Below are 72089 nucleotides of genomic sequence, written 5' to 3'. Positions count from 1 at the left end.
AAGCTAAAAGGAACTAGACACTTATCTAGAAAAAACACACATTCAACTAGCCAATATGATAATTAGCCTCCATCATCGTTCATCTTGTCTTCAGCAATCTCCCACTCTGCCAACAGCTTCCTCACATTAGCACACTGTTTGAACTTCACGCCCATTAGTTTATATCGAATAGTCTTGAGAATTGTATCTCGAATAACATCCGGGGGTCTCGTTTGATTTCTGAATAATCTCTGATTACGCTCTTGCCAAATAACATAAGCCGTCACCCCAACCAAAAGCCTGCTAACATAATCAGCCGCCCTCTTCGACTTTCCTCGGTCCTTAAGCCACCTGACAATTGAGGACCATTTTTGATCAACATTAGCCATACCCGCCTTATCTCGAACCATACACCAAATTTGAGTTGAGAATCGACACTCAAAGAAAAGGTGTTCGTGAGAATCCACATTCTCGAAGCACAAGAGGCAACACATCATGTTCATATTTTTACGTCTTGAGATATCCCACTTTAAGATGATATCTTGCGTGAGGAGCTTTCGACGCATAATGAGCCACATTAAGAACGTGTGTCTAGGAATGCATTGATTAAACCACACAATGTTAACCCAATCGATCTCTTTCTCCCTAGAACGAAGAGACTGCCATACTCTAGACGAAGAAAAATCATGAAGATCGTCACCTTCTTTCCAGCATAATCTGTCAACTTTATTCGGTTGCAAGTGGATGTTATCCAGCTGATTCAAATCATTAAACCGAGATCTCCAAGCCTGCGGCCAAGCCCACGAATTATCAGAATAAACATCCGCAACCTTGGCATGTAACAAAAACCCTGCATTGGTTATCATTCTAGGCGATAAGAAATTTATGAGAGGCCCCAGATTACTCCATGTGTCAAACCAGGCTGAAGTTGTTTTACCATTCCCCAACTTCGACCAAATATAGCTACTTAAAAGCGGCCTGATTTGCAAAATTTTTCTCCATGACCAGCTACAATTCGCACCTTCATTACACCTCCAAAAGTTACCTTGCTTTAACCTATACGAGTAAATCCATGCGACCCATAACGAATTCCTCTTGATCAAAACACTCCAAGCATGAGACGCCATAAGAGCCTTATTAACATCTCCAAGCCTCCTAATACCCAGCCCGCCTTCATACTTTGGAACACAGATTGCATTCCAAGAAACTTTTGCTTTACCTCTATGAAAAGACGCTTCTTGAGACCAAAGAAAATTCCGCATTTTCGCCTCCAGATCTTTAATAATACTAGCGGGTAAGATGAAAACTGGAGACCAGTAAACATGCATCGAAGCCAAAACCGAGTTAATAAGTTGAAGTCTACCTGCAAAAGAAAGAAGGTTGTTCCTCCAATTAGCGATTCTCTTCTCCATTCTCTCCACCAAAACACTACAATCTTTAGCAAGAAGTCTCGATGAAATAAGAGGAACACCCAAGTACCTAACCGGCAAAACTCCCTCTTCAAACGGTAAAACATTCAAAATAGCATCCTTGACAATATTAGAAACATTACAGAAAAACGCTGTGCTTTTTTGAATACTAGGGACCAATCCCGACATATTTGTGAATCGAGTAAGAGCTTGCATAATAAACCGAGCTGAATAAACATCTCCACGAGCAAACAGAAACAAATCATCTGCAAAACAGAGGTTGATAATATGCTGCTTCTCACATTTGTTGTGAAACTTGAACGACCTATCCAACCTAGAAGCATGCTGAAGAATACACGTTAGAATTTCCATGACAAGCGTGAAAAGATAAGGAGATAGCGGATCTCCTTGACGTAACCCCCGACGACCTTTGAAATACCCATGAATTTCCCCATTGACACAAAGAGAATAGGTTGGAGATGACACACAAATCATAATCCAATACACCATCCTCGAGTTGAAACCAAACCCGATGAGCACATCCTTTAGAAAACTCCAATGAACCGTATCGTAAGCTTTTTGAATATCCACTTTAAACGCACACCGTGGAGGCCCAAAACTCCTATGATAATTGTGCATCAGTTCCTGAGTAAGTAGTATGTTATCAGATATCTTCCTTCCCGGAACAAAGGCCGATTGATTAATACCAACAATTTGACTCAAACAACCTTTAATACGATCCGCCACAATCTTGCTAATACATTTATAAATAACATTACAACACGCTATTGGACGATAATCCACGACCGTAGCCGGCGTGGGCTTCTTAGGGATAAGAACAATGAGAGTATTATTCAACTCCTGAAGAAGTTTACCTGTATTAAAGAAATCTATAATAGCATTCGAAACATCATGCCCAATCACATCCCACGCACCTTTAAAGAACGCCGCTGTATACCCATCTGGTCCAGGAGCTTTTTCATTACCAATAGAAAACATAGCCCGTTTAACCTCTTCATAAGTCACCGGACGAATCATAAGAATAGAATCATCCGCATTCAACTTATTCGAAAAAAGCTCAAATGAGGGACGAAGCTCTAAAGCATCTTCACTACCAAGGAACTTCTCATAATGAGTAACAAGCACCTTAGAGACACTTTCCCCTTCAAACATTTCCCCTTCTGAATTCATAATAACCTCAATGCGAGTCACATGATTTCTGCTTTTCAACGAAGCATGGAAGAAAGCCGTATTTGAATCACCAGCCCGAAGCCAATCCACTTTAGATTTTTGTTTTAAAAAACGCTCTTCATCTAGGCAAGCCTCTTGAAAAGCAGCCGTAATCCTTGATTCTTGATCACGAAGATTAAGATTGGAGGGATATCTATCTATCTCCCGTTGAATCGCATCCAACTCCCCACGCAAACTCTCTACTTTCTTATGCAAATTACCTTGTTGGAATAATAAAGCACGAAGAAGTCTTTTCAAAAGACGAAGTTTCTTAACCAACTGGAATTGCTGAACGCCTTCAACATTATTTCATGGGCTTGTGAAATTAGGACAAGTGTTATGCAACTATACTTATAGCATTCACATAAAATCACGTAGCACATAATATAACAACGTCGTAACACACATTGAAATCAAGCACATCAATCAATCAAGTAACGTTCATACAAGTTGCGTCAAAACACAAAGAAAGGTTCTGGAATACGGGTTGTCACAAAGTTTCACCAAAACTTATATTTTCTAAGTGTCAAAATTTTATAAAAATTTTGACATAGTTTCCCCTAAAAATGGAGGTTTCCCATGTTTTCAAAACACACTTTATTACTTCAAGATTACAAGTTTATGTGTAAAAATTCCTATTTCAAGTTCACATTATGCTTCATGTGTTCACCTTCAAGTTTAACCATGGATCCTTCAAGATCCATGCTTAAACTTGGTAGATCCTAGCTTTAACATACTTGATTTAATCATAAACACAAGATATAACATAAACAACTTCATTACATACACTAAAAATTAATGTAATCACTTATTTTCTTCATGAATATGTTAGATCTTCTTATTTTTAATATTAGAAGTTAAGTTGTTTAGATGGTGAAACTTGTACATAACATAAACATGACATAAATTAGTGATCAAGAAGCTTACTACTAGCTCTAATGGCTAGGGAAGTGGCACAAAAATGGAGATGATGATCAAGGAAGAAAGTGAGTGGTTAAAAGCTCCACAAGGTGGTCCTTCAAGTTCTAGCACCATACACATTCCTAAATTGCCTCCATACACCTTCTAGCAAGCTTTGATTGTGAGGGAATGAAGTGAAAATGGTTGTGTATGTGGGTGGGTGTTGAGCCGTGAGCAAAGAAGCAAGGGAGGAGGAAGATGAAGTTGAATCTGAGTGTGAGATTTGTTTAGGATTTATAAAGATTTCCATATCTCCTTTATGGTATAATTCTTGGAATATTCCCTTGCATAATATCTAATGAAATCTAACAAAATCAAGTGAAATCTAATAAAATCAAATGAATCTTCATGTGGGACCCATTGGGGCCGGATTTGGTGAAAGGGGGAGGGGGTAAAATGTAAAATTTTGGAAGTTGAGGGTTTATGATGCAAACTAGAAGGTTTAAGTTTTTTTTTTTTTTTGGGTAAAGGGTTACCCCGGTGATTCTATATATTCACAACCAAAAACACACAAGTAGTGTAGAGAGCCTACACTAGTTCAATCACAGGACATGCCCCATGACTGTAGAACAAAGAAAAAACAAACAAACCCACCAAAAGGAACAAACAACTAGACTACTCTCTAGAAAAAATCAAAAGACAAAGCTTTATCAGCCGCCATCATCATGCAGTTCAGTCCGTTAATCTCCCACTCCCTTAGAAGTCGACGTACGTTTTCACAATTCTTCAACCTCGCTCCCATCAATTTATACCGCACTTGTTGGATAATAAGTTCACTTATCATTTCCGGAGGTCTCAACTGGTTCTTGAATAATCTTGCATTACGCTCCTGCCAAATAAAATATGCACTAGCCGCCACCCCCAATCTCGCAATATAGTCTGCCGCAGATTTCGATTTGGACCGCAACAGAAGCCAATTAACAATATCATCCCATTTGGGCTGAACCGAAACCATACCCACTTTGCACCTAACCATATGCCAAACTTGAGCAGAAAACTTACATTCGAAGAACAGATGACTGTGAGAATCATGGTTAGCATAACAGAGTAAACAACACATCATATCCATATTCTTCCTACGCGAGAAATCCCAAGACAATATTTTATCCTGAGTGAGTAATTTTCTTCTCATGACCAGCCACATTAAGAACGCATGACGCGGAATGCATTGACCGAACCAAACAATACGACTCCACTCAACCTCCAATTCTCGGTGCCTAATCGAATCCCAAGCACGAGATGTAGAAAAATCATGAATCTGATCTCCTTGTCGCCACACGAATTTATCAGGTCTGTGTATATCAAAGGACATTTGATCCAGCTGTATTAGAATCGGATATAAATCCCTCCAAGCGGCTGGCCATCTCCACGAATTATCTGAAAACACATCCGAGACTTTAGACTCCATATTAAATCCCGCATTAGCAATAGTTCTAGGCGAAATGAATTGCTCGAGCGGACCCAATAGACTCCAGTTATCGAACCAAGCTGACGTACTTAATCCATTACCAACATCGGACCAAATGAAACTTCTCATATTCGGACGAATCTGAAGAAGCTTCCTCCAAGACCAGCAACAACTAGCAGGAACTCTACAAGCCCAGAAACTTTTACCTTTCAACCTGTATGAGTGAACCCACTGAACCCACAAGGAATCACGTCTCGAAATAATACTCCAAATATGCGCTGTCATAAGAGCTTTATTAACATCTCTGATTCGACGGATGCCTAACCCACCCTCATATTTAGGCACACAGATCGCTTTCCAAGACACCTTGGCTCGACCTTTTTGAAACGCACTGTCATGAGACCATAAAAAATTCCGCATCAACGCCTCCAACTCGAGAATCACCCGAGCAGGCAAAATAAAAACTGAAGACCAGAAGATATGCATCGAAGACAAGACCGAAACAATGAGTTGAACCCTGCCCGCAAAAGAAAGAAGCTTATTCCTCCAATGCATGATACGTTTTTCAAGCTTCTCCACCATCACTTGACAATCTTTATACAGCAAACAAGAAGATATAAGAGGCACACCCAAATATCTCACTGGCAAAATACCCTCCTTAAACGGCATAATATTCAAAATCGCAGTTTTAATATAAGACGGCACATTAGAGAAAAAAACTGTACTTTTCTGAATATTAGGTAATAATCACGACATCTTTGTAAACGAATCGAGGGACTTCATGATACACCTGGCCGACGCAATCTCCCCTCTTGAAAATATAAACAAGTCGTCCGCAAAACAGAGGTTGATAATCTGTTGGCGTTCGCATTTGTTATGAAATTTAAAAGAAGAGTCAATCCTGACCGCATGGTGTAAGATAGCCGTAAGAATCTCCATAACAAGCGTGAACAAGTATGGAGAAATCGGATCACCCTGTCTTAGCCCCCGGTTACCCTTGAAGAAACCATGAACATCACCATTAATACACACAGAAAAAGTGGTAGTAGAGACACATACCAAAATCCAGTGAACCATGTTGGAATGAAACCCGGAACCAAGCAATATATTCTTGAGAAAACTCCAATCCACAGTATGATACGCCTTTTGAATGTCAACTTTGAAAGAACACTTAGGGGGGCCGGTATTCCGGTGATAATTGTGCATCAACTCTTGTGTTAGCAAAATGTTATCAGAGATTTTTCTACCCGGCACAAAAGCTGATTGGTTGATACTGACAATATCATTCAACGCCACTTTAATTCTCTCGGCAATAATTTTACTAATGCATTTGTACAGGACATTGCAACAAGCAATCGGGCGGTAATCCGTGACCACAGACGGTGACGTAATTATAGGGATCAGAACAATGAGCGTATGGTTTAATTCCCTAAGGATAAGTGTTAGGTGTTTTTATGATTTTTAAGTTAGTATAAGTGTGTTTAGGTGTTTTTATGATTTTTAAGGTGTTCTAGCATGAATATTATTTTAATATCATAAAAACATTACTTCTAGTCAAATTTTTATGTCCCAGTTATTGTCCGATTGTTCGGTTCGTTAAAGTGCTGAATTGCGCAGTTTCACTAGGTATAAAGCACTTTTTGTGGCAGTTTTTATTCCCAACACTTTGTAAGTTATTTTGGACAATAAAACACAAATTTTACATGATATTGATGTGTTAAAAAGCTGATTATAGCTGATTTATAGCTGAATTATGCAGATTTCTACTTTTAAAGTGCATTTCGGGTGCTTTTTAGTGCATAGTTTAGCTTCCGGAAAGTTTATATGTTAACCCTTGTATCCACGCTTGGGTTTTATTGTATTTAGATGTTGGACCTACTCCTAGGCCCCAATTCTATTGTCTGATTGTTTTCTGCAAAACTGCTGACACAGTGTGTCTTACCGGTGAGTTTACTAGTCTTTCTGACGCAACGCTAAAGTAATGCATAAAGCAATATTTGAAGTATAAAACGTGCATGAATTCACATGTATAGCATGCAATTAGACACTGTTGACATTTAAGCACATAATTTCAGATATTAATAATAATTCGACTGTACGGAAATTACCGGTTTTGTGCCAGTTGTCACAGTCTCCCCCCGTTAAAAGAATTTCGTCCCGAAATTCAGGCTGATCTATCTCTCGCAGGATTTTCTTGAACAGGTGGGGGTACTTTTCTTTAAACCGGTCTTCACGTTCCCACGTATACTCGGGTCCGTGCTTAGAGTTCCAACGTACTTTGACAAGTTTGACACTACTCCTTCTGGTCTTATTGACTTTCCAGTCTGTCAACGAGTTTTTTTGTAAATCGGAGTGTGTCGTCGATATGCACTTCATCCGTAGGAATGATTACTGTTTCTTGGGTTGGACTCTTCTTGAGGTTGGACACATGAAACGTATCATGTACTCCGTTAAGTTCTTCCGGTGATTCCAACTTGTAAGCCACGATACCAATTCTTTCCAAAATCTTGAACGGTCTGATGTATCGTGGATTCAGCTTTCCACGTTTTCCGAATCTTACTACGCCCTTCCAAGGTGAGACCTTTAGCAAAACTTTGTCTCCCACCTCAAATTCTAAGGGTTTTCGTCTTCGATCAGTGTAGCTCTTTTATCGATCTGGAGCCGCCTTAATGCGCTCTCGGATCTGCATGATTTTGTCAGTTGTCTCTTGAACAAGTTCAGGACCAACCATACGTTTGTCTCCAGCGTCTGCCCAACATAATGGCGAGCGGCACTTGTGGCCATATAGGGCTTCGAATGGTGCGGCTTTTATGCTCGTATGGTAACTGTTATTGTAAGAAAACTCAACCAAAGATTGGTGAGTATCCCAGCTGCCGCCTAGGTCCATAACACATGCGCGAAGCATATCTTCCAGCGTTTGTATGGTTCGTTCGCTTTGGCCGTCTGTTTGCGGATGGAAGGTCGTGCTTAGATCTAGTTGAGATCCAAAGGCTTCCTGGAAGGATTGCCAGATCCTTGAGACAAAACGTCCATCTCTGTCTGAAATAATTGAGATAGGCACTCCATGACGTGCCACGATTTCCTTCAAGTACAGCTCAGCAAGTTTTCCAGTGCTATCCTTCTCTCGGATTGGTAGGAAATGCGCAGATTTTGTTAATCGATCGACTATCACCCATATCATATCGTGCCCCCTAGGGGTCCTCGGTAATTTTATTATGAAGTCCATTGAGATTTGCTCCCACTTCCACATGGGTATCTCTGGCTGTTGCAGCAGCCCAGACAGTTTCTGATATTCAGCCTTAACCTTAGCACAGGTTAGGCACTTTCCAACATAGATAGCAACATCGCTCTTGAGTCTCGGCCACCAATAATACTCTTTCAAGTCTTGATACATTTTGTCCGATTCTGGGTGGATCTAGTATCTCGACTTTTTTTTTGGGTAAAGGGTTACCCCGGTGAATCTATTAAAATGCAACCGCAATGAAGTACAAGTAGTGAGGATGTGTTCCACACTAGTTCATATACAGGACATGCCCCATATATGTAAAACAAAACAAAACCAAAAACCTATAAAACCCCAAAAACCTAGTCTACTATACATCATGACTCGACATCCAGTAGACAAACAATGCAAAACACAAACACATAATGTCAACCACCATCATCAAAAATAAAGTGGCCACAAAACCGCAGCCCCTTCAGACGAAAAGCAGACAATCTATCCATTCGAGAACTTGGAAGAAGAGGTGCTTGCCCCTGCTTTTGAAGAAAAAGGATGAGTACCCGATGTCATAAATGCACTCGTTTCGTTGTAGACTTCTTCGACCTCCTCCTCATCCGATTCCTGCTCGTCCCTCGAAGGTTTCTTCTCAACCCGACCCACGGTGGAACCTCCCTTCGTACCAGCCACTCGACCCACCATGGTACCATTACCCTCGTCATCTCTAAGACTATCAAAGGGGTTCGACGTTGAAACCTGATTCGAAATTTTCACAACCGAATTCGGTTTAGGTTTGACAACCGGACGATAGACTACCTTAGGTTTTTGATTTTTTATGTGAAGCCCTTGAGTAGGAGCTTTCTTCTTTTTAGCACCCATAACCTGAAAATCATCACCCTTTTTTCCATAATCCCCATTCGGAACAGCCTGAGGGTTCTTTAGGCACGAACTATCATCATGACCAAAAACGCAGCAAAACGAACACCTTAAAGGCTCCCAATCATATTCAATTTTGACTTCCACCTTAGAATAACCATTACCATCTAAAGATGGAATGGCAACAGTGACACTTCTTTTTAATTCAGCCCCCGCCTGCACTTCAATAAGAGCTCTAGCGTAACTACTTCTTCCCCAAGATTCAGCACACATCGTAGCAGTATACGTATCCAACATCTTAGGCACCCCTATTTTTGATGCAATCAAACTAAGACCATCCTCGGTATAAGCTGTTAGCGGCACATCGTGCATCTTTACCCATACCGGAATAGCTTTAAGATCCTCTTTTTCTAGTTTGATAGAAGCCGACCACATCTTCAAGATAATCGGAACATTTCTTATCATCCATGGCCCATCCTCTAACATTTTATCCATCCCTTCCTTAGTTTTAAACTTAAAGAAGAAGAAGCCATTCGCATTCATCATCAATCTATCCAGACCATACTTAACCCAATTGTTCTTAGCAAAGTAATCCACCACCGGAAACGCTAGTCGTTTACCCAAGAAATACCCATAGAGAGTGTTTGCATACCTGTCCGTGACTTGCTTAACCGAAGCCAGCGGAATAACAACATCAGCTCCATCGACAACCTCAGAAGACTCCATCTCCCTAAAGTTTACCGGCACCTTCTCCTTCGAGTTCATTACTACATTTGCAAAGGATACCGGTTCCGTCGTCACTGAAGGTTGCAAATTCCCATGACCTACCAAATCAGCCGCATTGAATTCCAATCTTTGCGCATATCTCTTGGTAGCTTGCTTAATCCCTTCCCAATCAGAAACCCTAGTTGCTGACCGCAGGTTTTCAGCATCAATTGGAACTGAATTCTTAACCAATTCATCAATTATGTTAACATTACGAGGTTCAGTTTGAGCCGAGAGATCGTCTATGATTTTAAACCTTGCTGCAATTTCTTCAAATGTTGCCCTCGGTGTCGCATGAACCTGTTGTTTTCCACCAGTTCCACTAACATCATCCATCCCAAAGTTGGCAAACCCTAGCAGCCGTCACTAGAGATACAGCCAAGGAATCGGCTGAAGATAACCCTAGCCGAACACAACTAGGATATCGATCAAACCCTAGTAGCCGTCACCCACAAATCGATCAAAATCAAATACCGAAACAATCAGAATACCGATGATGGATGAATGATTAGCCGCCAACCTTAATTCGCAAACCCTGATTTAGTGCCTTCAATAAACCTTAATCCGCCAAAGATGAATCAGCGAACAATAGTCTTACGTAGCCCCAACACAATCAGAATCTGAATTAACACCCTATTTTAGCCGCTCAAAACTATGACAATCAGAGAACAATTGAATTCGAAACCCTAACAAGATCTAGTATCTCGACTTGTGCGCTTCATCAAGGATAACTTCTCGAATACCGCCATAGAGCGGAACCTAAATACGCCCCTTAGAGTATAAGGTTCCCTCTTTGTTTGGCACCATATTCTTCAGCATACCTCAGAGATATTCAGCTCTACGATTTTCTCCCTCAAGGGCTTCTTGTTGTGCATCATGAATGCGTGCAGTGAGGTTTGTCCGAATAGTCATTTCCAATGCTCGAACTCTTAGGGTCTTAACCCTTTCTTTCCGACTTAACGCGTCCGCTACAACGTTTGCCTTTCCAGGATGGTACTTAATCTCGCAATCATAGTCACGCATGTTCAATTCCTTCTGATCAAATATGTGTTGTAGGCTTTTGTGATCTGTGAAGATTGTACATCGAGTACCATATAAATAGTGTCTCCAGATCTTCAAGGCAAATACCACCGCGCCTAGCTCCAAGTCGTGCGTGGTATAATTCCTTTCATGCACCTTCAACTGTCTTGAAGCGTAAGCGATGACTTTTTGGCGTTACATGAGCACGCAACCCAAACCTTGACGCGAAGTGTCGCAGTATACCACGAAGTCTTTAGTGCCTTCGGGTAAGGATAGTATCGGTGCATCGCATAGCTTATTTTTGAGCAGTTGGAAGGCTTCTTCCTGCTTGTCACCCTAGTCGTACTTCTAATCCTTCTGCATAAGGGTAGTCAGCGGTTGAGCTATCTTTGAGAAATTCTCAATAAACCGTCGGTAATAGCCCACTAAGCCCAAAAATTGTCGAACTTAAGTTGGGGTTTTGGGGGCTACCCAATTCTTTATTGCTTCTATCTTGGATGGGTCTACATGAATGCCCTTCTCGTTCACAACGTGACCAAGAAACTGTACTTCGCGAATCCAAAATTCGCACTTGGAGAATTTCGCATAAAGTTTCTCTTTATTCAGTAGTTCCAAAATGGTTGCTCGTGCTCTTCTTTCGTTCGCGAGTAAATCAGGATATCATCGATAAATACAATCACGAATTTATCGAGATATGGTTTGCATACGCGGTTCATCAGATCCATAAATACCGCTGGCGCGTTCGTCAGTCCAAATGGCATCACGAGGAACTCGTAATGCCCATAACGTGTTCTGAATGCAGTCTTTGGTACGCTTTCCTCTTGAATCCTTAACTGATGGTATCTAGATCGAAGATCGATCTCGGAATAGTAGCTTGATCCTTGCAACTGATCAAATAAGTCATCAATCCTCGGTAGTGGGTACCGATTCTTGACAGTGAGCTTGTTCAGCTCTCTATAGTCGATACACATCCGTAGTATTCCATCCTTCTTTTTCACGAACAATACTGGAGCTCCCCAAGGAGAGAAGCTTGGCCTCATGAATCCTTTATCCAACAACTCCTGGAGTTACGTAGATAATTCTTGCATCTCGGATGGTGCAAGTCGATAGGGTGCCTTGGCTACAGGAGCGGCTCCTGGAACCAAGTCTATATGGAATTCGACTTGTCGTTGCGGAGGTAGTCCTGGTAGATCTTCGGGAAAAACATCAGGGAATTCCTTCACCACAGGATTGTCTTCGAGTTTCGGCTCCTCAGCCTTCTTATCTACAACGTGCGCCAGGAAAACAACACATCCTTTCCTTAAACACTTCTGTGCCTTCATGCAACTGATAATTCGTAGAGGCGCGTCTCGTTTTTCTCCATGCACGATGAGAGTTTCATCATTCGCAAGAGGGATGCGAATGATTTTCTCGTGACAAACAACTTCAGCTTTATTCTTGGACAACCAGTCCATTCCGACCACTACTTCGAAGCTACCCAATTGAATAGGTAAGAGTGCGATGCTAAATCTTCGCTCACCAAGTTCTAATGTGCAACCTCTAACAACTTCGCCCGATTCAACAAGTTTACCATTGGCTAGTTCTATGGAATAAGGAATATCTAATCTACTAGATTCTATTCCAAGCATACGTTTAAATTCCGCAGACATGAAGCTATAATCGGCACCAGTGTCAAATAGTATGGATGCAAAGTGATTGTTAACGAGAAACGTACCGGTGACCAAATTAGGGTCCTCGCGTGCGTTCCTTGCTCCAATCACGAATGCTCGAGCCTGAGCATTGTTCTCCCTTGGGCAGCCTTTCTTGAAATGATCCTTGCTTCCACAACCAAAGCATCCTTGGTTCTGCCCAGCTCCATTGCCATTACGGTTACCATTGCCATTGCCATTTCCACCATCCTTTCCATTACCAGCACCGTTACGGTTTCCATTCCCGTTCCTATTATCCCTTCCATTCCTATTAGCGCCTCTGTTTCCTCTTCCCCAACAATCTTCTGTTTGATGACCCAACCTACCACACTTGTCGCATCTTGGAATGTGACAAGCTACTTCATGGTGATACCTACATTTTTGGCATTTGGGCAGGGTGCCTTGGTACCTCCTAGCCACAGTATCATTTGCCGCTGCAAAGGTTTTCGCCTCCTTAGGTGGGTTAGCATCACGCTTCTTATTGTTTGAACCCTTGTTGTTGTTGCGGGTTGCCTGATTCAGATTCGCATGCTTCCTTTTCTTGTCACCAGATGACTCAACATGCGTTTCTGTCTTTTCAGTTGGGTTTAGTGATAACTTCTTCATGCGAACAGCATCTTCAGTAAGGCTGAAAACCATAGTTACAGCCTGAGTGATCGTTTCAGGTTTTGCTGCAGTCACCAAGCTGCGGAATTCCGGTGCCAATCCCCAGATGTAGCATTCAACACGCTTAAATTCGGGAGTCACCATATAGGGGATCACTCGTGACAAATCATGAAACCTTCGGGTATAACCAGTAATGTCTGCACCTTCCATGGTCAAGTGCCAGAACTCAGTCTCCAACCTTTGGAGTTCAGCACGAGAGCAATACTTCTCTCTCATTCGTTCCTTTAGTTCATCCCACGTCATGCTGTACGCAACATCATCACCCAGAGTCTGGACTTGCAAATTCCACCAAGTCAAAGCTTCATCAACAAACAACCCAGTAACAAAAGTGACTTGCTGGTCCGCGGTACACTTGCTCATACGGATAGTGGAATCCGTCTTTTCCGTCCAGCGTACAAAAGCCACTGCACCTCCAGTGCCATCGTAGTTCAGTGGCTTGCAGTTGAGAAACTGCTTGAAGGTGCATCCTTGAGCCGTGTTTCCTCTAGATGAATCTCCATGTCCATTACGTCTAGTACCGCTTGGTCCTCCACTGTGCTCAGTGCGGTTCGCCTTGTACTGGGCGATAGCTGCGGAGATCCTTTCTTCCAGCAGGGAGTTCAGCTCTTCAGCAGTCCTTGGTAGCGGGGGAGGAGGAGGTTGATCAGAATCTCGGTTGTTCACAGCTCTCCTGGGTGCCATGTTCTGTCAGAACATTACACAACAGGGTTAGACATTTGTTTGATATCGTCTTACGAGACAGTAGTAGTATATATATACACAGGCATATACCACATAAGTGACATCAAACAATCCGCCAAATGTATAAATCAATTCATACAGCAACAAGCATGCATATTTAGATAAATACTGATGCATCATAAGATATTCACTGATGTCTTTACACATATCAGGGCAACTTGTTACATCATTGTTTGCAAGGTAAGCAAAATGCATAAGGGTTACATCTCCCCATAGTACATGTTTAATATATGTAAAGGACAAATATCTTACTTCACATTGGCGGTTCATGTCTTTATACCCTAAATTATTACTCCAGCAGAGCATTTAATAGGCTGGGGGAGGGGTGTCCATGTTTGACCTTCTTTCGTATTGAAGAAATCTCATTTGACACGTGACAAAACTTGTTGTGGTTTCTGTGCACTGAATTCCATAATTATGTATGCAACCATAATTACGTAACTCCTTGCACAGTCCGCACAGTTCGTTTCATCCTCGTATCACTTTCTTCAGACAGGCCATTGTTTACAGATGAAGTCACGTACACCTGTGATATTTATTTCCAGTATATGTATATATTAATTATCACACATAATTGCAAGTAATTTCTTAGTCAAAGACAAGTGCTACTCCAGTGCACCCTAAGTCTTTTCTTGACTCTTTGAAAATAGTTTCAGGTAGTGGATGTCGCGAAAAGTTTTATGCAATGAAAACTTTTTGAAAAATTGTTTTCGTGAAAGGATCCTAAAGATTGTAGTATAGACTCGAGAAGGAATCCTGGTTCACTACAATCGCAGCTCTGATACCAATCTGTCACACCCCTTTCTAAGGCGGAAGCACGAGGTGTGATCTTGAAAGGTTCTCATTGCATACGAAAGGTAAACATACTACATGCTCGTAAAAATAACTCCAATTGCCATTACATAACTAAAACATAACATAGTTTAAGTGTTTACATCACAAGACAGCATATTGTCTGAAAAGTTTACAGCTTTATTTAAAAGACGACCATAAAGGTTTTGGTCCTTATATCACCACACAAAGTCGGACATAACAACCAAACCCAACAAAACGGCATAGGAGTCTTTGTGACAACTCGTATTTCAAACTTCTCTTGGTACTTAGTATAACTCGTTGAACCTTATGTGATTGTTTGAACCTTATATGATTGTGTGAACTTAAACGGTTACTTGAATGCTATATGGTTATGATTTAGTGGCAATGCGTATCGAATATAAACAAACCGAACCTTAATCCGATTACAAAAGCCCTTTCGGCCCACACATCTTGACTCGAGACGACCGTGAGGGCAACCCAGTGTTGGGTTCGGCCCATTTCCCTTGTTCACCTACACTTAGTTAGTAATGAGGTTAATTCCTGATATTTTTACAAAAACACCAACACACACACCAAACCCTAAGCTTTCTCTCTCTCTCTTTGTTCGACGGCATCACCTCTCACCCGAAGCTCTCCTTCTCAATCAAGCTTGTCCCATCACACGATTCGGTTAGTGTTACATCTTTGTTAGTTGACATGATCTCGATTTTTATATGACAATTAGGGTTTCATGCTAGTGATGTTTATTAAGGAGATTATATTGTGAAATCGGACATGCTAGTGATGTTTATTAATGAGCTTATATTGTGAAATCGGAGCATGTGTTTAGATGAATAGATGATATACAAGCAGCTTTGGTTCGGGTATTGCATGATGTTCGTGTGGCTAGGTTTAATGCCATAATCGATGATTGTATGTTGTGTGATGGTTGGTTTTGTGACCAACTGATGATTGTTTGATCTAGCTCAATGATTTCAGGATTAATTGATTGGCCATGATGTAGTGTTACGTGCTAGTCCTTGAATTCGTTAATCAGATGATTCAATTGAATGTGTAACGGTTGTTCATGATTAGAGAATTATTAGGGTGCATGATTGTTGAATAATTGTGATTTGATCTGATTTGTGAAACTGCCAAAACTGTTACTGATGTTACGGAATTATGGAGCCGAAAATAAGGAAATTTGTTACACATGCATAGTCTCGACACGGGTTGCGAGTCGAGAACTCATAGTCTCGACTCGAGACCACTCATCATCAGCACAAACAGCATAACTCGAGACCATGGTTGCGGGTCCTGTTGCGACTCGAGACCGTCTAGTGTCGACTAGTACATGCATGACTCGAGACCTTCTTAGTTGCGACTCAAGAACACCAAGACTTCTACTCGAGACCGCCTAGTATCGACTCGAGATCTCTAGTCTCGACTCGAGACCATACACACGTGCACACTATTGGACTTGCACACTGTTACGGGCCTAAGTAATTGGGCCACACTATTGGGCTTTGATTGTTTACGTGATGCTACTGTTGAATTCGTATGAACTGATGATAATTGCCATAGTTACATGTGTATGTCATGATCAATACTTGTACACAACTTGTTAGAATACGTGAAGAACATATACGTGCACTACCTAAATACGAACCTGACTTGTATGGTAACCATGGTAGGACGTGGTTGACCACCAAATAGCTTGATTGACTTTTCTGTGTATCTGTCGAGCAAACCAAGGTGAGTTCACACTCTTACCAAGGCATGGGATTACCGGGGTTGGGAATGGGATTGAAGGAATAGGATTGTACTTACTCTGTTACTAGACTATCTACCATCGTCCTCGGATGCGAAGGATACATACGTAAAACCTACGTATACTTGTACACATCACTGTCCTAAGGATGCGAAGGACACTTACGTAAAACCTGCGTAAACTTGTATTCAATACTGCCTCGGGTTGTGACAGGCACTTACGTAAAACCTACGTAAACCCCCGCGTACCACTGTCCTCGGGCTGAGAAGGACACTTACGTAAAACCTACGTAAATCCTGTACGTACTACTGTTCTCGGGTTAAGAAGAACACTTATGGTTACCAATAGTCTAGTGTATATGCAACTATGGGAAGCCCCCACTAATAGAACATACTATCGGCCTAGTAGAGCCACATGTTATGAAACGAACTTACTATTACGAACTTACTTACTGTGAACTCGCTCAACTAGTTGTTGACTCTCTGTTACATGCCTTGCAGGACCATAGGTACTCCAGGAGCTTGCACGGGAGGCGCGATCGTTGTGGGCACATGGACTGTTGAGTTCCATGTTAAACACTTATATTTTGAGAACTTGATACTTATGTTGTATTATACCTTAATGCTTCCGCTACACATTTGATTTATGTTTGGTTTTGAAAACACCTTTCGTATTGATGAATGATATTTACTATTTACTCTTATGTTCAATATGATTGGTGGCTTGATCCTGGTCATGTCACGCCTCCAAGCGGTGGTACTCCGCGGGTGGATTTTGGGGGTGTGACAGATTGGTATCAGAGCCATTGGTTATAGAGAACTCGGTTTTAATAATGGGAAAAACATTTTTATTAAAACCAGACTATAACCAGAACAGTGCTCAACGATCCACAACGACGCCTCGCTCCACGTGCAAGACTCAACATTCTAAGTAATATGGTATATGTATTATTGCCTACTTGCTAGATTACATAGGACTTTGCTCATGGTATGCTTAGATACACATAACCACTAATGCTTGAGAATACTTGTGTGCTCACTCTCTTCTGTCATCGCACTATTTGCGAACCTCTCTTACTTATGTTACCTTTGCTATGAAGATCATGGCTGGACGCATTAACTTGACACAAGCCCAGTTGACGGCTCTCATTAACGAACAAGTGGCTGCGGCACTTGCAACTGCACAGGTAGGAGGTATACCCTGCAGTCGTAACTCACACTAGGGTCTTTAGATCCTACACCCCTAAACCAACTCTTGTGTTTAACCTTGTCCTATTCTTATACACAATAGGTCAACACGCACAGCCACCTGTTTGCACTTTCAAGAATTTCATGGACTGTCGTCCAAGCACGTTCAGTGGCACCGAAGGAGCAGTTGGACTCCTCCATTGGTTTGAAAAGCTCGAGTCAGTGTTTGAAATGTGTGAATGCCCTGAGGCTCGCAGGGTGAAATATGCCACTGGTACTCTAGAAGGAATTGAGCTGACTTGGTGGAACGCGCAAGTTCAGATTTTAGGGTTGGCAGTTGCTAACGCCACCCCTTGGAATGATTTTAAGGAACTCATCAAACGAGAATACTGCACACGTGATGACATCCACAAGTTGGAAGTGGAGCTCTACCATCTGAAAATGACAGGGTCGGAAATTGAAGCCTATACGAAACGGTCAAACGAGCTGGCCATCTTGTGTCCAACTATGGTGGACCCTCCAGTCAAGCGCATCGAGTTGTACCTCAAGGGGCTAGCACCAGAAATTCAGAGCCATGTGACATCGGCTAACCTCAACAATATCCAGGACATTCAGCGTCTTGCTCATCGCCTCACGGACCAGGCAGTGGAACAGAACAGGCTGCCTAAGCGCATCAGCGCTACTACTATCGCTACCACTTCTGCCACTCCTGCTACTCCCGGTGACAACAAGAGAAACTGGGAGGGGGATTCCAGCAAGGGTTCAGCATCAGTTCAGTCTCAGGCTCAGCAGCGAAAGACTGACAATTATCAGAGTCCTGGTCAGCAATCTTCGGGCAATCAGGGAAGGGGTGCGTATCGAGGAAATCACCCAAGGTGCAATTGTAACAGACACCACAGTGGCCAGTGCAACAAGGGTCGTTGCCAGAGATGTCTCAAGACGGGTCATGAGGCCAAGGATTGTAGGAGCCCACGGCCTATAACTCAGAACCAGCAGCAGCAGCAAACACCGCAGAATCAGCAACAGGGCAACAAGGGATGTTTTCATTGTGGCGCGGAAGGTCACTTCAAAAGACACTGCCCCCAGTTAAACCGAAACCAGAACAACAACAACAACAACAACAACAACAATAACCAAGGCAACGGGAACAACAACGGGGGAAATAACAATGATGGGAACAACAGCGCTAGGGGACGTGCTTTCGTGCTGGGGCAGGGTGATGCCAGGAATGATCCCAACGTAGTTATGGGTAAGTTTCTTCTCGACGACTTTTATGTTACTGTATTGTTTGATTCGGGTGCGGATACAAGTTATATGTCTCTAAAAGTTAGCCAAATGTTAAAACGTGCACCAACTTCCTTAAACACCAAACATGTCGTAGAGTTAGCCAACGGTAAAAGTCTAGAGGCCACACACATAGTTCAGGGTTGTAATCTTATCCTCGCTGGTCAAACTTTCTCTATCGATCTTATCCCTATAGTTCTGGGTAGTTTTGACATCGTTATTGGTATGGATTGGTTATCCCAACAGCAAGCAGAGATCTTATGCAAGGAAAAGATAGTTCGTATTCCCCGTTCTGGCAAAGAACCTCTTGAAGTTCAAGGCGACAAGAGTGGTGCCGTGGTTGGCATCATCTCCTTCCTGAAGGCCTAAAAGTGTTTAAGAAAGGGGCACACTGCCATTTTGGCACTTGTTACTGATGCATCAACGAAAGAGAAGAGATTAGAGGATATCCCAGTTGTACGCGACTTTCCTCAGGTGTTTCCTGAAGACTTACCTGGGCTACCGCCTCATCGCCAGGTCGAATTCCAGATTGAAGTAGCTCCTGGAGCAGCACCCATAGCTCGCGCACCGTATCGACTAGCTCCATCAGAATTGGAAGAACTGTCCAAACAACTACAAGAGCTCTTGGATAAGGGCTTTATTCGTCCTAGCTCTTCGCCTTGGGGAGCTCCAGTATTATTCGTGAAAAAGAAGGATGGTACCTTCAGGATGTGCATTGATTATCGCGAGCTCAACAAGGTGACAGTGAAGAATCGCTATCCTCTTCCACGTATTGATGATTTATTCGACCAGTTGCAAGGGTCGGGCTACTACTCAAAGATTGATCTGAGGTCAGGTTACCATCAGCTGAGAGTCCGGGATGAGGACGTCTCCAAAACAACATTCAGAACTCGCTACAGCCACTATGAGTTTCTAGTCATGCCATTCGGGCTAACGAACGCGCTGACAGTCTTCATGGATCTTATGAACAGGGTGTGCAAACCCTACCTAGACAAGTTTGTGATCGTCTTCATCGACGACATCCTGATCTACTCCAAGAGTCAGGAGGAACACGAGCAACATTTGCAACTTATTTTGAAGCTCCTTCGAACAGAACAGTTGTACGCCAAGTTTTCAAAATGCGACTTCTGGCTTCGTGAAGTCCACTTTCTAGGCCATGTAGTAAACAAGGATGGGATTCACGTTGATCCATCCAAGGTAGACTCGATCAGGAACTGGCCTGCACCACGTATACCAACGGAAATACGCCAATTCTTGGGTTTGGCGGGTTATTACAGACGGTTCATCAAGGACTTCTCAAAGATTACACAGCCGCTTACACTCCTGACACAGAAGGGTGTCACCTATCGTTGGGGTAATACCCAGGAAACCGCTTTTCAGCACTTAAAGGATAGACTATGCAGCGCACCTATTCTTTCATTGCTAGAGGGCACGGACGATTTTATGGTTTATTGTGATGCATCCATTTAGGGTCTTGGATGTGTGCTAATGCAGCGCGACAAAGTCATTGCCTACGCTTCGCGCCAACTTAAGGTTCACGAACGGAACTACATGACGCACGATTTAGAGCTGGGAGCTGTTGTTTTCGCGCTTAAGATATGGCAACACTACCTGTACGGTACTAAGTGCACCATCTACACCGATCACATGAGTCTCGAGCATATCTTCAAGCAGAAGGAATTGAACATGCGTCAACGTCGATGGGTCGAGTTACTGAACGATTACGAATGTGCCATCAAGTACCATCCGGGCAAAGCCAATGTGGTGGCTGACGCCCTCAGTCGAAAGGATACTACGCCTAGGCGCGTACGAGCACTACAACTCACCATTCAGTCTGGTCTTCCCGCTCAAATACGAGATGCTCAAGTAGAAGCATTAAAACCAGAAAACGTCAGGGCTGAAGCCTTACGTGGCTCAAGGCAACGATTAGAACAGAAGGAAGACGGCGCCTATTATGTAACGGGGCGTATTTGGGTTCCCCTATATGGCAACTTACGCGAGCTTGTAATGAACGAAGCACATAAGTCCCGCTACTCAGTACATCCTGGTTCGGATAAGATGTACCACGATCTCAGGACTACGTATTGGTGGCCTAGTATGAAGGCCCACATAGCAACTTACGTCAGCAAATGTTTGACTTGTGCAAGAGTCAAGTCAGAATATCATAAACCATCAGGCCTACTTCAGCAACCCAAGATACCACAATGGAAATGGGAGGAAATTTCCATGGATTTTGTTACTGGCCTACCTAGATCTCAGCGTGGGAACGATACTATTTGGGTGATCGTGGATCGAGTCACTAAGTCTGCTCACTTCTTGGCTATCAAAGAAACGGATAAGTTCTCTACTTTAGCAGACGTCTACTTGAAAGAAGTAGTTTCGAGGCACGGAGTGCCAACCTCTATTATTTCGGATCGGGATGCACGATTCACTTCAGAACTATGGCAAGCAATGCACAAAGCTTTCGGCTCACGATTAGACATGAGCACAGCATATAACCCTCAGACGGATGGCCAGTCTGAGCGCACTATCCAGACTCTAGAAGACATGCTTCGGGCATGTGTTATCGATTTCGGCAACAGCTGGGAAAAGCATCTCCCTTTAGTGGAGTTTTCGTACAATAACAGTTACCACACCAGCATTCAAGCCGCTCCATTCGAGGCATTATACGGACGTAAATGCCGGTCACCTCTCTGTTGGGCAGAGGTGGGGGATAGTCAAATCACAGACCCAGAAATGGTAGTTGATGCTACTGAACGGATTGCACAGATACGGCAACGTACGGCGGCGGCCCGTGACCGTCAGAAAAGTTACGCTGATAAGCGCAGGAAACCGCTCGAGTTCCAGGTTGGGGATCGAGTGCTACTTAAAGTCTCACCCTGGAAGGGTGTGGTTCGTTTTGGCAAACGAGGCAAACTGAATCCGCGGTGAACCTTATGTGATTGTTTGAACCTTATATGATTGTGTGAACTTAAACGGTTACTTGAATGCTATATGGTTATGATTTAGTGGCAATGCGTATCGAATATAAACAAATCGAACCTTAATCCGATTACAAAAGCCCTTTCGGCCCACACATCTTGACTCGAGACGACCGTGAGGGCAGCCCAATGTTGGGTTCGGCCCATTTCCCTTGTTCACCTACACTTAGTTAGTAATGAGGTTAATTCCTGATATTTTTACAAAAACACCAACACACACACCAAACCCTAAGCTTTCTCTCTCTCTCTCTCTTTGTTCGACGGCATCACCTCTCACCCGAAGCTCTCCCTCTTAATCAAGCTTGTCACATCACACGATTCGGTTAGTGTTACATCTTTGTTAGTTGACATGATCTTGATTTTTATATGACAATTAGGGTTGCATGCTAGTGATGTTTATTAATGAGATTATATTGTGAAATCGGACATGCTAGTGATGTTTATTAATGAGCTTATGTTGTGAAATCGGAGCATGTGTTTAGATGAATAGATGATATACAAGCAGCTTTGGTTCGGGTATTGCATGATGTTCGTGTGGCTAGGTTTAATGCCATAATCGATGATTGTATGTTGTGTGATGGTTGGTTTTGTGACCAACTGATGATTGTTTGATCTAGCTCAATGATTTCAGGATTAATTGATTGGCCATGATGTAGTGTTACGTGCTAGTCCTTGAATTCGTTAATCAGATGATTCAATTGAATGTGTAACGGTTGTTCATGATTAGAGAATTATTAGGGTGCATGATTGTTGAATAATTGTGATTTGATCTGATTTGTGAAACTGCCAAAACTGTTACTGATGTTACGGAATTATGGAGCCGAAATAAGGAAATTTGTTACACATGCATAGTCTCGACACGGGTTGCGAGTCGAGAACTCATAGTCTCGACTCGAGACCACTCATCATGAGCACAAACAGCATAACTCGAGACCATGGTTGCGGGTCCTGTTACGACTCGAGACCGTCTAGTCTCGACTAGTACATGCATGACTCGAGACCTTCTTAGTTGCGACTCGAGAACACCAAGACTTCTACTCGAGACCGCCTAGTCTCGACTCGAAATCTCTAGTCTCGACTCGAGACCATATACACGTGCACACTGTTGGACTTGCACACTGTTACGGGCCTAAGTAATTGGGCCACACTGTTGGGCTTTGAAATTTACGTGATGCTACTGTTGAATTCGTATGAACTGATGATAATTGCCATAGTTACATGTGTATGTCATGATCAATACTTGTACACAACTTGTTAGAATACGTGAAGAACATATACGTGCACTACCTAAATACGAACCTGACTTGTATGGTAACCATGGTAGGACGTGGTTGAATACTGCCTCGGGTTGTGACAGGCACTTACGTAAAACCTACGTAAACCCCCACGTACCACTGTCCTCGGGCTGAGAAGGACACTTACGTAAAACCTACGTAAATCCTGTACGTACTACTGTTCTCGGGTTAAGAAGAACACTTATGGTTACCAATAGTCTAGTGTATATGCAACTATGGGAAGCCCCCACTAATAGAACATACTATCGGCCTAGTATAGCCACGTGTTACAAAACGAACTTACTATTACGAACTTACTTACTGTGAACTCGCTCAACTAGTTGTTGACTCTCTGTTACATGCCTTGCAGGACCATAGGTACTCCAGGAGCTTGCACGGGAGGCGCAATCGTTGTGGGCACATGGACTGTTGAGTTCCATGTTAAACACTTATATTTTGAGAACTTGATACTTATGTTGGATTATACCTTAATGCTTCCGCTACACATTTGATTTATGTTTGGTTTTGAAAACACCTTTCGTATTGATGAATGGCATTTACTATTTACTCTTATGTTCAATATGATTGGTGGCTTGATCCTGGTCATGTCACGCCTCCAAGCGGTGGTACTCCGCGGGTGGATTTTGGGGGTGTGACAGTCTTGACACACATAGCTAACAACATAAACAACGTCCAAGAGCAAGAGTAAGACCGCACGCACATCCACTTTAGTTACCTGAAATACATGTGAGTTTTTGGAAAATCGTCAACATAATGTTGGTGTTAATTCATGCAGTTTTTGTATTGAACGTTTGTATACTTTGAATGAAAACATGGTATGTAATTTGTATGAAACAAGTATTTCTGTAAATGTAACGAAATCGAGATCGCTAATGGTTTGCAAGGCCATTAACATGTGACACGACATAGGAAGCATCCAAACCATAGGCATTTTTACTTGTCGATTCACGACTTGAGACACAAAAGCACTGCTTGGTACTAGCATCACCAAGAGTGTGGCTGCCCGAAACCCATTAGATCTAACCTTTTGTTCTGCGGTCTAGGTATACTGTTGATTAATGGTGCTTATGACACCCCATTCGTGACATGATCTAAAGTATCATTCCTTAGTTTTCGTATCCAACATACCATAACACATGTATTTTCCCCAAGTTTAAAAAGCATGTAAAAGTTTAAAAGTAGGGACATGAACTCACAACTTTGCGTTTCCTGCGCCGTAAACTTCACCGGGTTTGCTTATTTAGCGTCGTGACCTATACGTGTTTTATTAACGTTAGTCACTAGACTTGTATTGCACAAGTACAAATCACCATCTTTTAAGTAGGTGTTCTTTGTTGTTAAAAATAATTTATATTTTTAACTATGTATCTTACTTATATTATTTTCTCAGAAATAAATATAAGTATCTTGTATTTTTCACCCGGGTTATGTATCTTTTGTCCAAAACTTCATTTTAAGAAATATATTTTCACCAATATATGTTCTTGTATTTGTCTAAGCATGTTGTATGTGTATTTTTACTCCTTAGGAGTATTTAGTGTATTTTCAAGTCCTAATACACTATTACATGTAATACATATTACATACACTTAGCACGAAATTTGGTGACCAATAAATATATATTTTTCTCAAAAATATACATACTTCATATCAATTTTTATCTTGAGAAATCATCATTTCTTAACTTGAAATTTACACAAAAATTAGGGAAACCTTGGTAAATAGTTTTAAGTGAATTTTTAGGGAATAAGTTTCACCAAAACTTATATTTTCTAAGTGTCAAAATTTTATAAAAATTTTGACATAGTTTCCCCTAAAAATGGAGGTTTCCCATGTTTTCAAAACATGTGTTTATTTTCTTTTCAACATTAAAACAATTTTCCAACAACAATCATCAACAATAAACACTAACTTCTTCATATGAAACATCATGGTGAACTTGTCTCTTGTTAAAAATGTGTAGTCTTTTGGATCTACACTTTACATATTATGATCTTTCCAAAAACAAGTGTTCTTTTGTATTTTAAACAAACTTTTTATGAGTTTTAGTTTCAAAAATTAGTTCTACACACACTTTATTACTTCAAGATTACAAGTTTATGTGTAAAAATTCCTATTTCAAGTTCACATTATGCTTCATGTGTTCACCTTTAAGTTTAACCATGGATCCTTCAAGATCCATGCTTAAACTTGGTAGCTTTAACATAGTTGATTTAATCATAAACACAAGATATAACATAAACAACTTCATTACATACACTAAAAATTCATGTAATCACTTATTTTCTTCATGAATATGTTAGATCTTCTTATTTTTAATATCAGAAGTTAAGTTGTTTAGATGGTGAAACTTGTACATAACATAAACATGACATAAATTAGTGATCAAGAAGCTTACTACTAGCTCTAATGGCTAGGGAAGTGGCACAAAAATGGAGATGATGATCAAGGAAGAAAGTGAGTGGTTAAAAGCTCCACAAGGTGGTCCTTCAAGTTCTAGCACCATACACCTTCCTAAATGGCCTCCATACACCTTCTAGCAAGCTTGGATTGTGAGGGAATGAAGTGAAAATGGTTGTGTATGTGGGTGGGTGTTGAGCCGTGAGCAAAGAAGCAAGGGAGGAGGAAGATGAAGCTAAATGTGAGTGTGAGATTTGTTTAGGATTTATAAAGATTTCCATATCTCCTTTATGGTATAATTCTTGGAATATTCCCTTACATAATATCTAATGAAATCTAATAAAATCAAGTGAAATGTAATAAAATCAAATGAAATCTTCATGTGGGACCCATTGGGGCCGGATTTGGTGAAGGGGGGGGGGAATGTAAAATTTTGGAACTTGAGGGTTTATGATGCAAACTAGAAGGTTTAAGTTAGTAGAAGTGTGTTTAGGTGTTTTTATGATTTTTAAGGTGTTCTAGCATCAATATTATTTTAATATCATAAAAATATTAATTCTAGTCAAATTTTTATGTCCCAGTTATTGTCCGATTGTTCGGTTCGTTACGGTTCGTTAAAGTGCTGAATTGCGCAGTTTCACTAGGTATAAAGCACTTTTTGTGGCAGTTTTTATTCCCAACACTTTGTAAGTTATTTTGGACAATAAAACACAAATTTTACATGATATTGATGTGTTAAAAAGCTGATTATAGCTGATTTATAGCTGAATTATGCAGATTTCTACATTTAAAGTGCATTTCGGGTACTTTTTAGTGCATAGTTTAGCTTCCGGAAAGTTTATATGTTAACCCTTGTATCCACACTTGGGTTTTATTGTATTTTAGATGTTGGACCTACTCCTAGGCCCCAATTCTATTGTCTGATTGTTTTCTTCAAAACTGCTGACACAGTTTGTCTTACCGGTGAGTTTACTAGTCTTTCTGACGCAACGCTAAAGTAATGCATAAAGAAATATTTGAAGTATAAAACGTGCATGAATTCACATGTATAGCATGAAATCAGACAATGTTGACATTTAAGCACATAATTGCAGATATTAACTAATAATTCGACTGTACGGAAATTACCGGTTTTGTGCCAGTTGTCACAGTAATGGGCAAGTGTTAGAACGGGTCAGAATGGCCTATACCATTTTGTTAACATCTTCTAAACACCGAATGTGTTGTTGAGAATTTGTGAAGTCGTTGAAATTGTCTCTTAATCTTAACCCATAAACCAACACTAACAATGATACAGAGAGAGATGAACTACATATCAAACAGATACAAAGCTAAAACCACCTAACTCCGGTTGCAGCCCAGACTTCTGAGTGCTGCCCCAAAACTACCAGATTTCAGTGGTTGCGCGAACTTCCAATCGCCGCCCAAACAACCACCATATTCCAGTGGCTACCTGAATATCTGACCGCTATCAACATTATCGTTTGCCACCAAACTTTTGATAGCCACCACCATTGTTACTGCCCTCGAAAAAAAAAGTAAAACTCTTTTTAATATTCTTGTTCAACTTACAAAATAATTAGTATTTATCACTAAAATACTATTTTATACCTATATTAGTTAAAATTATTATTTTTATATAAGTGATTTTCTCATAATTTTTTGTACTAATTATAATATAATTTAAATATATATTTAATATATTAGTTAAAAACTATATAAACCGCAAGCCAGCTCGAGAAGCAAAGTTCAAGCTCGGGCTCGTTTACTATATGTGCTTGTCTTTAGGCTTGAGCTAGGGCTCATTTAAGCTCGGCTTGTTTCGAGCTTTTTTTTCAATCCGAGCTCAAGTAGGTCGCAACTCGCGAGTAGCTCGACTGAAATCAGTATTGTTTCAATGAAAACTAAATCATTTTGTCCAAAAGTTTATATTATTATCATAGTGATATTATTATGGTGATCATAAGTAACACACAAATTACCCGCACCATACGATACCCAATAAATAAACAGAAAGTGTCAGCTTGGCCAGCCCGACCCATTTGAAGTTTCAACCCATACTAAAAACAACTCACTTTGACTTGTTAACCAACTCGTCCAACCCACCCGTCTACAATAACATAAAAAATATAAGGATAAGAAACGTGACAAGAGTTATCTCAAAATGCCTACCAGAGTTTTCCACAAACAAATATGCTCAACTCCGCTTTGATGCCTTAACTATAACAGGGACTGCAAGTAAAAAGGAACTTATATAAGTTAAGTATACCAACAGAATTATAAAACACAGACGAAGAAAACACTTTATCATCACGATATTTCTCTTGCATCCATCATTAAAATCTATTAGAACAATATCTTGATAACATCAAAGAAAGGATCTCATTACTGGAATCAAAATACTATCATTTGTTTATTCAGAATATCTCTTAGTAACAAACAAACAAACATCATAAAGTTAAAATCTAGAAACACAAATATACAAAATCCAGATGCGCATACGGTATATCTTATGGACAATAACAACTGAAAGAAAACTCATGTACTCAACTCAACTGCTTCAATCATGTTTCCTTCCAAAAGGGCAATGACAATAGAAAAAAAGGTTAATACTAACATCTAGTAAATACCTCTACTTGTCTTTGATATTTTGCAACATGAAGCAGATATGTGGTGGCAGCTAGCAACAAAACCGCATAGAAATTTGCACGAAGCACGCTCACTACGTTGCCTTCTCACCCATCTACTCACGTCTTCCACACCTAAAAACTTTTTTTCCCAAATGTTGCGGTCTTTGAATGCATAAATGTAGTACACGTATCAGTTTACCCTATCATTTAATTAAAAAAAAACTAATAAGCAAGTTTCATACCACCGTAAAAACTGGACCATGAACACCCCTACTAATCATGTCTGCTCCAAAAACTGCCATTTGACTGGTATGATTAGTCATCAACTAAGAATAAGCAACACCCGCAGCTTATGCTTGTAGCCTTCTCTAAAATATCACAACAAAGTTAGCACATTAAGTAGTATTCCGATGGTTTCTAAAAAGAATTTTATAACATAGACACAAAACCTGAAGCTTTGACTTCAAATGTCACAAAAGTTGTTTCCAGCTAAAAAATTTTAATACCCTTATAAAATTTCATAAAAAACATGTTTGTGCTAGTGCAAAATTTCCAATAATTCCTTGTTTCTCATCAAAAAGCAGCAATTATAAAGCCTAAAGTAGGCAAACAAATAATATGTACTTTTAGCTTTTTTTATGAACGACCAATAACCCCCATGTAATACAAAAATCTTTGAGTATTCAAAGCATCCAAATCTCTCACGAATGAACAGTAACTTTTTTAAAAACAAGAAGAGAATAATATGGCCATCATAGACATAACAATGTCAAAACTCCACCTGCTTTTCAATATCATCATGAGGGATCCATCAAGTGTTTTATGCTGTAAATCACACCAACAAGGTTCCATATCCTAATTTAGGACAGCGTAATCTAACTGAGTTAGTAGAATCAAAGCATCAAAGAAAAAGACTTACATCCAATCGTTGTTCTCCTGTAATTTGTCTTTCTAGGGTTGCAATTCCAGACTCAAAGAGGTAAAGCAGAATCAAAGCCTTTGTAATTTCTAAAAGCTAGTGAGAGGAATAGGATTAGGTTAGCAAATGAGGGTTCCATAGGAAGCAAACTAAGAGATAAAGATGGTTTTAAGCGCTGGATATTGTGAAGGAAGTGAAGCGGCAGGTTTGAATTTTGAAATGGCTTGAGGGTTTTCAAAAATTTGGGTCGGCCGCCTATATGAGATTTTTTAACATCTTTCAAAAATTAAAAGCTTAACGTATTCACTAAAAGTTAAAAACTCTTAATTTTCAACATTCTAATATTCTCTCTCTTATATCTATTATATATATAGGGTAAGGTTCAAGCGAGAACCACCTTTATTGCGAGAACCGCGACAACCAATGTGAACACAACCTAAAATAGCTAAAAAAAACCTAACCCCCACCCCCACCCAAAAAAAAAAAAAAAAAACCTAAACCCCCCCCCCCACCAAAAAAGAGCCTAACCCCCCCCCCCAAGCTAAATGCTAAAAACTAAAACCCCCCAAAAAACCTAAAAAAACCTAACCCACCCACCTCCCCCCCCCCCCAAACCTAAACCCCCCTCCCCCACCCCCAAAAACCTAACCCCCCCCCCCCAAGATAAAATGCTAAAAACTAAACCCCCAAAAAACCTTAAAAAATCTAAAAAAAAAATTTAATATTTTTTATGTTAAAATCGCTACTTTTAATAGCCAAAAAAATTTTGTGTGTTTTTTAGCTAATTTTTAGGCATTTTTGGTTGTGTTCACATTGGTTCTCGCGGTTCTCGCAATAAAGGGTGGTTCCTAACGGATCTTTGTCCTATATATATATATATATATATATATATATATATATATATATATATATATATATATATATATATATATATATATATATATATATATATATATATATATATATATATATATATATATATATATATATATATATATTAATAAGCATATCCAAAGGGCAAAAATGGTTATTTGCCATTGTACAAGCGTTTAAAGCTTGTTGTACAAACCTACAAAGCACACAACTTTTTCAACACTTGCTGTGATGCCGCATGGAGCTTGAACCGGATAATGTTGACCCGTATTTAATATTCCGGATCCAATATAATGCTCGTATCTCTCTCCAAACCCTATTCATTTCATTCAGCCGCTCTTTCATCCTCTCTCTGCAACCCTAATCTTCTTCATCTTCAACCCCCATCTTCAACCCTCATCTTCCTTCGTTCTCCTTCTCACTCTCTCTCTCTCTCTCTCGCAAACAGGGAAGAGGACTCAAACCGTATACACAAATCTTAGAACGAGTTAACCAGATACTTCTCCTTGTTGGTTCTTTTCTTCCCTGTTTTCGTTCCAGTTCTTGCTTTCATCAGCTCAAGGTCATTTTTTTGACATTTTCGGTTGGTTTGGTGTAGATGAAGATGGAGTGAGGAAGATGAAGATGACAATACTTTGCAGATCTGAGTTTTCTAGCTACATTCGGTAGTTTTACATTTAGATCCAAGTCTTTTACATTCAAATCTGATGGGTTTGCGTTCAGATCTGACTGCTTCTACAGTTTCACGTTTCATCTGACTGCTTCTACAGTCTGCTTTGTGGTAAAAGGTTTATCTGGATCTGGATCTGAATCGATTTATTTTTTCTTTTTTTTATTTGTAGAAGTTGTTACTGTTTTGTTGTGGTTCGATGATGTTAGAAGGAGGTTTTCAGGTCTTTTTATGCTTTGTAGAGGTAGGTTTATCCGAATACATCTTAGGGTGTGCTGAAATTATTTTGATTTGCATATATCTGCCGTTTGTTGTTTGATTTGAGTTAATATGTGTGAAAATTGAGTAACGACGTCACATGAATGCTAATTTTTTGTCTTTATTCATATTGTGTTTTATGGAGATGGTGAATCTACTGGTTGTCTTCATGGCCCTCCCCTTGCAGGTTTCATGGTCAAGGCTATGGTTGAGGCATAAAAATTCAGATCATTAAATATAATCTTTGGTTTGTTTCTTTGGGTTTATGGGTCCTGGATTGGCTTTTGTGAGAGTTGCACACCCTAATCAGTTGATCTTTTTCTTCTTATGGTTGTTGGTTTTTGCATCTTGTTTCTAGAAATAATTTCGCAAGTTTGTGTCACTGTTGCTTTGGTGAGGAGAAAAATATGAATATGGCTGCACATGATTGGAGACTCTCATTTCAAAACACAGAGGTAGATTGCTTTGGGTTAACCTTCTCTTTAGAGGTGGCAAGGCAGGCGGGTTGGGTAACACGACAAAAGGAGCCATGGCGAGTATAAATATAAACACCTTTTCCCCAACTTTTAGGATTGTATTTAATAATTAGTGTGTTAATCGTGGTAACCAAAAACATATTAATAGAATAAAATAATTCAAGTGGCTGTATACACTACATATTATTTTTAAGGACTTTCAGCCTGTTTGATTTCATCTTCTCATGTTATTGTTTTAGTTGTCTTTTACCTGACCTGACCTGTTTGATGGAACACAACCAAGATTGAGCAACTCTTAAGTAAGTGACTCAAAATTGTCACTTCTTGCTTGCTTGCCTGTTGTTGCTTCTCATACAAACTAAATCATTGCATTTTATCGCGTGCAGAGCAGAGACCAAACATTGAGTTGGATAAAGAGCAATACAGAACTAACGGTTGCTACAAATGATGGGAACAAGGTGGTTATCAACCCACATTGGATGGGTGTTATCTACTTTCTGTAATTTTATGAAATAGGTCGAAGTAGATAAACTGAAAATAATGTTTTTGTGCAAGTGTGAAGTCACTTTGAACTTTTTATCTTATAAATCTTGCTTTTTTATTTCCAAGATTACACGGTAAGATAATGCACCAGGTGGGCGTGGAAAATTTCACCAGAGTTGTTTGGATTTTGCTCTCATCGGCGGCTGTAAAATTTCATGCTAACAATCGTCCTAATCGGTAAAGTTATCGGATACTGATTTGCTTCTTTTTCTAGCATGGATGTGAATAATGCAAGTTTAGTTTTAAATCTACTTGTTGTTTATCGTCTGTGAATAAGTTTGGATCTGGTTTCGTTTGAGAACTGAGTAAGGTGTTAGGTTTCGTATTGAATATGCTATTTGTTAAAGAGGAAAATTTAGTATGTGAATTAAGCAAGCCATTGTAGTTGATCGTTTAATGTTGATATGGAGATTAGGAATAAAATCAGGGGCGCAGTTTTGAGTTTTATATAATCACCTATTTGTTGTGACGTGCTGTTATAACTACCTTGTAAATATGCTTGCATGTTTTCCTAGCCAAGGATAAGTGTTACCATAAGTGAAGGATTTGATATGTCAATTTGGGTATTATATAACGTGAAATTGATTGTGTTCTGTATACATGTATAAGTTGTGTGTTAGTTTTTTCTATCAATTGGTGATTAGATTGATCATGTTTATGTGCTAACAATGATGTGTTACAGGTTGCCTATTTGCAATTTCAATCGCAAAAGAAGAAGCCAGCAAGTTAGGAACTGTTATTGGGATTGATCTTGGGACTACCTATTCTTGTGTTGGTGTCTATAAGAACGTGGGAATCGTATCACGCCATCATGGGTGGCTTTCACCGATTCCGAGAGGTTAATTGGTGAGGCAGCAAAGAATCAAGCGGCTGTAAACGCCAAACGAACTATCTTTGATGTTAAGAGACTTATAGGGAGAAAGTATGACCTTGTCTACTTGTGCATATAAATCGGAATTAATGGTAGTTCACATTATTAAACATTTTTATTCTTGTTTCACAAGTTTGAGGACAAAGAAGTTCAGAGGGATATGAAACTTTTCCCTTACAAGATTGTGAACAAAGACGGGAAGCCGTATATCCAACTTTCACTCAAGGTTGGGGAAACTAAGGTCTTCAGTCTTGAAGAGATTAGTGCTTTGATTCTTACCAAAATGAAGGAGACGGCTGAAGCATTCCTCGAGAAGAAGATTAAGGATGCTGTTGTTACAGTTCCTGGTAAGTACATTGCAAGTTACCGGTTATAGTTTATGTACCTTTGAAACATATTTATTGATTACTTCATTGTTTGTGTAGCTTACTTCAATGATGCCCAAAGGCAGGCTACCAAGGATGCTGGTGTGATTGCTGGTTGAGGTGGGCCCCTCAATGGATTTGGTAGTTAGAAGACACCGGCTTCCCGATAAATTCCTAAAGAAAGGTCTTAAAATTCCTCATGAGTTAATTAAGAAGGTTTAAATTATTTATTGTTTTTATTAGTATGGCAATTCATTTGGATGCTTGTACTTTGCAACTATTGTTTATGTTTTTTTACTTGTAATACTTTCAGGAGAAAAATGTCAGCAAAGATGCACTTGCAGGGAAAATCGGGAAGATTTACGTTCCAGATCAACAGGTGAGTGAAAACAGTAAATGAAAGTTTATTTTTTGTGTGTGTTAGGTACTTAGAATGAACATGCGAGTGAAATTTAATGACCATTTTACACCTATGACTAAAACTGTTTGTTTTAGATGTTATAGTGATAAAATGTAGAGGTCTGTTGACAGTAAACAGTAAATGAAAGTTTATTGTTTCTGTGTGTTAGGTCCTTGGAATGAACACGCGAGTGACATTAAATGACCATTTTACCCCTGACTGGAACCATGTCGGTATGCTCGGTTAATTGACATATTGTGTTTTGCATTGCAGGTTGGAAGTGCATCTTTACCGTTTACGCCAAAGGGAGTGAAAACGGAGCATCGTGAAGCAAAGGCTAAAGGCGAAGACAACAAGCATGCTGAAAAGAAACAGAAGCAGAATGATGACGCTTCTGCTTGATAATGATGTCTGTATCTTTACCTTTGAAACAATTTTGTTTTTATTTATTCTGTCTTATTGTCATGATTTATGTTATAATTATATATACTGGGCTTCCTTTGGCATCAATTTTTGTAACTGTGAGATGGCAAAAAGTTGGCTAGGTCATGTTGTTTGGAAGTAGTCATGTTGCTCAATTTGAGCTTGTTAACCGTTAGTTATATACCTGTTGCTTGATAGTCAAATTGATCTTTTTTGTTATTATCATATTAAAAATATTAATAATTATATTTCTATTGATTAATTACACCAAATTTGCCGTTCAAAAAAAGTAATAAAGAAAAAAGCTGTTAGGACCGGTTTGACTCCGAAACGATTGCGTATGAACTCGTACGACGTGCGGAATCCGTGTACGAGCAAAACCGAAACACACGAGACGTACTATTAACGTGATTCTTTGATAGATCTGAAAAGATACAAGAACCGTGAATCACCTTTTGCCTTTCTCTCTCTTACTTTCTCTCTCTAGCTTCTCTCTCTAACCTCTAAGCTCCAAAGATCAAAATGGCAAAAGTCTCTAACTAAAAGCCTAAGGCTTCTATTTATAGGCCAAAGGTGATAAGGAAACTTTCCTTATTTACAATAATGCCACCTTGCCTTTTAGTAACAAGATATTACATTGTAAACACAAAGTTCTTCTGTTTCAGCTACGAACTGAGATGACGGAGGCGATAGACATTAATGTACCAACAGACTCCCCCTTGGATATTGCCGTAGTCAATCTCAAATCTTCAGACTTGTAGCTTCTTTTCTTTTCTTTCTCTCACTTTAGCTTGAATATAATCCCGGTGGATTTATCTTCAGCTTCAGCTCCCCCTTTCTGTGAACTCTTCAGGCTCCCCCTTTCGTCAAGCATCCGTGCTTTGGGATCGACACCTGGCTTTCCAGTTACAAGCTCTTTCAGGAACGATACCTGGCTCCTTACACTCTTCCGTTGGAATTGAGCTTGTCTTCAGACTCCCCCTCAGACTCAGCTGTCAGGATCGTAGTCTGGAATAACATCTGCAACACTCATACGTTTATAAGTGACAGTGTTTTGAGATTATCGTAATCTGACTCTTTAAACTTTCTAAATCAAGATCCTGGCAATAAGATATAATAATATGAATATATCCAGGATTATCTTGACTCTCTCCCCCTATCAAAATGCTTTATAGATTTGACAGCGTTAAAGAATCCAAATCGAAAAACTGACTCTTTTAAGATTTTAACAATATGAGCATCCAAATCCTTCACGGTTGATCATCCAAGTCCAAATTAATGACCTTGGAGATATCACAAACTGTTTTTAAATTTTGATTTTAATTTTAAAAACTTCAAGTTTCAAATTAATGAACTTGATTTATTTCCAGAAACACGATTAGCATACTTAGATTTTGAAACACATCATTCAGACATCGATTGTCGAAAATAAAACGGAAATCAAAATCTTTTTGTATTTTTCTGAAAATATAAAGCAGTAAAGAAATATTTACAAACATATTTACAGTCAATATTTTTGTTTGAGTTCGTGTAAGAGGATCATATCAGTTTTTGAAACAAATCACTAGCACCGTTAAGCTTTAATCATTTTAAGTTCTAAACGATTCACCTCGATTAACGATATAGTTGTCCTCTTAAATTTTCACACAATTTTCAATCTATTCAGGATACGCTTTAGATGTTTTAGGAACTTAGCTCGATTTATGTGTCCCACCTCTTGAATATACTCCCGTATCCAGAATCTCAATATTCAGTCTTACAGGCAAGAGTACTACAATGATGTCTGTACATAAATTAGGGGTTTAATGCGAGAATTGAGGGATCTCAGGTCAGAACTTCCGTTCAGCAGAGAGATATCAATTTCGACTTTGCGGTGTGTCCCCTTTAGAGAATCTTTTAGCTACAACAGATGATTATCAATTTTATTGTCTAATCACTGAGGGCTAGAATGCTATGTTTCAAGCATTTACTGCAAAGCATTATCCAAGGACTAGGTCAGAACTTACCGTTCAGCAGAAGTCCCGGAATAATACCCCAGACATCATAGAGTATTAATACCTAGTATATCAGAATACGAGACCTTTCAAACGAGATTTCAGGGGTTACCTATATATCCAAGTAGTGTTCCCCACAAATTTCGCAAGTTTGAAATTTTAGGTTTATATCCCGAATAAATCTACTAAATGTACGAAAACCTATTGTCACATCATCAGTGAGACCATTTATCACATTTGACATTACATTTCTTTAGCGTGCTGTGATAGTCTACTGATGTACTATCATTTCCTCTTTTATCAACAAAAACTCAAATTTTTGAATTTTATCATGTTTTTGCCTTTTTCAAATTTTCTAATGTTTTTGGATTTTCTGACAATAATATCTCTTACTCCCCCTAAAATTCAAAACCATTTAAAGAAAATTTGACAACCTGATACTGATAGCTTTGTCTCGCCATCCATTTTCTGCATCTCATGCATAGATTTGCAGATGTACCCCCATGATTTACAACACATTGATCTTTTACAGTTTGAAAACCGTTTTTCAATCTAGTGAAATTAATCATGTTTGTTCAGCCGTGAGGGTTTCGGCGTATTCAATCAGAACTTCCCCTGATAACAAACTATTTTCCCATTATGATTTCAAAACACTTAAGTTTGTTTTAATCAAAATGGTTTTTCCGGAAAATAAGTTTTGTTTAATTCACACACGGGGTTTATTCATCACCTTGTTCTTTCATCAACTAATTCGAAAGTTAAATCAAGTACAACTTAATGTCCTTGATAAAACATTTCTCAAGAAAGATGCCGATTCCTACTCCTCAATTACCAACCTGGGAGTTCCGGCAAATTCAAGTAACATATTTTTGAATTTTTGCATTTTTGACAAATTTAAAAAACAAACATATTTTTGATTTTCAAATTTTTGACAAAATGAAAAAAAAAAAATTTTTTTTTTTTTAATTTTTTTTAGAGTTTTTGAAAATATTGTTTATTTATTTACAGAAATCAAACAAACTCCCTGTTTAACCGTTGCAGGGATCAGCAGCCTCCGGTGCCAGGCTGCTTCGTTTCTCCTTTGGTTGACATTCAGTTTTCTTCAGAAACACCTGCACATTCAAATTTTATCAAATACGACACAATAATTTTCTTTTCAATAAAGATGGATGCCGATTCATGCTTCGCGATAAAGGAAGCTCCGGCAAATCAATTTGTTTAATCAAACATTGTATTCACCCAAGCCTCACCAGCCTTGGGTGTAACCTTGACTCTAGCAATCTGAATTTTAAAGTTTTCAGCCTTAAGTGGTGGAAAATTTGCATCATAATCAATCGAAATTGACTCCTCATCCTTTTTCACCTCATAAGTTGAACTTTCTGTTTCTGTTTTCGATTTCCAGATTTGTTTTTGTTTCTCATTTTTAACTAAATCGACTTGTTTCTTAACACTCCATGTTTGACCTTTTGGAGTCCCACGTTTGTAAAAATGTGACTCTTTTTGAACATTTGGACTCTGAACAACATCTTTTGGTTTCCAAAATTGGTTTGGTTTTGTTGCATCAACAGTTGTTTTCCAACTTTGTGTTGTTCTAAGTTCGGGTGTCACTGGTTTCCAAGTTTGTTGTGAGTCAGCCTTTGACAATTTTGGCTTCCAGGTTTGCTTTGATTCAAACTTGGTTGACTTTTGAATCACAACTTCATATTTCTGTTTTTGAACATAAACAGACTTCTTTTTCGTTTCAACACCAACAGGTTTCAGATTTGGACATTTGCGAGCAAGATGTCCTGTTTGATCACATTTAAAGCATGTTCTCTTTGAAACATCTTTGACCTGTTGTTGTTGCTTTTTCTGGGCCTGAAACTCTTCATTTGACTGTTGTCTAAATTTGAGTTCTTTCTCTTCTTCTGAACTTGTTCCGTGAACGAAGTTCATTTTTTCCTGAAAATTCGGAGTTTTATTTTTATTCCTATTTTGTTTCTTCTTATAACCCAACCCAGCCTTCATGTTTTTCTTCTTGTAACCAGGTTTGTTATAAAAAGTTTTGTGACCTTTACCAGCAAATTTTGGAATTTCAGATTTTTCAATCTCAACCATCTTGAAAACTTTGTCAATCTTTTCTGAAATCACATTCTGAATCGGGAATACAACGTCTAAGAATAATTTGTCCGATCCAATCATGGTATAAACCAATCCCTTTGAATCATCATTCAAACTTTTCTCAGATTTTGTGTTCTTCAGATATGCATCATGAAGATTTCCTTCATCTTCATCATGCGATTCAGATTTACCTGTATGAACTGACTCTTCGTGCAAGATACTTTCAACGACTTTACCTACCACCTCTGAATCATGAATATCATCAGATTTGGAATAGGTTATGTCAATGTTGTCTGGCAATTTGTCTACCATGTTGAAAGCTTTTTCGACCTTTTCCTCATCATAAAATGCAAACTTTTCCGGTGGTGGAACTTGATGAAACTCTGAGCCAATGCCTTTCTTGTTCTGCTCAGACTCACCATCACCCGGTTTTATATTGAAAATTCGTTCAAGCACATATGACGACACATGGTAACTTTTTAACTTGTTGTTTTCCTGTTCTAAATCAACAATCTGTTGCTTTAGCTTAGCAACATCCTCAATATAGGAATTAACAACATCTTGTTTTATAGCATACATTCGTTTAAGCTCTTTTGTTGTTTCAGACATATAATTCATTCTTGATTGAGCATATTTCATTTCATCTTTCACCTTTTCATATGACTCTTTTATAACCTCATATGATAATTTCATTGAATCATATTCCTTTTTCATTTCTTGACAAGCAATTTCTTTTTGTTCACATTCATTTGTCGTTTTCAAAATGTTTTCCTTCAAAACTTCATTTTCTTTTTCCAATTTGTTACATTTTTCTGAAAATTTTCCATCATTTTCTTTAAAAACTTTTTCTTTTTCTAACATTTCTTTGCATTTATTTTTGAAAATGTTTTCGATTTTTGTGAATTCAAGATCTTTTGTTCTGAATTGCTCATCTTTTTCAGTACAAGCTCTGCATGGTTCCATGCATTTCTTGCACTGTTCAGCTGGTTTTAAAAATTCAGAATCAGAATGTACCTCAGTGTTTGGCACTTCGGTGTTTTCAGCTTCCTCTGGCTGCTTCATCTCAGCATCATTCAGCTTTTGTTCAACACTGACTTCTTCGCCAACATCACCAGCATCTGACTTTTCATTTTTCTTTTCTTCTTTTTCAATTTGCTGTTCTTCAACTACTTTCACCATTTCAGCTTCTACAGCTTCTGTTTCGACTTCTTCAGCAACCTTCTTCAGATTAACTACCATCTCTTCAACACTCTTCTTTATTTTCTCTTCATCCCTTTTTCTCAAGCATGACAGCATAGCATATCGGATATCTCTTTCGTATTGTTTAACGTATGCATCATCTTTCGTCACTCTTCTGTAATATTCAGCTCTCAACGGGACAGCAAGAAGAACATCATCAAAGATTATATCTTTCTTTGGAACAACTGGTTCTCCTTCTCTGTTGTAATAACACTCTCTCTTCTTGTCCCATCGTTTGTTGCTGACAGCATTCTCATATTCTTCCTGCATCTCATCCATTCTTCTGTAAACCACATCTCTTTCTTTATGTGTTTTCTCACTCAAGATCTCTTCTCGAGTTTTCTCTTTGTTCTCAATCTTTTCTTCATGGTTTTTAGCAGGTTCTTTTTCTTCTTTAATTTCAGCAACATTCGCAAACTTTCTTGGTGCTGTCGTAGCTTTCCCATGAGCTGTTTTGCGAACAATATCATTTCGATCTTCTTCTGGACAAATTTGAGACCAATCATATCCTTCATCAGGATATATGACAGGACAAGCTCTTGAAGTTGTTTTTGGTCTATCTTCAATCAACTTTGGCTCTTCTCTGCTTCGATGGTAGATCGCCTTTTGATAATAATCATCATTGAAAGGACGTTCATTTCTTTCAGCAACTTCTGCATTCTTACACTCTCTTTTGAAATGACCCTTTTGCTTGCATTTGAAACATGTCACTTTTGACTTGTCAAAACCGAGCTTTGTTGATGGACCACCAAGAGATTGTTTCCCAGTAATTTCCATGTATCTTTGAGCTCTCCGAATGCAGCTTGCTAAACACCAACGAATATCAATAAGCTCCATCTCCTCTGGATCAATCTGGTCGTAGTCTTCTTTCGTCAGTTCAGAATTACCGATTTTTCCAGCTACCAGACCTTCATATGATTCCAGGACAGATGCAAGAAAGCTCATTTGCTGCTTCGCTGCATTGATACTCATTGCTGGAGAATTCTTCAGTTTAAGAGCAATGTTGCACAAAATTTCATCTGTGTCTTCAGAATTTGTTTTTGAAGATGAATGATATCCAGACTGATGACTTGTTGACGTTGTTTGAGATTCATTCATCTTTTCACCAATGAATGCTGTCTTTGGTGAACCAACGCCTTTCTCTGAAAGTACACTACTTTTGTAATACAAGCCGACATTCTGTTGACGTGAAGACTCTGTCATCTTGCTTTGTTTCTGCAGCTCTAGATCATGACTCTCAATCTTTTCAAACAATGCATCAAGAGAAATTGTATCATATGAATCATCATTTTTCAAAATAAACACAAACGTTTGCCACTGATCAACTCGTGGTAACGCTTCAATCACTTTATCGATGATTTCTTCTCTTGTTTTAGCAATTTCAAATCTTTCGAGTTCGATTTTTAGGTGACAGAATCTTTCTATCATTTGTCTCACCGATTCTCCTTTTAAACTATCAAAAAGATCAAATTCTTTTTTAATTAGCGCGATTTTGTTCTTTTTAATTTGTTTGCCACCCTCAGCTTTAATACGTAGAGCTTCCCAAACCGATTTGGATGTCCCGCTATGATTTAATAATGCAAATATATCGTTTCTAATTGCTGATTGTATCAATGCGATCATCCTTTGTTCAGCGGCAAATTCTGCTCTGTCGTCTCTGGAGAATTTTTTGAACTGTAGATCTTCACCTTTATCATCTTTTGGCTTTTCGTATCCGTATTCTAGACAAAACCAACTTTCATGTGCATACGCTTTTGCCCAATTAATAAATCTTTCTTTCCACCAAGTATAATCTTCAATGCTTTCAAGCGTTGGTGGTTTAGAATGCGTTCCGTAAAAGTTATCATGCTTGATGTTCTCATTGATTGCCTTCGTAATTGTTTTTGGTGTAACAGTTGTAACTTCGGATGATTCAGATGTGAACGCGTTGAAAAACGTGTTATAAAATTCCTCAGCCATGGTTTGAACTTTTTGAATTACCTCGAATCACCTGAATGAATTTTGTAAACAACCGATTAGTTCAAAGATTTTTAACAAACTTAATTTTGAAAGTTAATTGATTTGATATGATTAAAAATTTTTAAGATTCAAATCAATTCTAAAATATTTATTCAATTTGATTTTTGTCAACCGAATAGATGGGGATGGTTACTAGCCGATCGAGTAGTAATGGATGCTAGCCGATCGAGTAGGGAGGGATGCTAGCCGATCGAGTAGGGATAGGATGCTAGCCGATCGGTTAGGAGGTAGTGCTAGCCGATCGAGTGGGAGGTGGTGCTAGCCGATCGAGTAGAAAAGGTCTCTGTTCGATCGAGTAGGAAAGGATACTGTTCGAGTGGGACTTTGCTAGCCGATCGAACAGCTGTTCGATTGAAGTGCACTAATATGCTGTTCGATCAAGAGTTTCTAGCCGATCGAACAGAAAAATATGCTGTTCGAGTGAGATTTTTCTGTTCGAACGGTTAGCACTTTGCTAGCCGTTCGACTAGCCTAACCGAACGGTTGGCCTACTCGATCCAAGTTCCTGTTCGATTAAACTTCCTGTTCGAACCAAAATCCTATTCGATCGAGTGACCTGTTCGAACGAGTTGCTTAGTTCGATCGAACAAGAACTGATGAACAGTTTGACGAACGGTTTCAGCAAAAAGTTCACAAAAACGCAGATTTCTCCCAAACGGCTTGGAATTTTGACCTGAAAATTTGTAGGATCATAGATCAGATATAGGCGCACAACATATCAAAATTTCATCCAATTTCAACCGTAAAAACACTGTTAATTTTACGATTTTCAAATAAAAACGTGAAGAACAAGAAAGTATGAAGAAATTTGACAAATCTGAGTAAATTCGACTCTGAATCTGAAGGATTTCTGTGCGTATTCGTGCGTTTGATCTGTGCAATCGAGCTCCTGCTCTGATACCACTTGTTAGGACCGGTTTGACTCCGAAACGATTGCGTATGAACTCGTACGACGTGCGGAATCCGTGTACGAGCAAAACCGAAACACACGAGACGTACTATTAACGTGATTCTTTGATAGATCTGAAAAGATACAAGAACCGTGAATCACCTTTTGCCTTTCTCTCTCTTACTTTCTCTCTCTAGCTTCTCTCTCTAACCTCTAAGCTCCAAAGATCAAAATGGCAAAAGTCTCTAACTAAAAGCCTAAGGCTTCTATTTATAGGCCAAAGGTGATAAGGAAACTTTCCTTATTTACAATAATGCCACCTTGCCTTTTAGTAACAAGATATTACATTGTAAACACAAAGTTCTTCTGTTTCAGCTACGAACTGAGATGACGGAGGCGATAGACATTAATGTACCAACAAAAGCTCCTCATGTTAACAGAAAAAAACCGTGTTAGCGAATTGGATAATGACAACAAATTACAAACCTAACCCAAGTACAAAAAAAATTGATGGAACAAACAAATTTACCCAAACCTCATGGACGATTTTGGTTTGTCATCTTCGTGTCCATCTATATCTTCCGTCAATCAGAGGGTCCGTTGGATAAATACTCGACTGGCGGTGTTGGTTTTGGCTTTAGTGGTGGTAGTGGTTTATGGCTTTGAGATGAAACTGAAAAGCCTTGCTCAATTTGAGCTTGTTAACTGTTAATTATATACCTGTTGCTTGATAGTCAAATTGATTTTTTTGCTATTATCATATTAAAAATATTAATAATTATATTTCTTTTGATTAATTACACCAAATTTGCCGTTCAAAAAAAAGTAATAAAGAAAAAGCCCCCCACCTTAACAGAAAAAACCGTGTTAGCGAATTGGATAATGACAAAAATTACAAACCTAACCCAAATACAAAAAAAAAAAAAAAGATTTGATCGAACAAACGAATCTACCCAAACCTCATGGACGATTTTGGTTTGTCGTCTTCGTATCCATCTATGTAAATTCTTTGTGTGGAATGATTGGCGAAGATTTGATTCACAAATTTTAGTTTTGAATGTTTGTTCTTATTTTATGTTTGTTTCTTGCTGTTATATTGCCAATATAGCACCTTGTTGGGTTTGTGTTTTGGTTTATTAATGAAGTTTGCATTACTATATATAATAATGTATAGCTTTTTTAATACTTTTATTATTTTAATATTATAATAATATTTATTTTCTTTATTTTTTTACTTTAATCTTTTTTTTTTATTATCAAGGGTTGGGATAAGCTTGGTGTCAACCAGTATCGAACCAGTACTGGTATAGAAAATACCGGTACGGTCCTGTTCGGTATCAGTACATGAAGGTAAAAATCGGCACTAATACATAAAACGCCAAAAGTTGGTGCCGAATTGATATTGGAAATCTTTTGGTTTGGGAAATTCAGTGCTGCTACCCGGTACCATTATTAAAAACGGTTTTATTATTTTTTTTTTGTTTATTAAAAGTCGTGAGGACGGAAGATGGATCTGCAGTTTGGCACTCGACGGCTTCTTACTGAATGAATAAATGTGAGGTTTAATGTAAAGAAAGACTCGATTAATCTGACCCCATCCTAATTCGAATAAAAGCATCCTAACTCGAATAAAAATGATCGTTTTGCTTCGGACGTGCTCTATAAAATATTATTACAAATTGATTATAGAAAAAAAAATAAGATAAATTTGGATCGCAGGAACTACACCAACCAATTAAGGAGGAAACCCAATAAATATGGAAAAATCCCGTTGTGGGAATCGAACCTAGGACCTCATGATCCCTAAGTCTTATCCCATTCCCAAAATGCCGCTTAATTCTAAAACTATTGATTATGATGCCATTAAATAATGTAATGTATTGTTCATCACAATGCAAGTGCTTTACACAAAAGAAAGTTAACTGGAAAACGAGAAAACTGATAAATTAACTAGAAAACGAGAATCGCCCCGTACATAGCCCTAAACTCACCAACCAAAGTGATATGTTTCCCGCCGCATCGCGCGGGTAAATGACTAGTATATATATATATATATATATCCATTCAAGATAAGTACGAATCCATTTAGTATATCAAGTTATATTAAACCCGAAAGAGTTATATCTATACGAGAATACTAGGACAAATGACACTAATTATATCTTATATATTTATGTATATATTTTATATAAATATATTTTAGGATGATTCAAAGACATAATCACAAACGGGTCGTCGAATTGCACATTTGAAACGCAAATGGTTTTTCAAACAAGTCTGGCTAATTGGGTGAATGTATTCTTACCACTGTGATATAGGACATAAGTAGGTTGGGACTTTCCTTTTCACAGACTTTATTTGGTAGACCTTAAGGTGTACCTTTGTGATATAGGGCACAAGTAGGTTGGGACTTTCCTTTTCACAGACTTTATTTGCTAGCACTTGTACCGTTATTACAAGGTGAGTTTCACGGCGGCCCCTTTTTACAGTTTTTATAACCATGGGGAAAACATCCATTGTTCAAGTTACGAGTATGATAGATGTGAATGTAATATATATGATCATTGTGGGTCAAGTTATTCTACAAAGGCTTCTAATTGTAAGAAGGATTTATAGAGTGACAAGTGTCCAATAAGCTAAAACTAAACCCACTACATCACCACCAAAAACTTAAACACCCATCCCCACCCCACCCCACCACCACCCAAAAACCTAACACCCCCCCCCCAACCAAAAACCTAAACCCCCCCACCCCCCCAGCAAAAAAAAAAAAAAAAAAAAAAAAAAAAAAAAAAACTATACCTTACCAAAAAAACCCCCAAAAAACCTAACCCCCCTCCCCATCCCCCAAAAACCTAAAAAAAAAAATCTAAAAAAAAAACTCTGGATGTTTAAGGGTTTTTTTTTGTAGTGAGGTTTTTGTGTAGTGGGTTTTTTTAGGTTATTGGACACTTGTCACTCTATAAATCCTTCTTACACTTCTTACAATTAGGATCCTTTGTATTTGATCCTAATCCTGATCATTGTGTATGCATGAGTTTTGATGATTGGTATCTTGAGCTCTCGAAAGGTCCTCGCTGTGCTAGACTATAGCCATTAGCTATGTGAATGTAATATATAGGATCTTTGTCAGTAACTTGCATTGACTGGTGGAGTCAACTCTAACCTCATCGACAGTATAGAGGTGTTGTACCATTCGTTTAGAGAGGTTTTCAAAAAAATATTGATATTACACTTTTAACCCAAACTACTTGATATTTTACTTTTAACCTAAATGTTTTTATATTTTTCAGTTTAACCTCACAATGTTTTTACTTTCAACTTTGGTTCTCTATACTTTTATATTTCACAAAATTTCACATTATTTTTGCTATGTTTTATTCTAATTTTTGCCGGTTAACACAGCGCAACATTTGTGTGTAATTCAACGTTTTTACGTTTTAATTACGCTTCGCTCTAAATTTTGCGAGTTAACATGGCGCAACGTGCGTGCATGGTTCAACATGTTTGTCTATTTTTTTCCTGTTTGACAAGTTCGTCAAAGCGTGCGGATTCTAAATGGACTTACTTATTATTTTCTATATTTTACGTTTCGGTCTAATTTCTCTGCATTAAGATGGCGCAACTTCAGTGTTGGTGATCGCTGACGGTGGCATCGTATTGGTGCTATTTGTTACGGTTTTACGCCCCCACCACAACACAGGGGCTTAATGGTAGTTATTATTATGAGTAAATTACAAGTTTTGTCCTTTATGTTTGTCCCAAATTTCAGGCGTTGTCCTTTACCTTTAAAATTGATGAGTTTTGTCCTTAACGTTTCAAAATCCTGCACCTTATGTCCTTTAGGGCAAACCCAGTTAATTTTTTTTGTTAAATCTGATCATGTGCATGGCACATGAGGGCATTCTTGTCATTTGACCTTTTCAGGGGCTAGTTTGTAAAGAACTTTTATTAAAGGGCCATTTTGCACAACTTAAAAACAAAACAGTATATAAACATACTCTCTCTCTCTCTCTCTCAGTCTTCTAATCTGAAACCCCTCTTTCAAAATTAAGAACCCTTGCTTGCCATCTCCTTCTCTCTCGATCTACACATCAGATGCACACCCACACATGAAATCAAAATTAAGACTTACAGGTGTTCACAAACATCCCCTGCTACCCTTCTCTCCCTTTCTATGATTCTGTCCGGCGACTGGAGTCACCGGTGGATCTGGTTCTCTCCGACGAGCGAGACCCCTCCCTCCGATCTGCGTATCTCCGACAACCACACACCCCAAACATCTTAGAGAGAGAGAGAGAGAGCGAGAGTGTGTGAGTAGGTAGAGAGAGAGGAAACAGAGAATTAGAAGGAGAGCCGCCGCACACGGCGGAGGCGGTGGTGTTTGTTAAGTTGAAGATGGTTATGCAGGTGATGCTTCTTCTCGGCTGACGATGATCGACGACGAATGAAGATGATGACGAAGATGTGCTGTGGTGGCTGACGGCAGTGTCGTCGGAGCCACGACAGCAGAGGCGGTGGTGTTTGGTTTCGGGTTAATGGTAGACGACGATTCAAACCAGGTCAGATTCGGTTGGTTCGGTTTTCAGTTCGGATTCTTCGAGTGACATTACGGGTTCGAGTCACAAATCGACAGACCTCTCCATCTCAGTTATGTTTCGGCTCGGGTCAAACTGTTTCCGGTCAGTTAGAAAAAGAGATGTGTTGATAGTTGCGGAGGTAGTGGTTGGTGGGGGCGGCTAGGGGTGGTGGTGGTGACGGTGCGGGCAATGGTTGACGGTGGCCGGTAGGGGCAGTGGACTAATGAGAGATGGGGGTGTAGAGAGAGGGGGAGGTGATTAATTTTTTTTATTAAATTATTTTTAAGTAAATGGGTAAAAAAAGACTAATATACCTTTATGTAATCAGATTTAACAAAAAAAAAAATTAACTGGGTTTGTCCTAAAGGACATAACGTGCAGGATTTTGAAACGTTAAGGACAAAACTCATCAATTTTAAAGGTAAAGGACAGCGCCTGCAATTTGGTACATACATAAAGGACAAAACTTGTAATTTACTATTATTATTATTATTATTAATACTAAGGTCATCGAAAAAAAAATTAACCCCCTTCTGCCATAACATAAACTTTTTATTTAATGTTTATATTAAATAAACATTGTATCTAGATACAAATATTTCTATACAAGATTCCGTTACTCCTAACAAACATTGTTCACCATCCACCTTATCCTGCATACGTCTCCATAAAGAATTTTGAGTCATCCTCCAGAACTGTATATCTGAAAATTTTCATTAAACATAGAAAGTATTGTTAGCAAGAAAAATGAAAATTAAAGAAAAAACACAATCTACTATGTTTATGCATCTCTCTATTACATATATAATGAGTTTCATATCTAACGCTAAATTATAGGGGAAAAACTGATAATTTTCCGTATTTTGTTTTGAATTCTAGAGTAAAAACAATAAATCTTACATTTGTAACATTTTCATTACTTTTTAGGTTTTAAGAATTGAAAAAATGGGTAACTCATTGTATTCTCGCAATATTTAGTGTTCTACATAAAACATTCCTCTAATATACATACATATAGGGAAAGAATAGATAAGAAACCCTTTTAATTGAGAAAACATAGTAAACTCTAATCTCCCGACATTTTTTGCTTTTGAAAAAAAAAAAACCGTGCATGTAATATATATGTTTTTAAGGGATTTAAAACGTCGACAAGATTTTTTTTTTAAATAAACAAGTTTTTGTGTCATATATGTTACAATCATGTGTAACATATGTTACAGTCGCGTTGCGCAAAACTTGTTTATTTTTTGTGTAATTATCGGGAACTTAGAGTTTCCTAAGTTTCTCAGTTAAAAGGGTTTTCTCCCAGTACTTACATCTTATATATATATATATATATAGGGTAGGGATATGGTAAAAAGTGTCTAAAATGTAAGAATGGTAAGAAGTGTTTTAACCCATTGGATATTTGATCTAATGGTTGAGATCAATAAGGTATAAAAATGTAAATTGTGTTTTAATTAGAGGGACCTTGTGTAAAATTGAAGGACAATAGTGTCTTTTCCAATGTTTGAAATATGGTAACCATATCATACACGACCAAAAAACTCCTACATTTACTCCTTTTTCCTTAAATATCGGAATTAATGATTCAGCTTAATTGTAGGAGGTCTTTGGTTGCATATTCGTCATACATTATCATAACGAGAACTGTAATCAGATTCATGGCATGGTGTTTTAAAACAACTGGATAAATTGACTATGATTCAAGTCATGGTGTTTTTATCTGGAGACATTTGTTCATGGCGTGGTGTTTTAAACATCTATGATTCAAGTCATGGTGTTTTATCTGGAGACATTGTATAAAAATCGTAAACACCATGACTATGATTCAAGTCATGGTGTTTTATCTGGACACATTGTTCATGGCGTGGTGTTTTAAACATCTATGATTCAAGTCATTGTGTTTTATCTGGAGACATTGTTCATGGCGTGGTGTTTTAAACATCTATGATTCAAGGCATGGTGTTTTATCAATACAAAACATTCCCAGATTTTAAAACACCATGACTATGATTCAAGTCATGGTGTTTTATTTGGAGACATGTTCATTGCATTGGTGTTTTAAACATCTATGATTCAAGTCATGGTGTTTTATCAATACAAAACATTCCCAGATTTTAAAACACCATGACTATGATTCAAGTCATGGTGTTCTATCTGGAATCCAAAAAACATTGTATTGTGATTACATCCATGGTGTATTAACATCTGGAGAATCAATACAAAACATTTCCAGAATTTAAAACACCATGAGTATGATTCAAGTCATGGTGTTTTCTCTGTAGACATTGTTCATGGCGTGGTGTTTTAAAACATCTGGATACATTCTGGAGACATTGACTATGATTCAAGTCATGGTGTTTTATCTGGAATCCAAAAAACATTGTATTGCAATTTAAAGATGATGAAAAGAAGATATGAACAATATACGATTAAAAGATGTTGCGATTAAGATGATGAAGAAATGATACGTAGGTGAAAATCGAATTGGATCTTGCAAAAAAATAGGACCACAGTTTTTTTTTTCAGTTATCTTGAAACTCAATTAATTGATAAGAAAGGTAAATTACTAATATACCCTTTTGAATTAATTAAGATAGAGGACACTTGTTATCATCAAATTATTTCTCACACTTCTTACAAAAGTATGACTTTGTACAGGATCCTTTACCTATATATATATATATATATATATGGTCAGGTTCATTTGAGAACCACCTTTATTGTGAGAACCAATGTTAACACACCAAAAAAACCTAACCCCCCCCCCCCCCCAAAGCTAAAATGATAAAAACTAAACCCCCCAAAAAACCGGAAAAAAAATCTAAAAAACACACAAAAAAAATAGTACTTTTTACATCCAAATCGCTACTTTTAGTAGCCAATTTTTTTTTTTTTTTTTTTTTTTTTTTGGTAACGAAAATTAGCGATTTACAGGTAAAAATATTTAAAAAAAAATTGTGTTTTTTAGGTATTTTTGGTTGTGTTCACATTGGTTCTCGCAATAAATGGTGGTTCCTAACGGATTCTTCTCCTATATATATATATATATATATATATATATATAGGGTCGGGTTCTAGAGTGAACACAGTGTATTTGTGAACTGAGTGAACAAATCCTGGCCATTGATTTACATCATCAAATCGTAACAAAGTGAAGGGCTAGGAGTTGCTGTAAAGCCCAAATTTCCTAAAAAGTGTAAAAAGTTATAAAACACCAAAATGTTAACCATAAAACACACCCAAAACTTACAAATAACAAAATGAGGATTACTAAAACATCATATATGCAGGTTATGTTTTGGATGATAAGGCTTTGATTATCGAATGACAAACATTATTGTGTTTTATATTGATTAGCATGTTGTGTTTTATATTCATAGGTCTACAATTGTGTGTTTAAAGTTTTTATCGACTATTATGGTTTGAATATGGTGTTTTAATAATCTTCACTCTGTTATATGTGAGTTTTAGGTATGTTTTATGGCTGAAATTATAGTGTTTTATGATTATTTACACTTTTTAAGAAATTTGGACTTTGTAGTCGAACCCCACCCTATAGTAAAGATCATTTTAGTACTCTAACTATATTCAGAACTTGCTAAACTATTTATAGCCAATCATTTTATTTTTTTTCTCTATTTTTATAACAAGGGCATTAACGTAAATTGACCATCCAAATTATCTCTATTAGGGGTTGTTTGTTTAGCTCTTAATGAGACTCTTAATGATACAAGGTACGGCACTTAATGGTTCAGACTATTTGTTTCGCGAGCAGATATTTGAATGATTCATAGATTTGGCTCTGAATGATTAAGCATTATATTGAGTCTGAATGATTAAGACCTCTGAACTGGTCAGACATTTGCCTCTTCAGGCCTTTTACTGGTTCAGCATTTAATGATTCAGACATCTTACAAGCACTTACCCATTCAGAAATTACCAACAGCCCCTTACTTCCTAAAAAACACTCATTTTAAAAATACCGTTAGATCTACGTACACACGTTAAAACCGAAAACTTACGTACACAGGGAATTGGAGTGGATTTTTTCTTCGTATTATTATTTTGAGTGGATAGACATGTTGGCATTAATGGTAATGCCCAGAAGATTTCCATGTTCATGATTTTTTTCCTAGAGTTTGATTTGACTTTTAGAGTAAACTGCCATTTTGATCCCTGTGGTTTGACCAGTTTTGCCATTTTAGTTCAAATCTCAAACTTTTTACATCTAGGTCCCTGTGGTTTGCATTTTGTTGCCATTTTAGTCCAAATTTCAAATTTGACTAGATTCCTTAACTTAAACCCCCCCTATTTTGTCTTTATCCTCAGGGGTATTTTGGTCATTTAGATTTATTATAACTCAAATTTATATATATATATATATATATATATATATATATATATATAGGGGATCGCTAGAATGAAAACCACCCCGAGTTGTAAGAACCGCGAGAACTACACCCTACGGAGGGGCGTTCGCCGCGATTTTTTTTTTACAAGTAGATGTGTGCATTATAAACACGGCCGTAAAAAATCACGGCGAACGCCCCTCCGTGGGGTGTAGTTTTTTACACCTCAAGTTTGGTGTTTTTTAATTTTTTTTCTTTTTTCTTTTTTTTCACCAAACTTGAGGTGTAAAAAACTACACCCCACGGAGGGGCGTTCGCCGTGATTTTTTACGGCCAGTTTATAATGCACACATCTACTTGTAAAAAAAAATCGCGGCGAACGCCCCTCCGTGGGGTGTAGTTCTCGCGGTTCTTACAACTCGAGGTGGTTTTCATTCTAGCGGCTCCCTATATATATATATATATATATATATATATATATATATATATATATATATATATATTCACACACAAACAGACATACAACTCTCTCTCTCTCTCTCTCTCTTCTATCTCTGTAATCAAACCCAGATCAAACCCAGATCTCTGTAATCCAAAATCGCCGCCTCCAATCTGAACTACCACCACCGTGCACCACCACCACCCCGACTACGATTCCCCATATTTACACCCAAACATACAACTCTCTCTCTCTCTCTCTCTCTTCTATCTCCGATTCGCGTTTGATGCAGATTTATTCGGGGTTTGATTTTGATGGAGGTGTTAAATATAGGCTGGAGCAAGAGGAATCGGAACAAAATGGCAGTTTAAATATGGGTTGGAGCAAGAGCAAGCGGTGGTTGTCAGGGTGTACGGTGGTGGAGGGTGGTGGTGGGGAGACGGTGGTGGTGGGTGTACGGTGGTGGAGGGTGTACGGTGGTGGAGGGGAGACGGTGGTGGAGGGTGTACTGTGGTGGAGGGGAGACAGATGATGATCTGTGATTTTGTGATGGATGATGATCTGTGATTTTGTTAATGTTTTAGGTGGTTGAGGGTGATTTTGTAACAAACAGGATGATCAAAACTTGAACCTAATCCTTTTATTCACCACGAGGCTGTGATTATTTCACCTAATCCGAGTCAAAATTGGGTCAACATTTGAGATTTTCCGCAGCTTGGCGTGGCAGAATCGGAGGAGGGCAAGTGCGCTTGCAAACTCTGTTTGCAGCCATGGCGGTTATTCCTCCTTGTTCCCATTGTAAAACAGATCTGAGCCTCGTTTCTTTTTACAAATCGGTTTTTGTTTTGATTTGTTGTTGGAGCCTCGTTTCTTTTTACAAATCGGTTTTTGTTTTGATTTGTTGTTGGAGCCTCGTTTCTTTTTTTACAGATCTGAGCCTCGTTTCTTTTTACAAATCTTTTTACAGAGAGAGAGAAGAGAGAGATGGGTGTTTGGAGAGAGAAAGAGAGAGTGTGTGTGCAGGTTTTAGAGAGAGATGGTGGTGTTGGTGGCAGTGGGATGGTGGTGGTGGGGATGATGCGGTGGTGGGGGTGGTGGTAGTTCAGAGAAGAGAGAGAGAGCTGATGTTGTCGATGATGATGATGAAGATGAACTGCTATGTATGTGTGTATTATATATATATATATATATATATATATATATATATATATATATATATAGGGGCCGCTAGAATGAGAACCACCCCGAGTTGTAAGAACCGCGAGAACTACACCCCACGGGTGGGCGTTCACCATAATTTTTTTTTACAACTAGATGTGTGTATTATAAACACAGCCGTAAAAAAAAAAGATTAAACGCCGCGGCCGAGGGGGTAGTTTTTTACACCACAAGTTTGGTGAAAAAAAAAAGAAAAAAGAAAAAAAAATTAAAACCACCAAACTTGTGGTGTAAAAAACTACCCCCTCGGCCGCGGCGTTTAAAATTTTTTTTTACGGTTGTGTTTATAATACACACATCTAGTTGTAAAAAAAATCATGGTGAACGCCCACCGTGGGGTGTAGTTCTCGCGGTTCTTACAACTCGATGTGGTTCTCATTCTAGCAGCCCCCTATATATATATATATATATAGAATAAGTATAATGTACTTCACGGCTTAACGTACGTTAACGTACGCGACGAAATTACGCTAGTTCATTTGAAAATCACGCAAGTTATAAAGTGAAAACCTAATCACGCTTTTGCACATAATCACGCAAAAGTGTAAGTAATCACGCATGACAAATTGACCAAAATATAATCACGCTCGTTATAATTTTAATCACGCACGTTGTAATTTCATCGCGTACGTAATGTACGTTAAGCTGTTTTGTATGTTAACCTTTCTCTCTCTCTCTCTCTCTCTCTCTCTCTCTCTATATATATATATATATATATATATATATATGAATTAAGAAAATGTTAAATGAAAAGCAAAATGACCAAAATGCCCCTGAACTAAAAGACAAAATAGGAGGTTACAACAGTCAAAAAATAGGGTTTTTAAATTTTGGACTAAAATGGCAACAAAATGCAAACCACAGGGACCCAGATGTTAAAAGTTTGAGATTTGGACTAAAATGGCAAAAGTGCCCAAACCACAGGGACCAAAATGGCAGTTTACTCGACTTTTTAATTAATTAGTTAAAACATTAGTTTGAAGAAACATATAATTATTGAATATTTACATATATGTAGTTGACATTCAGTTTGAAGAAACTGGTGATTAGTGCATATATGTGAGTGCATATATGTGAACATTATATTTACATGTATATATTTAAACATTACCATGTATGCAAATACTATAAATGGAGATATAAAGCAATTCATAAAAAAAACCCTAAAAAATGGAGGGATGGAACAATATTTGAAAAATGATCGTGAAAATAGGAGGTTTGAGAAAAAATAAGGGATAAAATCTGGTTATTTCCGATTTCAGTTAGTCTTTATTTACATTTTTACCCTTATTTTATTTAACTAAAACTCTTTTATTGTTTCTTTAATTGCAAATATACCCTCATTTATTTTTCAACCACTGATTACTATATCAATAGCTATAAATGGTTCTTATGAGTTCTGAATAAAAAGCAAGTTCTGCAGCAAACCCAACCCTATATATATACACACAAACCTGAGTTGTGAGAACTCACGAACCATCGGTGGAAATCCTAGGTTTTTGGAACAGTTGATTTATTTAAAAAATTTTGCTGAAAAAAAAATGGAAAAACTTTTTTTAGCCTAGTTTTCTCGGTTCACTCAACTCAAGATGGTTCTCATATTACTCTATCCCTATATATATGCATACACACATACACTTTAGAGAGAGAATGAGTGATCCACATTGGTTCTAACGATTCTCTCAAATTTCATTTGGTATTTTTAGGATCCTTACCTATATATATGTGTGACTTTGTTTGTGTGTGTGTGTGAGAGATTAATACTAGGGGCGGCAATTCTTGACACGACCCGTTAACCCGTCCCGAAAAAAAAGGCTTGGGTCGACTAACACGACCCGTTTAAAAAAACGGGTCGGGTTCAGGTTGACCCATTAACCCATTTGACTATTTAGATAAAAAAATCTTCTATATTTTTGTTTTTGTTTTTTCGGTTTCTATTTTACATGGTTAGTTGTTAATTTTGACACATTATATTATTTATTCATCACACTTATACTCATCATTAAGCATGTTATCGATAACCCACTTAAAACCGAACAACTCGTTTATAAATCATCAACTTGTATCACTCATTTAAAAATATGGGTTAAACGGGCCGGGTTCGGGTTGACCCGGATTAATATGGGTCGGGTTCGGGTTGAACATTTCAACCCACCAACCCGTAAACCGTCAACCCGCCAACCCATCAACCCGACACGATTGCCACCCCTATTTAATACCTTGATTGTTCTATCTGCATGCCCAACAAAAAGCCTCCCCTGCCAATAATGCAAAGCAGTTATAACCGAGTCACCAGCAATACTTCCCACCTCTGTGACATCTACTTGAGACTCATCACCAAGTGAGAGTTTCTGCAACTCAAGAGTAAGGGAATTAGAAACGGAAGTGTTTTATGTTAATACTGTTATATGCCCATACCTGTACAACAACACTCTTGTTCCAACCACCGCTAAATAACCATTGTCCTTCCATACAGATTGAGAAAATGGAGCTTGAGTGTGCGGATATTGGGGGGTTTAAGGGCACGTCTTTGTTCCATACCTAACAATGGAAATTGTTAATAACTACAAAAACTAGTAAATAAATTCAAAAGTATTGTTTGTACCTTTATGTGTCCATTTTCATGAGCCGCAACGAGAGTGTGAGTGTGAGCAGCAAGCGATAAAACAGAGCCACATGTGGATGTGTCTTCTTCACCTAACACCGCTAACGGACTGTGATCACTAAGACACCATAAGCGGATGGTTCCGTCCCAGCTCCCACTATAAAGAACCCCATTACAAACTGCTAATGTACACACCACTGATTTATGACCATTCATAGTAAATGACAGACTATAATCCTAACAAACACAAAACAACTATCATTATTATTATTATATCATAAAATCATTACCTGAAGAAAGAAATATCTTACTTACATGCATCGACCAGGCCTTTACTGACTTATCCCCACTGCCTGTATAAAAATAATCAGATCCAGAAACAGCTGCTGCAAGGGCATGAATACCACTGTAACGCCAATCTTTTTCCTCATTCATTCTTCTGATTGGCTTCTCGTCCTCAATGCCCCAAATGAATATGACCCCCCCATTATCACCGCTTATGCATAATGGTACTTCCCTCTCTACAAAAACTAAAGCCATCACCTTATGCTCATGACCCTTCAATGTGCGTACATGATTTAAACCCTGCATCATCCATCATTAAAATCAAGCAATCATCTTTTCTTTTCATGTTAAAGCTTGATGCCACTGCACCAGTTTTATCATCACAGGTATCTTATTTACATTGAAAACTGATATAATACCATTGTTTATATATCAAACACCAAACCTTTAATATTAAGTTAAATAAATGGAAAAATCCTACCAGCACACAAGTCACGGACTGAAAGCTAAGAATATTGTATGTAATACTTCTGTAAACAAAAACAAAAAATATTTTTTATAAATACGGACTTGAAGCAGAAAAGAAACAACATAAATCTTATAAAGATAAATTAGATACTGTGATTATGAAAATAAATATATATAAACATATTAACGTAAATTAAAAAGGAATACCAATCTGCAGCTTCTTTCATCTGATTATACGCATCAACATAGGGCATGCCATGGGATCAACTTTCAGAAGTACACATTTAACATCTAAATTCTAAAGAAGCATATAAAGGAAGCAAGCCATGGATGCAATTCTTGAAAAGAAAAAAGCTACAATTTCCACAACGGTTCTGTTTTACCACAAGTGTATCTTTTCTATCCCTTACTTTTGGTGTTTTTTTATCGCATGCCATTGTCAATCCGATTGAATCAACACAGCTATTATTAAGAAAAATGATAAATACATGTTATCTGTGACTTTTACCTATGTAAGCATGTTAGTTATCTATAACCCTAATCGAAACCTAGATGAGCATGATAATTGATGGAATCTAGTTCTGTTCAATGTTCGTTTTTCTGATTACTCTTTTTTGCTGTTTTTTTTTTCTTTCTTTGAAAAGTTTTGTTTCTTTCTCTGGTTATTTTTTAGTGTGCAGGTATCTTCTTATCTAGTGTCTAAAACACACTTAACTTAAAATGGGTCCAAAATCCAAACGAATGAACACCACCCACCAGCATTTGGATCTACTAAACCTATTAAACGGGTGAATTTAGAGAGATGTGTTTTGTTCATCAGTACGACAATGAAGTGGCAGTACATATCGCCAACACTCTTGTATTTGAGACCAGAATTAATCATATGGAAGTCAACACTCATAAAGCTAGAAAATGCAACAATATCAACTCCACATGTTATAACAAGAAACTAGCTGGCTTGTGTAGTTGTGTGTTCACCAACGCCTTACTTGGGATATACCGAGATCAATTAACGTTGAGGGGGATTGATGCAGTTTCGCGTGCAATCAAATGGCTCAAGAACGATTAGTAATTAATGACGATAGATTGAACCAATGGTTCCAAGAACACAGTTCTTTTTATTTAATAATCAACCAAAAACTCAAAAACAATAAACCCTAGATACCCTACTTATACTAAACAAGTAAAAAGATAAAATAGGAAATTTGAATTTTAAATAAATAAAAGATATGCATGCATCATACTCCCCCTCTTCAAAAAAACTCGACCTCGAGTTTTATCTTCGAACCAAAGCCACCTGGATCAAAAGGAACATCAACCCGATTCCGATTTATTATCATCACGACCCACCTAAACAGCTCAACTTCACGAATCGTTTCACCCGACTCCGCACTTGTACCACCTGGATCAAAGGAAACATTGGAATGTTTGTTGTTCACTATAGATTTGACCCGCTCAAACAATTCAACTCCAACTAAACAATTAATTGTGGCAATTTTTGAAGTCAGTGAATTAATCCCAACCAAAGTAGTAGTAGTGGGCCCCTCGCAATCGCTTCTTACCATCTGATCTTGTGGCCCACAATCTACTAGACGATTGTTGTTAGCAAAAAATTCATTCACAAATAAGCCCATGTCCACTTTATCATTATTTGCATGAGGCCCCATCACCAAATTTAAAGCCTCAGTGACTTTTTTTCATGCACTCCACAAATGAATAGCTTTTCACATGTATATGCCCCAAAATTTTTAAGGATATTATCTACATGTACGTGATCACATGATATCACCCCCGTCTTTTGAATATTCGAATTCGAAAAATCCCATTCCATTTGAAATCCCAAAATCCTTGGGTCAACATCCAATCCTATAGTTTTTTCCGGCACACAGGATAGACTTACCATAGAAGCACATCGAATCCAATAGGTAGTCGCCGAACCACCCATCACCACTGTAGAACCAACACCTTCAACACTTTCAATACTACAAAACTTGGAAATCGCTTTATCACCATAATTCTCATTAATAATATCAGCACTACTCATCTTTGAATAATCAGATATATTTTTAGCTCGAGACTTCCTACCAAATCCCACTGTTTCATTTGAACCATCACTGGATGCCCAAGAATACCATTCCTCGTCCTCGTATTCATCATACACATGAGAAGAATCAAAGATAGTGTCATCATTGGTAGGATGCTCCTCATCCCCGGATAACTTGTCCCTGACAGGTTCTTCCGGTTCCGTTTCCTTCCATGACGAAGAGTCCTCAAGATCTTGGATCCTTTGCTTGAGTCGTCTAATCTCGCGTTGTAACTCGAGATCCCTAATTTGTTGTCGGAGTCGCTTGATCTTGAGATCGCGTGGGTCGGGATCAACTCCGCCGTTGCCTCGGTCGGCGATTCTACGAACAGGGCGTCGATCTTCACCACGAGCACGTGAATCGAGACCATCTCTTCTGTTGCCTCGGTCGACGATTCTACAGACACGAGAGTAATCGCTATCACGTCGAGCCATTTGAAAACCAAAGCTCTGATACCACCTGATGCAGTTTCGCGTGCAATCAAATGGCTCAAGAACGATTAGTAATTAATGACGATAAATTGAACCAATGGTTCCAAGAACACAATTCTTTTATTTAATAATCAACCAAAAACTCAAAAACAATAACCGTAGATACCCTACTTATACTAAACAAGTAAAAAGATAAAATAGGAAATTTGAATTTTAAATAAATAAAAGATATGCATGCATCAGGGAGTGTCATGGATCATATTTTGATTTTTGATTATGAACGTGTCGCTAAATAATTAATATTACCATCTTAATTAGGGTATATATATGGGTGTTGATTACCAATACAAATCATTCTTATATGTATGTGTATGGTAATCACTAGGAATATGGAATCAGGATGCCTACCTCGAGGGACCACACATTGATTGTTTTATCAAACGAGGAGCTGAAAAGGAAACCCCCTACAAAATTCAAACAAGTGTATTAGTGTCACAAGATCTACGAATATTATTAAATATATTCAAAAGGGGAAAACAAACAAAATTAAATAGCTAGTTCATCTGCAAACAAATGATAGTGTGTGTATGGATCACAATTCTAAAAAGATTTGTAAGTGCAAAGAGAAACAAAACAGTCAGATTTGCATATTAAATTTTCTTAAACAAAACTTTGTTATATGCTGCTCAAACCTAAAATTTGAGTGATGAATAACAAACAGCCTGTTGTGTAAAATATAATGAATTAAGCATTAAGCACCTTTGCATGTTATGAGTTTTAACAAATTAAACAAAAGTGATGACAGATCGTGTAAATTATAATAATCATTAAGCACCTTGGCATGTTATGGGTTTAACAATTTCCTTATCGATGAATACAAGATCTTCTGGTATTATCTTGCAGTTTCATAGATTTGGACAAGTTAATCCTTAATCTGCTTATCATTTTACGTATGGTAACATATACATTCTCCATTACATGCAAAAATCCAGTTTTTTTCCAAAGATAATATATTTTAGTTTGGCAGTTGAGCTCCTCGGCTCACTCTCTTAAGAGACCTACCCACAACGGACACATCCACACACCATAGAATCAAGAGGTTTGTCAACTGATAGCCACTAATGGGCTGATTCATGTAAAATGTTAGGTCACAGGGATGTTGTTTTATATTACTATGAATTGAAGCAAACAATGATCAATTTGAGTGTTGAAATCATAATAAACAGTAAAGAAAGAGAAACAATATAGAAAAACAAAGGTCAAAGAGAATATGTAAATCATACCCCCAATAGCTAACCCGGAGATGCAGTCAAGATGACCTTTCAACTCGGTACATGCAAGAGAATTCTTACAAACACCCTCAATGACATCACTCCTAACCACTGAAGTTTTATTCATCATGCCCTTGTTATCGTCAACTTTATTTGACGACCACAACAAGTCTCCCAGAAGCAAGCAATGGCATGTGCTTCCTGTTGTAGTTTTTGTTAGAGTTACATCATACTTTGGACTGATAATCAATTCCCTCATGCATTTCCAAAGGTCGTTTACAAGGGGTCTAGTCCCTGGGTCATGACACAGACATTTGCACAACAACTCCTTCATCAATACATAGCTTGAATCCAACTTGCTATCCAACAAGCTGGAAACTTTATCCAACCAAGCCACATGTAGCCCTTCACAGTCACAAACATTCCCCTTGACCAATTTATGTAAATAATTACACAAAAAGTCACATGTCTCCTCAACAAAAGGCTTTCCTAGTAGAAACCAAAGTAGTACGCAGACTAACGACCATAAATCTGAACTATACCCAACTGTGCACGGAAACTCCAGGTCCACAGTACCCTCTTTTCGTAGAAACTCTATTAACAACTCCGGGCTAGGAAATGCATTGATCTCTGAAATAACACTGCTCAGGCTGTCATTTGATACAACAGCCTCTTGGAGTCTCCTTCCAATGGTCAATACTTGATTTAGGTCAATAGAGATGTGCCCAAAATCATCAATACCAAAGCACGAGGATGAAGTGCATCCAGCAACCAACTCCGCGTGATGCAATCCACTTAGTGTTTCACATAGCTCCATAGCGATGATAGCAAAGGTAGATGATATATGAGGTTGGATGTCCGAATTGAACAAAGTAGTCTGTTTCCTTTGACACGCAAGATACAAACTATGATCCTGGCTGTTATACCACAAGCCAGAAGCAGAACAAATCCGATGTTCCATCAAAGTTGAGGTAAGAATCAAGTCGAGTTGAGCTAAGGCTCCATCCCCCATTTGAAACAAGATGGACATAGCTTTGGCGAGGTAGCTGTAGTTGAAGAATCTACTCCCATTCTCATTCTCATTCTCAGAGTGTGCTATCTTAAACAGACTCACCAGATTATTTGTTTTCAGGGAGGAGGAGGCCTTGGAACATACAGCCTTGCCGTCAGGGGCGATCCAATCCTTCCAGTGAGAGAAAAAATCATGAGGCCAGAGATTGTCTGCTGCTGCAGGGGGGTGTGGGTGGGGGTGGGGGTGGGGTTTGGGTTTGGGTTTGGGTTTGGGGTTTGGAGAGAGGAGGCGGAGCAGGTCTATGTTTTTGGGGAGGGCATAAGGGGTGGTGTAGGGGAGGAGCTGAGTACAAGCGGGGCAGCGTATGGTGTTAGGGAACGCTGCTGGTTTCGGAAGCTCCACCAGGCAACACTCGCATACGGAGTGCCCACACCCAAGGACGCGTGGGATTGTCTTTTCCCCCGAGAACTCCTGCAGACATACAGGGCACTCCGCCGTTTCCATCACTCACAAACGATGATGATTCATAATAAGTAAAACCACAATATATATAGCTTAAACTATCCACATACTCTATCTCTCCATTGGCCTATTTGCACATCCTCTACTTTGTATGTACTATAGGGGCGTATAGGGTTACATCAAACTCAGTATCTAACTCATGTCAGTCCTGGTTTGGCTGCTCCGATACACTGCGTACAGGCCTATACGTGGCGTATAATAAGTATACGATATGATACAATACCTGTATACGCCTATACGAGACTTATATTATACATTATATGATATGATACGATACAACACCCGTATAGGCCTATAGGTGTAGTATAGGACTATAGGAGAAAGTTCTTGTACAAATAATCTTAACATACTAAACATACAAATTGAAGGAAAACTCAAAAAGACAAGGTGGCATTTTTGTAATTATCAATAACTATCAAAGTTACTCTACAAATATACCAAAAAACCTAAAAAAAAAAACCTAACCCCCCTCCCCCCCCCCCAAAAAAAAAAAAAACCTAACCCCCCTCCCCAAAAACCTAAAAAAAACCTAACCCCCCCCCCTCAAAACCTAAAAAAAACCTAACCCCCTCCCCCACCCACCCCCCCCCCCCAAAACCTAAACCCCCCCCCCTCCCACCCAACCTAAAAAAAAACCTAACCCCCCCCCCAAGCTAAAATGCTAAAACTAAACCCTCAAAAAACCTAAAAAAATAAAAAAAAACGCAACAAAATTATTTTATTTTATTTTTTTAACATTTTTTATTAAAAAATCGCTACTTTTAATAGCAGCAAAAAAAAAATTTTTTTTTTGCCAACAAAATGTAGCGATTTTTTATACTACCTCCGTCCCATTAAAAGTGTCATATTTTGAATTTTCAAAGTCTTTATTTATAAACTTTGACCTTAAAAAATTTATTTGTGTTAGATAATACTTGATGAAAGTTATATGATTTGAGTGTGTTCTACAAGTGTTTTTATCGGGTTAATTTTCATCAAGTTTTATATAACACAAAAAAATATATAATTAAAGTCAAAGTTTATAAATAAAGACTTTGAAAATTCAAAATATGACACTTTTAATGGGACGGAGGGAGTAAAAAATATTAAAAAAATTGTGTTTTTTAGGTATTTTTGGTTGAGTTCACATTTGTATAGTAACTTTGATAGTTGGTGGTAATTACAAAAATGCCACCTTGTCTTTTTGAGTTTTCCTTCAATTTGTATGTTTAGTATGTTAAGATTATTTGTATTTGATCTTTTGCCTAGGACTATAAGTATGATTTATGTCCCGCATAGGCCTACAGGCCCATACAAGACCTATACGAGACTTAGGGGGCGTTTGGTTCATGGAATGTTTTGGAATTAGAATTGGAATTTGTATAGGAATTAGAACTTGAAGGAATTGGATTTGGAATTTAAACATTCCAATAGGAATTGAAAGTTGTTGGAATTGGAATCTCATAGCACTGCATTTAACTAGGGTTAGTTAAATGAGTCTATGTTGGTAATTCAGGGAATTATCGGACACACACATGATAACTCTCGAACATTGGTGACTAACGCGAATCATAATTATAAACGGATGGTTTATAAGAAATTGATGTGCTGCACGAGAAATACGTGAACTATATGCTTTAATTGTAAATTACATGTTATTATGTAATTCTTGTGCAGAAGTTATTTTATTAGGGGGTGTTTAGAGTTATTTGTGGAATTCTAAAAAACTACTCAAAACCCTAATCTCCCCCACAAACTTCACTACAACAGTTGGCACGACCCCCGACCCCACCCTGGACGGAATCGGGAGCCGCGAACCAGTTCAGTGGTACCGGTGGTTATTTAGAAGAGTAGTGCAGCGGAAATTTCATCAGGACCGTGAGTTAGGAAAAATATCAGAGTTTAGAAAACACCGGATTTTATTTATTAAATAGATGGGATAAAACCATGTTTTGAAAGGTAACTTTAATATGGGATAAACCCGAATACATAAAACAACTTTTCTTAATTTAATTTAATTGATAAATTAAGCCACTTTTGTAAGCCTTTTGGTGCCATATCTAACTCTTATTCCGATCTACTGTACTTACCTGAAACGCATTTTAAAAACATTTGGTCAGCAGGAAATACTGGTGAGTTCATTCAGTTTGTACCAAAATGACACATTGTTATAGATTACAGCATAAGAGTGAATACAATGGCTACTATCTTATTGTTATCTGGCGCCGTGTCACACCCTGGTAACGATGGTCATACCACTATTGGGTCCTTTCACCCAAGTAGTGATGATTATCACAGTTAGGTTTGTTTACCTAACCGTGAGAAATTAGTAATGTGCACAATACCCCACTTGCCAGTGATTCAAGATAACCACGACTTAATCCATGTAATTATAACTTTGAAAATAATTTGGAGTATTGTAAAACATTGTTAATAAAAGAGAATGACTCACCTTGTTAGCATATAGTCTTGATTAGACAAGCATCTACTTTACAGTTCTGAATCTTCTGATGATTAAGCATCTTGTTTGATTGTAAGTGTATAGTTGGAGTTTTCTGATAGTTAAACATATGGTTTAATAGAGTGGAATACGTTTTAGTGTAAAACCATATCAAACCTAACGATAGTCACGAGATCAGGACCTTAATGAAATTCACAAAGTATAGTCTTTGTATAGACAGGGCTTTGGCATCTGTTTCAGAATCTTAACGAAATTCACAAAGTATAGTCTTTGTTTAGACAGCGCTTTGGCATCCGTTTCAGAATCTTAACGAAATTCACAAAGTATAGTCTTTGGCATTCATTAGTTGGTTCCCGAATCGATCGGACAGAATATTGCATCGGTGATTATTGGTTAGAACACCAACGTATAGAGAGAGAAGAATAGAAGAAATGAGCAAAGAAAAATGAATCCTAAGCTTCCTATTTATAGGTAGGAAATATGAAATTTCTAGGAAATTTCATATAGCTTTTCTAGGAAGTTACCTATACATTTTCTAGGAAGCTTCCTACCCATATATATCTTCTTATACCTTTCTTGCACCTTCCTTTGATATCATCTATCTCATATATATTTATTTTCATGTATATCTATTTAGGTGTTTAGTTTACTTACTTAATTAATTTTACTTAGCTTAAATTAATCTTGCTTAGCTTAATTAATCTCTCTTAGATTAATTAATCTCGCTTAGCTTAATTAATCATACTTAACTGATTAATTAATCTTACTTAGCTGATTAAGTTTAACTTATCTATTAAGGTTTCTTAACCGCTAAGTTATCTTAGCTACTAAGTTTACTTAACCACTAAGTTTTCCTTAACTATTAAGTTTACTTAATCGCTAAGTATTCTAGCTTAGTAGTTTCCTGGTTACAAGTTCTAATTTCTAGCTACAATGGAACTCGTATTAGTGTATTACTCAATTCAACTTTAACGATAACCACGAGATCAAAACTCACAACGAATGACAAAGTATAGCCGTATACAGGTAGCACTTAAACATCTGTTGGATCAGTTTCAATCAATCGGATATAGTACCGTGTCCGTGATTAGAGTTATTACCCTGATAACGAGCAGAGTTTCGGGTTTTAGAGTATAATACCCGAGCTATTACTTTGCTATAATAGAAGCTAAAAGAAGAAAAGAATTGAGCGACTTTCAACTGAACTCGAACTCCTTATTTATAGGGCTGGAATGGCATGTCGCGGCCCGCGTAAACTCGAAGGAACATCTACGCGGCCCGCGAGGAAGTCTAGGTCGGCTAAGTCATCAGAGGTTTCGACACGTGTCATGCCACTGGCCTTGATCGTTATCCGGTAGTTTGCATTGCTGTCGCGGCCCGCATAAGCTTGGCTTAACTCTTACGCGGCCCGCGAGCGAACCAAAAATCTTGTTTTTTCTTGATTTCTTCGAGCACAAAGGTATTTCGGGTCCGTTTCTCACACTCGGGGTGTATTTAGGAGCGTTTAGGGTTACCTTAAGGGTCCTAGGAGAGTCGTTACATCCTCCCCACCTTGTTTTAAATCTCGTCCTCGAGATTTGGGCTATGATATCTCTTTCAGAGTTATGTCACGTCTTAGTCAATAAGAATAGTTTTATGATGAATACGTGTTTTACAATAAATAGGGCTCAATGGTTCAACCGAATTAGTTCAAGAAGTCGATGTCAAATGAATGAGATGAAATGATATAGTTTCCAAGGTGATTAGGTTTAAGTCAAAAGGATATATGATCAATAGATGTGAATGTTTACAAGTTGTGAATGATTTTTAGAAACAATAGAATTCACTGTCAACAAAAAACTTACTTTGATTGTCAACTGAGGAACTCTCAGAATCAACAAGCTCAAATGAAATAGAAGTGCGAAAATGATTTGTCAACTATTGAATTATGATATGAGAAAAATCAATGGGTTGACATTTATCAAATTACAAGGATACACCGATATACAACAGAGTTTAGTGTATCATTGTCTTAACACATAGTTGTATTAAGACCACTTTCAAGGATGAGTTAAGCGAAAGGTATATATATAGATTAGCTCAAGCTATAAGTCTATACCGACGCCACAAGGTGTCGTAGTGATTGAAATAATAATAGCGGTGACTGGACGAGTTCACCGTGTTTTAAATCAAATGAAGTAAGTCCGAATGTTTGTTTTAAACAAATCTAGTAGGATTTTCGATTGAAATTGAAACAATTGAATAATGTTTTTCGATTGAAGATGATAAAGCAACAAATATCACGAAAGGCTCAATTGATACTGTAAGAACCATTAAGAGCTACACTGAAACATGACATGAATTTGTGTATCATTATCTTAGCACACGATTGTGTTAAGATTGATTTTATAGGATAAACCAACAAAGCGGATTCAATATAAATAAATAAATAAATAATTAGATCCGTATATGATGTGTGCAAACGAGATTAACGCAAGCTTCAATTTTGTGAAAACGTCACCACAAGGTGATCGTGATCAAAGAAACGATTTGATGAAGTCGAAGACCAAACAAGCCTATTATGGTTCAAAGTAATTGAAGGGCTTCTTGGGATTAATTTGAATATGATGACCTTAATCTATCATATGGGACCTTTAATTGAATACGTATTGTGAACAAGTTCAAACAATGGTACTTGGTTTAAACACAACGAGTTCATGTATCAATAAGAAAGTTCTGACATGGTCACAACTAAAACCATGTATGCCATTCAAAAGAAAATCGAGTTTTTCAAGAAATTCATCGATTCGATATCAAAGAGTCATCGTTTTGCAAAAAAAAAAACGTGGTTTACAATGCAAAGATCAAGTATAGCGGAATGATATTTGAGTTTTAATAAAACAACAAATTGGAATGAAGCCCTCCCATGGTCTTCATAATTCAAACTAACCACATGCGCAACAAACAGTGCATGTGTGGATTTACCAAGAAATGAAACAACCAATTAAATATTCGCGATTATGAAAGAAACCCTCATGATGACCATTAGGAGAGTAGAAATGCAAAAGTCTATTTACTATGTGCAGAGGTCTGAATTTTAACAAAAGGAATTTAAGAATTTTATCTGGAAATTTTGTGTGATAACCGTTGTTAAGTGACATTACCAGGGAATGTCGAATAAAATGAAATAGGGGGATTGTAACGGTATTTGACTTCTTTTGCAGCGTCAAGAATTGGATTAGACTATGCACCGATTGTTGTGAAATCTTGTTCTATCGTACCTCAGCAAGATTCATGTTGTTTGTAGGAGCACGTGGCCAAGTGCTGCCTTTTGATTAGTAGTTCTTCCACTGACGGGATTCGCATTGGTGTCGTCATGCCCAATTATATTTTCCAAAGATCTTGCCTTGAAAGTCGTGTGTGATATACTTCGACGTCCGTGGACGTATAATTTAAGTTTCATGTGTTTTCTTGTGCACTAGCACAACTTTACATGCTTCTTACTTGCGTTAATAGTTTATGGTAACGCATTGGAAATTCTTATACTTTTGATGGCGTCCCAACTTAAAGGGTTTCCATTGTTTATATTGTCGCACGAGTTAGATGATCAAACGAAATAATGTTTGATATCGGAATTATAGATATGTGCAAGAGATTCCTGATAAAGAAATCTAGAATTATTATTGACACTTATGTTCATGATTTATTTTAAATTGTCAATCGTTATGGCTTTTGGAATTTCTTATAGACATACATATCTATATAATCATACATACCATTCATAAGGTCAATGTATTTAACATATTGATTTTTCCAAAAACAAGTCAGACATCAAGTCATGGTACTATTTAGGGAATTTTGTCACTTATTTGACATATTATACTCCTTCTTACCCGGTTCTAGCCAGAGAGGTAACCTCATCTTGCCCGGTTCTCGCCGGAGAGGTAATTATTATGTTTCCCATAAATAGTATTTTTTTCAAGATTTTGAAAGTGCCTCTTTTATTAAGGCTTTCATCCCGAATCAAGGAAATTTGTATTCCCATAACATATCTTATTCTAGACCAAGTAGTATCAATAAACAAGAATTAACACCAATTAAGTGTTATTTCTTATTTATCGTACTTTGCAATGTTCTAATCATTATTCTTACGGCATACCAATATCTATCACATTATACTAATACAAGTAATTAGCTCATCTTGAACCTCATATTAAGGCATCTTTCCTAAGTTCAAGTCTAAATACTATCCTGAGTGTTACCAGAAAATATCAAGTTCCTAACTCTTTGTTTAAACTTAGGTATTTCATTACAACACCTAATTGCTTAAACAAGTGGCTCTGATACCACTTTGTCATGACCCCCGACTCCACCCTGGACGAAATCGGGAGCCGCGAACCAGTTCAGTGGTACCGGTGGTTATTTAGAAAAGTAGTGCAGCGGAAATTTCATCAGGACCATGAGTTAGGAAAAATATCAAAGTTTAGAAAACACCGGATTTTATTTATTAAATAGATGGGATAAAACCATGTTTTGAAAGGTAGCTTTAATATGGGATAAACCCGAATACATAAAACAACTTTTCTTAATTTAATTTAATTGATAAAGTAAGCCACTTCTGTAAGCCTTTTGGTGCCGTATCCAACTCTTTTTCCGATCTACTGTAATTACCTGAAACGCGTTTTAAAAACATTTGGTCAGCAGGAAATACTGGTGAGTTCATTTAGTTTGTACAAAAATGACACATTGTTATAGATTACAGCATAAGAGCGATTACAATGGCTACTATCTTATTGTTATCTGGCGCCGTGTCACACCCTGGTGACGATGGTCATACCACTATTGGGTCCTTTCACCCAAGTAGTGATGATTATCACAGTTAGGTTTGTTTACCTAACCGTGAGAAATTAGTAATGTGCACAATACCCCACTTGCCAGTGATTCAAGATAACCACGACTTAATCCCTGTAATTATAACTTTGAAAATAATTTGGAGTATTGTAAAACATTGTTAATAAAAGAGAATGACTCACCTTGTTAGCATATAGTCTTGATTAGACAAGCATCTACTTTACAGTTCTGAATCTTCTGATGATTAAGCATCTTGTTTGATTGTAAGTGTATAGTTGGAGTTTTCTGATAGTTAAACATATGGTTTAACAGAGTGGAATATGTTTTAGTGTAAAACCATATCAAACCTAACGATGGTCACGAGATCAGGACCTTAACGAAATTCACAAAGTATAGTCTTTGTATAGACAGGGCTTTGGCATCTGTTTCAGGATCTTAACGAAATTCACAAAGTATAGTCTTTGTTTAGACAGCGCTTTGGCATCCGTTTCAGAATCTTAACGAAATTCACAAAGTATAGTCTTTGGCATTCGTTAGTTGGTTCCCGAATCGATCGGACAGAATATCGCATCGGTGATTATTGGTTAGAACACCAACGTATAGAGAGAGAAGAATAGAAGAAATGAGCAAAGAAAAATGAATCCTAAGCTTCCTATTTATAGGTAGGAAATATGAAATTTCTAGAAAATTTCATATAGCTTTTCTAGGAAGTTACCTATACATTTTCTAGCAAGCTTCCTACCCATATATATATATATATATATATATATATATATATATATATATATATATATATATATATATATATATATATATATATATCTTCTTATACCTTCCTTGCACCTTCCTTTGATATTATCTATCTCATATATATTTATTATCATGTATATCTATTTAGGTGTTTAATTTACTTACTTAATTAATCTTACTTAGCTTAATTAATCTTGCTTAGCTTAATTAATCTCTCTTAGCTTAATTAATCTCGCTTAGCTTAATTAATCCCGCTTAGCTTAATTAATCTTGATTAACTGATTAATTAATCATACTTAACTTAATTAATCATACTTAACTGATTAATTAATCTTACTTAGCTGATTAAGTTTAACTTATCTATTAAGGTTTCTTAACCGCTAAGTTATCTTAGCTACTAAGTTTACTTAACCGCTAAGTTTTCCTTAACTATTAAGTTTACTTAATCGCTAAGTATTCTAGCTTAGTAGTTTCCTAGTTACAAGTTCTAATTTCTACCTACAATGGAACTCGTATTAGTGTATTACTCAATTCAACTTTAACGATAATCACAAGATCAAAACTCACAACGAATGACAAAGTATAGCCGTATACAGGCAGCACTTAAACATCTGTTGGATCAGTTTCAATCAATCAGATATAGTACCGTGTCCGTGATTAGAGTTATTACCCTGATAACGAGCAGAGTTTCGGGTTTTAGAGTATAATACCCGAGCTATTACTTTGCTATAATAGAAGCTAAAAGAAGAAAAGAATTGAGCGACTTTCAACTGAACTCGAACTCCTTATTTATAGGGCTGGAAATGGGGCGTGTCGCGGCCCGCGTAAACTCGAAGGAACATCTACGCGGCCCAGGAGGAAGTCTAGGTCGGCTGAGTCATCAGAGGTTTCGACACGTGTCATGCCACGTGGCCTTGATTGTTATCCGGTAGTTTGCATTGCTGTCGCGGCCCGCGTAAGCTTGGCTTAACTCTTACGCGGCCCACGAGTGAACCAAAAATCTTGTTTTTCTTGATTTCTCCAAGCACGAAGGTATCTTGGGTCCGTTTCTCACACTCGGGGTGTATTTAGGAGCGTTTAGGGTTACCTTAAGGGTCTTAGGAGAGTCGTTACAGTAGTTGTTTTCTCCAAATCATTTCTCTGATCTTTTGGCCCTACAAGTTTCACACAAATCATCAATTTTTGATCTTTCCAATTCTCCTAGAACCATCTATATATCAATATAAAGGTATTTTTTTTTGGGTAAAGGGTTACCCCGGTGATTTTATATATTCACAACCAAAATAAAACAAGTAGTGTAGAGAGCCTACACTAGTTCAATCATGAGACATGCCTCATGAAAGTTTACCAGCAAAAGCAAATACAAAACAAGAAACCAAAAACAACCACTAGTCTAAGGAACTAGAATCTCTACTTCGAGTCTCTAATCAGCCACCTTCGAATCCATCATCACGAATATCCCAATCCTGCAACAGCGTTGCCACTCTATCAGTTCTCTTCAACCGAACTCCCATGAGTTTATACCGAACCGTATCCAATATTACTTGACACAATTGCTCCGGAGGTCTTAACTGATTCTTGAATAATCTAGAGTTTCTTTCTTGCCAAATAAAATAAGCAGTAGCCGCTACTAAAATCCTGCTGACATACATACCGGCCGCTTTGGAGTTAACACGCATCAAAAGCCATCCCACCACATCATCCCACTTTAGATCAACATCTTCCATACCCACTTTTTGTCTAACCGTACTCCATATTTTCGATGAGTACTTGCACTCAAAAAATATAAAGGTAAGTTTTCATGCTTTTTGTTTTTAATCTTGTTCTTTTGATTTCAATGCAAAACCCAAGACATCCAAACAATATGTATTTTTGCTTCATGATTGATGATGTATGATAATTGTTGTAGACTAAATGATTGTTTGATGGTTAATGATATCAGGGACATGATAGAACTGTTAGAATGATTAATTTGATTCCTGACATTGTTGATTTCTGTGCATCTGGGGGTTTCTGTTCGTGAAAACATTGAAGAATGAAAGTTCTGAATGTCAGACTTTGCGAAGTCACAAAGTTTGTCTGTATTTATAAAAGAATAACATTGTCCGCATTTGTAGTTTTAGACTGTCCGCACTTGTAATTTAAGGAGTTGTGCGCACTTGTGATTGAATGAGTGTCCGCACTTGTTCTTTTATTTGCATGATCCGAACTTGTTAGAGTTATTATGGTCCGAATTTATGGTTTCAAAAATGGTCCGAACTTACCTTTCTTATTTCATGTCCGCACATAAGGGGTGCACATAGGTCCACAATTACTTGTAATTCAATAACGCACTTAGGTTGCCTTAAAATGATCTGCATAAATAAATTATAGGTGTGGTCCACACTTGTTGATTAAATATAGTGGTCTGCACTTATAACTATTAATAAAGTCCGAAATTAAATTGATGTTACCA

The 72089-nt window shown here is 37.9% G+C and overlaps 2 protein-coding genes and 2 long non-coding RNA genes across 8 annotated transcripts; 2 read left to right on the top strand and 2 right to left on the bottom strand.

Moving 5' to 3' along the window:
* Positions 1–26711: 26711 nt before the first annotated feature.
* LOC110916689 lies at positions 26712–29473 on the bottom strand. 4 transcript variants are annotated; one of them, XR_004887755.1, is made up of 6 exons: positions 29225–29473; positions 29087–29130; positions 28548–28673; positions 28306–28467; positions 27848–27907; positions 26712–27195 (listed from the first exon to the last, which is right to left on the bottom strand). It is a non-coding gene; the product is annotated as an uncharacterized LOC110916689 (long non-coding RNA). The 4 variants fall into 4 exon arrangements; XR_004887753.1 differs by having other exon boundaries at positions 29087–29473; XR_002579925.2 differs by lacking the exon at positions 29087–29130 and having other exon boundaries at positions 29225–29472.
* A 3250-nt stretch (positions 29474–32723) lies between these two features.
* On the top strand, positions 32724–33399 carry LOC110903994 (luminal-binding protein 4). Its single transcript, XM_022149803.2, has 3 exons — positions 32724–32966; positions 33048–33262; positions 33341–33399. Exons 2-3 carry the CDS (start codon positions 33076–33078, stop codon positions 33397–33399), a joined length of 246 nt encoding a protein of 81 aa, XP_022005495.1. The 5' UTR covers positions 32724–32966; positions 33048–33075.
* A 102-nt stretch (positions 33400–33501) lies between these two features.
* On the top strand, positions 33502–34306 carry LOC110904004. Its single transcript, XR_002572304.2, has 2 exons — positions 33502–33659; positions 33954–34306. It is a non-coding gene; the product is annotated as an uncharacterized LOC110904004 (long non-coding RNA).
* A 13131-nt stretch (positions 34307–47437) lies between these two features.
* Positions 47438–61678, bottom strand: LOC110916698. 2 transcript variants are annotated; one of them, XR_004887692.1, is made up of 7 exons: positions 60093–61678; positions 59218–59273; positions 55832–56126; positions 55542–55698; positions 55355–55477; positions 55156–55287; positions 47438–47627 (listed from the first exon to the last, which is right to left on the bottom strand). XR_004887692.1 is itself a non-coding variant. In XM_022161390.2 (7 exons), exons 1-7 carry the CDS (start codon positions 61594–61596, stop codon positions 47607–47609), a joined length of 2343 nt encoding a protein of 780 aa, XP_022017082.1. In that variant the 5' UTR covers positions 61597–61678; the 3' UTR covers positions 47438–47606. The 2 variants fall into 2 exon arrangements, 1 of the variants encoding a protein (XP_022017082.1); XM_022161390.2 differs by having other exon boundaries at positions 55542–55778; positions 55857–56126.
* Between the last annotated feature and the right edge of the window lie 10411 nt (positions 61679–72089).

This window comes from Helianthus annuus, chromosome 2 (assembly GCF_002127325.2).
Source record: "Helianthus annuus cultivar XRQ/B chromosome 2, HanXRQr2.0-SUNRISE, whole genome shotgun sequence".
Taxonomy (NCBI): Eukaryota; Viridiplantae; Streptophyta; class Magnoliopsida; order Asterales; family Asteraceae; genus Helianthus; species Helianthus annuus.
This window is presented reverse-complemented; position numbering and strand designations above follow the sequence as displayed.

Bases quoted from the DNA above. Each gene is read 5' to 3' on its own strand.
- LOC110903994 (XM_022149803.2), top strand. From the start codon at position 33,076: ATGAAACTTTTCCCTTACAAGATTGTGAACAAAGACGGGAAGCCGTAT. The intron at 33,263-33,340 runs GTAAGTACATTG...TTGTTTGTGTAG, and splicing joins TGCTGTTGTTACAGTTCCTG to CTTACTTCAATGATGCCCAA.
- LOC110916698 (XM_022161390.2), bottom strand. From the start codon at position 61,596: ATGGAAACGGCGGAGTGCCCTGTATGTCTGCAGGAGTTCTCGGGGGAA. The intron at 55,478-55,541 runs GTACAAACAATA...TTCCATTGTTAG, and splicing joins ATGAAAATGGACACATAAAG to GTATGGAACAAAGACGTGCC. The intron at 47,628-55,155 runs GTATTAAATAGG...GAAAATTTTCAG, and splicing joins ATGCAGATAGAACAATCAAG to ATATACAGTTCTGGAGGATG.